At 35.3% G+C, this 72,089-nt stretch overlaps 1 long non-coding RNA gene across 1 annotated transcript; it reads right to left on the bottom strand.

Moving 5' to 3' along the window:
* Positions 1–33,204: 33,204 nt before the first annotated feature.
* LOC123321485 lies at positions 33,205–34,369 on the bottom strand. Its single transcript, XR_006538864.1, has 2 exons — positions 33,725–34,369; positions 33,205–33,641 (listed from the first exon to the last, which is right to left on the bottom strand). It is a non-coding gene; the product is annotated as an uncharacterized LOC123321485 (long non-coding RNA).
* Positions 34,370–72,089: the final 37,720 nt, after the last annotated feature.

Here is a 72,089-nt window from a genome sequence, read left to right on the forward strand (position 1 = left end):
TGATTCTGCGATAAAAGTTACACACTATTCGCAAGATGCAATATTTGAAAATAATATTGAAGAAATATGAAATGAAATAAGACTCCTTCATAAGACAAATTACGATTTTCAGAAATTGGAACTTCTCAAAGCCTCTTATTCAGAATGACATCAAGAAGTATTCGGAAATAAAAAATTTTGATAAAATATTGCACAAAATTTTAATTTGTTGTCAGACAAAATATTAGGCTCCGAAATGTCACAATAATTCAGTATTCTCTGTAATTCTGCACACAATTTCTGTGTTGAAAGTTGTACATTATTGATTTGTCAAGAGCAATGCTTCCTAACTAAGAATACAGGAAAAAAAGAATTATTGTGACATTACAGAGCCTATTTTGTTAGACAACAAATTAAAATTCTCAGCAATAGATGTATGCCTGAAGATGGTCGGTTCCAGAGGTCGTGTGTTGGAAATTCAAATAATTATACCTACTATTTGCCCAATAGGCTTTTTAGTAATGGGAGATAAAAAAATTTCACATGAGGTCGACGGGCTCACGTTTTTGAGTTAATATAATGTCAGTTTCACAGGAATGAAGGACCAATTTGAAGAGAGCCAACGTTTCGTCTGTACAAGGTGAACTTCAAAACAATGTAGGTCTAGACGCAGCTTAATATCTGGTCACAAAAGATCCATAATTTCTATAGTCTCAATCACAGAACTGGAATATATGAGGATATAGGTAACCTAGAAAAGTATTTTAAAAGAAGAAATACTCAAATTCAGAGCATATTATCAGCATTCAAAATTTATACAATTATATTTCCAATTCGTATAATTAAATCAATAACATAAGCAGCAGTACAAAATTCGTCGGTGCATAGATTCAATCTAAACTCTGCAACACGAAATCTCAACTTATGGGCTATTACCAACTTAAATTCGATTTTCCGTAGCCACCCGAGATGTCAACCATTCTTGATTGGTCTATAGTTGCTTTGCGCCCCTTAACGAGAGAAGTGATCAAATTTCCTGCCTATACAATAAAGATATAACATCAAATTCTTATTTATTATACCATGTCTTAGGTTAACTATCATTAATAGGTAATTGTGTCCTCTAAATCTTCTCATGTCTAATTTTTCAATTTTTCCAATTACTATGCACACCAAGTATAAAAATAGTTATAATTTGCTTTTTTTATTATTTGAATAAAAACATGAATAAGTACAAAAACTCTCGACTGCATTTCGATAGTTGCCTCTATTAAGAGTTCCAAATTAGACTCTGGAACGTTGTTTATCTTTGTAACGTTGTCTGCAAACAGGTTTCGGTACATTGAAAAGGCAAATGGTCAGCAACTGTTGTATTGGAAGGTAAGTGAACAACCTTTTTGAAGATTTGAGTACTTCGGATACGGCCATTTATGAGCTCAGTATATTGTCATGACACCTGTGTGGGTGCCTTGTCACTCTCATTATTTATAATGGGGATTATCTTGCGTCTTCATACAACGTATTCTGAAGTGTATTGTATGTCATCCTGTACAGGCAATAGTTTTTATTTGAGTTGGAATTCAACTTGATGTTAGGTGTGGACTTGGAATTGAAGTTGTTTGGATATTCAATTTTTCTTAACGAAGCTTTTATCCCAGATTTATGTTATCAGATTAATTGAACCGAAATATATGAACTCACCTAAATACGAAGTTTTTTGATCAGTTTCCATCAGAGAGACAATGAGACAATAAAGTAAAGCTGTTAAACTAGATAGGTAGTTCAACAATCTTAGCCTAGTAATTACGTCATGGTGTAGAGATCAGTTTGGCCAATCCTGAAACATAAATTACCAGAAAGCCGCCTCAGTAAGGTTCGCCAGGAAATTACGAACTCTTCTACAGAACATCCGCCAGAAAAAAGGATCCTATACTTTATATACGAAACTATACAGGGTGTATTTGAAGGTAAGGCTTTTTTCCAACAGAAAGTAGAACTGGTCAAAATGAAGCGTTCCACCAAAAATCACCTATACAAAACTTTCAAAATGACAAAGTTGAAAATGATTACTGAAATAGATACTAATACGACCCTAGACCGTTTGTTAGCTGAACTACCGCAAAGCAGTGGGAAAAAAACTTATCTCCTGTTTCGACCAAGTGGTTTCGTTTAGGGTATTAGCTCGTTCGATATTTACCTACGTGGTAATGAAAATGGAAACTTAGGATTGCGGAATTGTTCTCAGTATTTCTTAGTAACTTACACGATTTTATGAAATGGCTCATTTCGATACCAACTGACAGAAGATACTTAGGACACAAGTGTAAATAATAGAATAATAATGTGAAAACTTTTCAGGTATTTGGATATGTATATTTCGATATTCCTCTTTTACATCAAAAACACCGACGTTTCGGTCTCAAATCGGACCTTTATCAAGGCTACAAAAATAAAAACAGATTAAAATTAGAACATGACAAATTTCACAAGATTTACATTAATGATTCTACAGGAATTGAGTCATCACAATAAAAACATATATCAATCTGTTCCACCGTATTCCTTTTAAAATGGCCATACATTCAGGTCTATTTTCTATTTTTCTACTTCAATATTCCAGAACTCTCACAATATCGTGGAAAAAACACTGAAAATTTATGGGTTAGGATCACAGAGTACTGTTTAAAAAATTCTTTTGACAAGGGAGCACAGAAGTCATCAAACATAATCCCGATTATTTTCTCAAAGGAACTAATAGACTGTTATATATGGTGCTGAGTCTATTGACATCTTCTCTATAATTCACTGTTTTGTTCAGTGTTATGTGAATCATTTCACTTATGTTTCTCCGATAGTTGTTGTTTTCATGGTCAAGTATTGTCGTTTCCTCGAAATTGAATTTGTGTCCTTCTTTGAATGTATGTGAAGTCAGAGCAGTTTTCTCTTTATGTGTGATGTTGTTGGAGTCTGTTTTATGTTGTCTAATTCTGTCTTTTAACAGCTGTTTCGTCTGTCCGATGTAGGCCTTGTCGCAGTTCGAGCATGGGATGTTATACACCACTGATGATTGCAAATTTGTTGGTACACTATCCTTCAACTGTGTGAAGTATTTCTTTGTTGTGGTCTTGTTGTAGAAGGCACATGTGCAATTAATCCTCTTAAAGATCCTGGAAATTTTCTCTCAGCACCATATATAACAGTCTATTAGTTCCTTTGAGAAAATAATCGGGATTATGTTTGATGACTTCTGTGCTCCCTTGTCAAAAGAATTTTTTAAACAGTACTCTGTGATCCTAACCCATAAATTTTCAGTGTTTTTTCCACGATATTGTGAGAGTTCTGGAATATTGAAGTAGAAAAATAGAAAATAGACCTGAATGTATGGCCATTTTAAAAGGAATACGGTGGAACAGATTGATATATGTTTTTATTGTGATGACTCAATTCCTGTAGAATCATTAATGTAAATCTTGTGAAATTTGTCATGTTCTAATTTTAATCTGTTTTTATTTTTGTAGCCTTGATAAAGGTCCGATTTGAGACCGAAACGTCGGTGTTTTTGATGTAAAAGAGGAATATCGAAATATACATATCCAAATACCTGAAAAGTTTTCACATTATTACATAACATGGATGATAATATGCAACATAATAGAATAATACTTCAAAATCTCACCAATAAAATTCGTCTAAATTATTCACGAATTTTTTCACAATGGGAATCACAATCTTCTTGTTCGAACATTTTAGCAATCGTCGTAAAAATGGGATGAAATGGGGATACATCATATCACTTTTTCAATATAACTAACATAGGCACTTTCAAGAACCTGCCTGGATTTTCTAAATTTTTTTTATCCTAATTTGCACGATACAACAATAATTATGATTCTCTCAAAAGTGAGCATGCTGATGCATCCATATATTAGTCCAGCCATATATGTTCATGTTTTGTTTCGTTTTTGCGATGCCGGAGTCACCTTCCACAGTCCCGTACTTGAAATTCAATGAAATTTCGTCGAACTTCTAGGGGTTGTCTCTCAGCCATCTTGGATATTTTATATAGACAATTTTTGGTTGAACGATTTATTAAGATGAGTTTTACCTTCTATCAAAAAAAAAGGCTCACCTTTGAAAACACCCTGTATAAGTTAAACGAAAAACTGTGAAATACAATTCTGGTGAAGCTTTATGAAACCCGAGGATATATGATGAAATGGAATAAACAATGATCAGAACTGCTTGTAAGTTTTCATTTATTCCGAGAAAAGTATCGACTGTATCAAAATTTCTTTCTCCAGAATTGAGTAAGAAACCAAAAGAGCATTTTATTTTTCGAAAATCTATCCCACGAAAACAATTTTTAAAGGATAATCATATGGAGTTTTTATTTTCAACCCCTAATAATAAAGTTATGAGACCTAAAAAAATTGTGTGAGTAACATCTACTTAGTGCTTCATATTATTTACACCTAGTCTTAGAAAAAAATTAAAAACTGTCAATTCGTCATCGCCATCCAAACCAAAGGTTATATCTTGGAAGGGAGGTCGATTTCGAAAAAAATTTATAGGAACTACCCCAGCTTATTTTCATCGAGTAATCATCTCCCTAGGTCCTTCGCATTTGTTTTTAGACAGCCTGTATATTTATTCTTCAATGGGAAAATTCAATATAGCTATCATGAAAAAAAAGTTGAAACTCGTTTATTGAAATCTAGATGACCAATTTCAATTAAGATGGTGTAATTATCGAATGACCAAAGCATTGAAGGATTTCAAAGTTCCATGGTAATCGTCCGTAAAATAAAGAAGACATAGGTAAGCAATTTTAGAATCTCATACATTTTCGATTTTTCGTTATTCATTTTGAATGAAGAAGATATTAAAGCCGGGTCCAGACTATGTAACAAAACAGGATATATAGCAAAGTTATATAACTTGTTAGAGAAATTCAAGTGAAAAAGTTATATAACACAATGTTATACAACATTTTTCTTGCTATATAGCAAATTTTATGTTATCCGTTGGGTGTCGGTAAAGATCAAAAAAGTAATATAACTTTGTTATAAAACACGCCGCAACTTGTCCACACTTGTGTTATTAAACATTTACTGCAGCGCCAATCTTTCTTTTACTGGTATTGCATCTCGAAATGTCGTGCTTTTTTTGCCTATTTTATGGCCGATTTGATTTATTCGTATTCGAAATCAGAACTTGTCATACTTAGGAAATTTTTAAAACTACCATCACATTTAATGTCCCCTGTCAATGGGTCTTTGTCATCCATTGCTAGATACTTCAAAAGAGTTGTTAAACTATAAAGTTCCTCTAGCTCTCAACGATGAGATTTCACTCGTCTTCATAAAATCACGCAAGCTGCTGCTGCCAAAATGACATCCTCTACGTTTGAGGACATTTTCAATGCTACAGATCACAGAACAGACCCATATAGAAGGGAAACTCCCCTACTAAGAAGTGGGGTCAAGTTTCAGCGCCCCCATGCGGTGGTTCGAGGAAATAAAAGCGCCCTCTGGCGGCCGGAATTCGAAACAAATGAGCGGGAAAATTTGAAATGCTTCCTATTTAAAATCATTTGATGTGATTTTTGAAGTTCGGGATTGAAACAACGTACTGGAATGAGTTAATATAGCATGTCAAGATGCTATATTACCATTCCAGTACGAGTTGTTTCAAATCCAATGTTCTCAGAAGCTTGATGACTTGAATAAAAAAAACACATATGTAGGCAATGATATAACTATATTTTTTCATAAATAAATCATATATACATCACAGTGTATGGCCTTATATGTAAAGAATAAAATAAAAATAATTCTAATGTCCATATAATATACATCAAAGTTTATGGGTTTATAAGTAAAAAATAAAATAGAAATAATTCGAATGTCCATATAATATACATCAAAGTGTATGGGTTTATGAGTACAAAATAAAATAGAAATAATTCTTATGTCCATATATACATCAAAGTGTATGGACTTGATAGGAAAAAAATAAAATAGAAATGATTCTAATGTCGATATATACATCAAAGTGTATGGCCATATATGTAAAATATAAAATAGAAATAATTATAATGTCCTATGGGCAGAGGCGTAGCAAGCTCTTGTGACACCCGGGGCGGAATTTCAACTTGTCGCCCCCTAACATTACATAACATTGTTGAGCCTTTTTTGTTTGTTAACAAAATTACAAGTTTTTATTTGAAGTGTTTGAAACATGGACATAGAGGTGTGAAGGGCAATACGTAAAATATTATATTTCAATGAAAAAAAATAGGTTTTTTGCACAAATTCAACAAATTATCAGCATCTTTTCTTTCAGAACTTCTTTTTTCTGACTTTGCTCTCTGCAAACTGAGAAATAGTCTCATCAAAGTCGATCCCTCTGGCTACACCATGCTTATTGGATAAAATAGCCAAGCAAGATAGTCGAGCTTGGCTCATAGTAGATCTGAGATAACTTTGGATAAGCTTAGTTTTGGAAAAACTCAGAAACACATAATGTAAGGTAAACCCCAAGTGTTAACGTTAAATTTGGAATCTGGAAGCTCATACTCGACATTAAACTGCAATAGTCTCAAAGAACTCCACTTCAGAGCTTCTTCTTCAGGAACGCTAGCCGCACTTTTAAAAACCTCCTCAGACGTGGGATTTCTTTCAACATGTCTTCTGAAGATATTTCTTCATAACTCCAAACTAAACTGCCAACTAATTCTAGCAATTCAGTTTCTGAACTCTTCAGCAAGTTCTTGGTCTGCAAGATAGCACACCTGAGTGATATCACTTCCATGCCTTGGCAACGAGTGTTTATTTTTTGTTGAAACGTGTCAATGCACCCTAACATCGATCGCCCGATATCTTTCTCTCCGGCATAGATTTCCTTCTTCTGAAGGTTCTTCTTTTGACGGTAGGAATTTTCATCTCGTCATAAATACCTTTCGCACATTCCATTGCCTTTTCCACAAGAATTTCCCTGTTTTCAATCAAAAAGGCCATTAAACATCTCATTCTGATGAGGCACTTTTGGACACTGTAGGAATAAGTGTCAAAAAGTTCCTCATAAGAATGAGAAGTTTAAAAGCCTTTTTTCTTCTAATGCACTATTCCATAGACTCAAATAGCACAAGAATGAAAAATCACATTCTGCAGTTAATAAAGTTTGAGCTGCTCTTCAAGTAGTGTGGATAGTTTCTGAAGGGTTCCTCAATGCTATATCGGCAATCTTCTTGGAACTTTGGAATACAGTTTAACAGCTTCATACTGAGCACTCCACCTTGTCAGTCCTCCTGCTACTTTTCAACAGATCGACCTTCACTAAATTGCGAAAGTGTGCATATGTAGATTACCTACCTCTGCTCCTCATCCTATCACATTTCGAACTATCAAAACGCATGGGAAAACAGAACTCACCCAAATTCCTAAATAGCTGCCAGATCGAAGAGGTAGAATAATATGGACCACTGATTCAATATTTTATTTCTGTACGATTATACGTATACCACGGCACCAATAACACAGCTAGTCTAGATTACCACAAAGAAGCACAAACAATAAACGAGTAAACAGCGCTTGCGTATTATTGCAGTCGAATTTAGGTACTGACGCAGACGCACTGAGGATGAATGACAAAATTAAACTACTGGAAGGGGCAGGCGCAGTGGAAACATAATGGGTCATAAATCACTCCACCCGGACACTCGCTGCTCCTACTCTATTCAGCCCTGACTACAAGTTTCCTTCTCGACGCGATCGTACTCGTTGCTCACTGTTCTGCTCCTCGCTTAGTAGCCATTTTCAAAGATTAACCTTCCTCTTTGCCATTATACGATATCTATCCTAATAGATAATTGTACTTCAACCACAATTTTAGCGATCGTACTTAAACTATATCTAAAATCGATCCGACTTAGATGTACTTCTTTATTCTTTGCTAGGAAAATACGCTCTAATCAAATATAAGCCTCTTAAGATACATTTTTGTCACCCCCACAGGGCTGGCACCCGGGGCGGTCCGCCCCCTCCGCACCCCCCTTCCTACGCCTCTGCCTATGGGAATTATTGGTTATAGGACTGAACTTAGTCGACGTTTCATCAGTACTTTGCTGATTTTTTCAATTCAATTCAATTTGGGAGAACCCTTCATCATAAAGCACTAATATTCATGTAACCAATAATTCCCATATATATGTAAAAAATAAATTCACACTTTCACTCAAAATAGGATTTTCGTATTTGTTCAGTACTTTTAGTAGTCAACAAGGGATTACAAACTTTTTCCATCCAAAGTTTGATAATTTCCGGTTGTTCATTATCTGCTTCAGGAAACCGATGACGTCTACTAGTCTTATCACCACAGTTCGGCACACAAAATTTATTGCTTTTAATATTTCTATTTTCCGACATCTTATTCAATTATCAGAAAAAACACTTAGGAATCACGATGCACTTCTCACTGCAGACAAAGACGAAAAGAATGAGGTTATGGAAATGTTTACAAACGTAAAATCAGCGACGGAAGCGACCCCATGCGGTGGTTCAACAAACTAAATAAGGGGTCCAGTTTTTGTAGCTGAGTTTCCCCTCTATCTTGACTTACTTTATGCTACAGATGCCACTGCTTCCAGATGAGCACTTTTGTTTAGTTTTATTCTGTTACGAAGTCTGGATGTCTCTGCTATTTTATAACAAGTTATTTAACAAAGTTGTATAACACATTTGTTGTATAACTTTGTTGACAAAATGTTTTGTTTCATAGTCTGGACCCGGCTTAAGATTTATGGGAAACGTCATGTTGCAGACAAAAAAATGTCAAACTTGGATAGGTAATTTTAAAAATAATTTTCGGAGTTTTTCTAATTTATAGTGAAAAGAATTCAAACTGGTTGGTTGTTTTCCTATCCATTCTTTTTTTTTTTGCATGTTCTCAGTAGATTTATGGTACGGTCCATTAGTGCGAATTAGTGTGGAGACCAAATATACATGGTGAGTAAATAGTGCTTGATCGGTCGATTACTATTAGATATTTTGGACTAGGAGAATGATTTGAACATTGGCAAAAGTGACTCTAGTTAGCTGATTAGCTAGACCTTTTTTCGAGACTATTTTGACTGTATCATATAGGATGGTCCGAAGATGAATACTTTTTCAAAAGATGAACTTTTTTTGTGTGTTAGATACCCTAGTGAGCGGTCTTTATTTTTAAAGAAATATTTTAAACCTAAGAGGGGTCTACACCGTTATAGTAGCGAGTTCAAAAACAGAAAATGAATATCTTACGTCAGAAACCACTAATTTCTATAGGGTTTTCATTACAATTCAATTCAATCAGTTCGTCACCTCGTCACTTCGAGAAGTCAAAGAAAATTTTATTCGTCAAACGAAAAAAAAAATTTTTTTCATTGAAGAACAAATATTCATACATGTTATTAACTTTCCGAGGTGCAATTATCTCTTCTATGAATTTCCACTTGAAGAAATTTCTCCGAAAAGTCTCGACATTGGCTACAATTCATATATCCTGCTGAAATTGAAACTCTTTTAATATCCTTAACTTTTACTTATCGTTAAAGTATTCCGGCAACACCTCACATTCTGGTAGTCTTTCCCTCTTTACTTTCCCTTTTTACGGATGGCGAGAAAGTCCCGTGGTATAAACTCCTCTTAAATGAATTTAAAAACATATTATTTTGACTGTCTGACTACGATGACTTTCAACCTGTACCTGACGTTATAGCATATCATAAAAAAGGAATACTAATTATTACAGGAACAAATGATATGAGTAATGGCATGGAATTTCCGTTGAATTATATCAGATTATATTCCTGATATCAGTAACCTTCTCCTGAAAAATACATGTCTCATTAGAGTGTATCTAAAACTATTCAGGGTAGTGGATTTAGTCTCAAATGAATTAATCTTTTCTATAGAATCTCAACAGTCATCTCGAGTATATGTCAGATTGCACGTAGCTAATCCTTACTCAGAGCCGAAACGAGGGCGTGGCGAGAGAGGCGGTCGCCACGGGCGCTAGCGATCTGGGGGCGCAAAATAAAAATAATAAAAAAACAATATTCTTTCCAATTGAATATTTTTCATTTAATATTCAACACAAAACATAATATTATAGAAAATAATAATAAATTATTAAGTATATAGTCCACACCATCAGTCTGAAAACAGAATGCGTCGCCACAGCCTTCTGAAGAACGCCTCTTTAGAAGGCTGTGGCGTCGCATAACAACCAACGCGATAACAAAGGCCATGTGGCCATGTCGAGATCTACTCACAAAAAAAACTATCGGAGACCGATTGAGGCGCAAAACCTTAGCCGATTTGGGCTATTTCCTTCAGAACATAGACAACAATAGCTCCTTTTATCGCAGACAACGCTCGTGCATTTTGGTTTCTATAGATTTTAATTCTTCTCATTATAATATATACTTAGTTATTGAGTGAAGTTATAATATGAGCCTGGAAATCATTCGAACTGGAGAGCTGGTAAATTATCACAGATAGAGATTACAGAAGAGGAAGAGAGAAGAAAAATAAAAAAGCCTGTTGGAGAAGCTGATGATGAAACATTTAATTTTGACTAGAAGAATAAGCTGAGAAAGGACCTCATTCAAGTATTGAACTCTATTTCAGTGCAACTTGAAGAAAGATTCAGAGTTTAACCAGAAGTTGCTGAAGACAGCTTTCTCGAGGAAATATGTTTGCAAGACTTTCTACTTGGCGAACTAAACAAAATAACATTGAAGTATAGATCCAGATTCATACGAATTTGTGGCCACTCAAAATATTCTTGGCTTTATCAGTAACTATAGCTGCCACAGTTACATATTAACGTTCTTTCAACAAATTGAAATTAGTGAAAACCTATTTAAGGTCTTTAACTAGACAGGAAAGGCTGACTTATTTAGCATAGAAGTCCCATCAATAGAAAAGAAAAAAAATCACGACATCATTGATATTCTTGCCGAAACCAAAGCAAGAAAAGCAAATTTTTTTTTTGTATCCCTTTTATTTTGATTTTATTTGTATTAATTTCTTTAAAATAGGAAAGATTTTTCCGAGCAAAAAAAGCTAGGTATTCGATTATGAAAGATAAATACAAATCATTATAATAAAGAGAATTTCTTAGGGGCGCATTATGAGAATTCGCCACAGGCGCCAGAATCCTAGTTCCGGCTCGTCCTTACTAATATCAGAGACAGTTTGTCTATGCTAATATTATAAATGAGAAAGTCTTTTCATAACTCCCAACTCCGTAACCAGATGTCCGATTTCGATGGAAATTTAACTATGGGGTAGTTCCGATATTCGCGAACATTTCTGGCAGTATGCCCAGAGATGACTGTTGAGTTGAGTGTTGGCCTGGTCGTTCCGATTCTAGTAATTCGAATGCCGCCAGTAACACCAGCAATATCGAAACTCGTCCAATGTAGAGAACCAATCAGAGTAGATTTTCGAGCAACATTCTCTCCTGTATATAATGAAGAGATGCGATAGATATCGATTTTTTCTAAGTAAATAAGTCGTGCATGAAGCTGTTAATTTCAGGTTTTTATGAGCAACACTGAGTGAAGTATAAGATATAGAGTAAAATGATGAAGTACCTACAATTTTATAGAGCTGTTAATGTTCTATAAAAAAGTCGGCGATGGCATATATCAAACTTTCGAGGATAACCGACGATAACCAATTTTAACATTTTTGAATCAATCCAAAATAATATTTCATTTGATGAGGGTTTTTAACTGGCATGGAATTAATTAATATGAAATGTATATAACTCTTATTTTCAGCATTCACCTTTGATCAAAAATGCTCTTTAGAGAATAGTTTTCTAACGAATATTTCGCGAGATATGACAAGTCATAAAAATAGGAAGTAAAACAAACAAAAAGCTTAATTCTACGTGGGAGAGCGTGCAATAAAATAATTTTCATAGAGCATGCAACGAACGTGCACTGAGAAAAATGTTTATTGGATTCAATACACCCTGTTTTGCCTCTAATCAATACTTTCTTTGAAAATGCTTTTAATAAACCTTTTTTTGACATAAATATGGGATTTTGATTCTTTAGAAAACGCCCATTTATGTTTGAATATACATCTTCGGTTGATTTGAATATGCTTTTGATACGTCAAATAAATTGTGATTATTTAATTTTTCACGTTCATTTCATTTTACACTATAATGAACATTCTCTGAATCAAACATATCATTTCATTTGTTCAAATCAATATACCTAATCATTCATTATGTATAAACAATTGGCTATCCAATTGTCACCTGTGGAAATTGAAAATCTAGGTAGGTAGCTAGTTGAATTGAAAAAAAGGAACAAATCAACAATAATTTATTAACAAAATCAACAATATAGTGGGTATATATAAACTTTTTCACACTGTGAATAGAAATAAAGTAAATATAATAATATTTGCACAAAACAGGAAGCAGCCCAATAAACACACACAAGTGTATTATACGTATATACAATCCCTGGCCATATTATTAGACGCATTGATTCGATACAAAATCTCAATTAAACACGCTTTGAAATTGGTTATTAGGTTATTGGTTTTTGAATATTGAATTATTAAATTGAATGTATATGTTATATATAATTAATCTGTAAATGGTTTTCACATATAATATATCATATTCAATAAAAAATATTGATTTATTGATGAGTCAACATGAAATTCTAATATTTTGCTGAGCCACCTTGTGTAGCTATGAGAGCTTCATACTATCAATGCAGAATTGTTCGGTTTACTGCATTCGAGGATGATGATTCCATATGTGGATTATAGAAATAACGTCCGAACCTGCAGAATGCAAGACGTCCACAAGACATAAGCAATGATTCATACTTTAGTACTAATATTACAACATCAAAATTAAATGCCAAAGAGAACAATTTAATGAGAGTCGTAGATAAAACTGACATTCTGTGGAAATGAAATTCAAATATTCTGCTTTTTCCTAGGGCAATACCAGTAAATATAAAAAAAATCCTCAGTGCGTCTAATAAACTGGCCAGGGACTGTATGTGGGGGGGGGGGGACGTTGATTGAAGGTTATTCGTTGAAAATTCAATTCAATTACAATTTTGTAACGTTATTTCGAAACCTAACTTCCACCCTACGTTGATTTCACAAATTCAACGTTTATGATTTAGTTGGTTACTGAAACCACTAACTGAAACGTTGTAATTTCAGTGCACCCTCAACGTGTATTCAATAGGAAGTGAAAAACATTAAATTAACGTTGAATACGATACCATTCAGCAACTCGTTACTGGAGTCATCAATATGTAACGTGTCTTTAACGTAGTTCCTCAACGTCTATTCAATAAGAAATAAAAACCATTACATCAACGATGTATATGAAATCATTCAAAAACTCGTTAATGTAGCCACGAATATGAAACGTGATCCTATGGTGTTTCCCCAACGAATATTCAATTAAAATCAAGGAACATTACAATGACGTTGAAGACCAAAGATTAATCTTTGTTGAAGACGAAACTGTTCAAATCCTATTCCTCTCTCTAGCCACTATTATGAAACTGACGCGAATGAGTGGCCTGTAAGTGGCATTGTAAGATCACTTTTTTAAAATGGATTGAGTATGTTCTACCAGTTACCATTAGTTATGAGATCGGTATATAATTTGAATCAATTCAAGAAACTGGTAATGAGAGATATCTTCGAGTATTCAACCCCAATAATAATAACTCAAACCATACTCAAATAATACTCAGTGGTGATATTTAGAACAGATATTGAGCGGATGACTGTTGTAAATATGATGTTATGAACTATAGGCTGCGGCGGACTGGTTGACAGCGATTTAGGATAGGACCAAGTGGTCTTTATACAATCTCCCAGAATCTGAATTTCGAATTCTGAATTCAGAAAGACATTCCGGCTGCCGGCTGTATATAAGGCCGGCCTTACTTTGGCATGTTGACACATGGAGATTACAGATTACCTTCGATGTAAATTTTTTAATGCATCTTTTATTCGCTGAATTACATCATTATGTAATTTGTTACTAATATTTCCACTCTGCTGAATGGTTGATTACTGCCGTTCAACGCTAAATAGACACTCAAATAGTGTAGTTTTCTCTGTTATCTTGTTTGTAATAGCAATCAACCGAGTTTACTTTTCGAATAACTAGGTATATTGTTCATAGACCTGAAATTTTATCTATACAGTCACATTACGACAGAATATGCTCAAGCTCATTTTATCTTTCCGATGTACGTACTTTTATATCTTTCGAAAACGATTCCGAGTTCAGACGTACCAAACCAATTATCGTCAATGACATGAGAAGGCGGCGAGTACGTTGGTACCGAGCTATAAAAACTGTGTTTTTGTACGATAGCATGATCGTTTTTAGATTGAGATTGGTGCAGGTGTTCTACAGGATGGGATACTTCATTTGAGTAGTATTTCGTCAAGGCAAACTCGTCCGTAATCATGATTTTGAAACTACAGATAAGTGGGCTTAGAAAAAACTTCGGGTGCGTCATCCGATTCATTATTGTATTTATTCCGTTGAGAATGATCATATTGCTCTCATCGCACGATACTTAAATACTTTAGGATCTGAAATACTTCCAAAATTTATTTAATAACAAATTATAATTTCAACAAATTTCTACAGAAAAATGGATATGTCATGTTTACGGATACAAACATACACAATGCGGTCTAAATTTCTAGATGAAGAATAAAATTGAGGGCTAAATGAAAATTGCTCTGTTCGAAAATTTATAACAAAACTTAATAGCTGTGGCTTCTAAGATGTCGTTATATTTGTCAATATCATAAACGGTTTCCTTTGGATTGGATTAGGGAGGGTCTGTTTTCGAAAAGTATGAAATGACGACACAAACGGCGGATCAGTCATGCCAATAGTAGCCAACTTGTAATTTGCACAAAACTCAACGATTTCTGAACATTATGTTGCCAACACTATGCTGCGTTGCCAATGTATTATCGATTTATTGCAATCGTTTCGTTTCGTATAACCAAAGAGTATCAAGTTGATACTGAGTTTTAAAGCATGCTATTTTTATTTTCATCGTCTGTTCTATATGCATTATACATACCTATTATATATTTCCACACAGAAAAGTGTTTAGTTTTTTTCTCCTGTGTATTTTCTTCTTACCTAATTTCGATGTGGCTAAGGAAAGGTCACAGTTTGAATAATAATAAGGTTTAGCATCCCTGTCAAAATTTTAAAGGAATTCAAGTTAACTGGGATTGCACAAGTCGTTCAAATTTAGCCTCCTAATTGTAAAGACCTAGAAGTTGTTGAACAGTTCAGATCAAGATGTTGATCATGCCCTATGTCAAAAAATTATTTTAACCTCAAGTCGATAATAATAATAATAATAATAGAGCCCTCCCCTCCTTCCCTTCACAATTGGACCTATTCCAATGAGACGCGGAATATTCCAAGCAGACTCGCTCTGTCCTTTGTGATTCTGCATGGCCCTGAATTCCTTGTCTCCTAGATAGAGGCGGCACATTCGAACTCAAGGAAGGTGCAGAAATCGAAGCATTGAAGGAAGGAGATACGTAGGTATAGGTACTTCATTCACATTTACTTTAGCACTCGGTTGGCCATGAAATAATTTTCTCAAATTTTTGTAACTAGAACGGAGTAAGGTTGGCACTCATGAAATGTCGTTGTCATAACGCCGTTGCCACAACTAATATCAATTGATATTACAAAAATGCCGAAAATCATTGAAAAAGAGAGACGACGGGGTTTTAGGAAGTGCTAGGTATTTAGAATTCAGGTCAACTTATTCAAATAGTTACCCTGATATTCTGAAATCAACAAAACGTCAGACGGTAGCGAGCATATTCAATGTAAGTATACTCCATTCAAATTTATTTTAGCAGTCGGTTGGCCATGAAATAATTTTCTCAAGTTTTTGTTACTAGATCGGAGTAAGGTTGGCACTCATGAAATGTCGTTAATGTCCTAACGCCGTTGCCAGAACTAATATCAATTTTTATTACGAAAATGCCGAAAGTGATTGAAAAAAGAGACAGGGTTTCAGGAAGTGCTATTTAGAATTCAGGTCTGCTCATTCAAATAGTAGTTATATCCTGATACTCTAAAATCCACAACACTTCAGGCGGTAGCGAACATATTCAATGTAAGTTTCATCTGAATCTAAACGACTTATATTTCAGCTGAATATTTCCAAAATCAGAAAGATTATGAATGAAGAGGATGACAAAGAATTTCCTCCTATTGGGAGACCCAAAAAAGTGGTGGCATTTGAAAATTTTATGTTTGAGCTAATTAATGCGAAAAGTTCACTACAGGATTTTCGATGAATGTCATCGTAGAATATAAGTTCCCGAAAATTGATTTTTCTATTAAAATTAAAATTAAATGTCTTGAGTTACCAATAAATACCTATACTTCATTCAAATTTATTTTAGCAGTCGGTTGTCCATGAAATAATTTTCTCAAGTTTTTGTAACTAGAACGGAGTAAGGTTGGCACTCATGAAATATCGTTAATGTCATAACGCCGTTGCCACAACTAATATCAATTTTTATTACGAAAATGCCGAAAGTGATTGAAAAAAGAGACAGGGTTTCAGGAAGTGATATTTAGAATTCGGGTCCGCTCATTCAAATAGTTATACCCTGATATTCTAAAATCCACAATACGTCAGACTGTAGCGAACATATTCAATGTAAGAGAATTTATATAATATTTCATCTGAATCTAAACGACATATATTTCAGCTGGATATTTCCACAATCAGAAAGATTGTGAATGAAGAGGATGACAAAGAGTTTCCTTCTATTGGGAGACCCAAAAAAGTGGTGGCATTTGAGAATTTTATGTTTGAGTGAATTAATGCGGAAAGTTTACTACAGGATTTTCGATAAATGTCATCGGAGAATAAGTTCCCTAAAATGGATTTTTCTGTTTTTCATTTGACTTGTCCTATACAATGTAAATGTCTTAAGGTACTAATAAATACCTAATTTTTATCATTACATCAATGAATTAGGATGAATAGCCACAAATACGCTCAAGTTACCCTGTTACTTGTTTATTCATGTGAAATTTTTGTTCAAAGGTGAAGTTCATCTTAACTTGAATCTTCCTTCAATTCCTTTTACTTATATTGATGCAAGATGATTTTTGTTGAAGAATTTAACATTCTTGTAATTATCTGTTAATTCATTCGGGAGATACCCATTCCCAACCACTGCTTCATATGCATTTCATCTTCGAGTTAATATTTTTGAAATCTACAAATGATGTAAGCCAAAGAAGATAACGAATATCAACTCTCCTCAAGCTAGTGCATATTAGGATATTATACTGATCTCTTGTATTTTCCATGCAAATAACTGGATTTGGTATGACTTCAATCAGTTTGTATAAACTTCAATTATGTTCGTCACATATTTTCCGAAGAGATTCGACATTGTGATAAAATACCTAATAACAGAAACATTTATGTAGAACGGGCAACATAGCGTTGATTTAAAACCCAAAAATGTTTTGACAAGCTTCATAACCTCACATTTTCGTACTATACAGAGTGAAATATGTCAAATTTCCATGGCCAACCGACTGCTAAAATAAAAGTGAATGAAGTATAATTATTATTATAATATTATATCAATGTATTAAGATGAACAGCCACAAATACGCGCCAGTTGTCCTGTTAATTGTTTATTCTGTGAAATTTTTGTTCAAAGGTGAAGCTCATCTTGACTTGAAACTTCTTTTAATTCCTTTTACTTATATTGATTCAAGATGATTTTTGTTGAAGAATTTAAAAATCTTGTAATTATCTCTTAATTCCTTCGGGTGATACCCATTCCCAATCACTGCATCATATGGATTTCATCTTCGGGTTAATATTTTTGAAATCTACAACTGATGTAAAGTATTCAAACTTTAGCCAAAGAAGATAACGAACATTAATTCTCCTCAAGCTAGTGCATATATTATGATATTATACGGATCTCTTGTATTTTCCATGCAAATAACTGGATTTGGTATGCCTTCATTCAGTTTGTATAAACTTCAATTATGTTAGTCACATATTTTCCGAAGAGGTTCGACATTGTGATAAATTACGTAAAAACAGAATTTTTTACGTAGAACGGGCAACATAGCGTTGATTTAAAACCCAAAAATGTTTTGACAAGCGTCATAACCCCACATTTTCGTACTATACAGATTGAAATGTGTCAAATTTCCATGGCCAACCGAGTGCTAAAATAAAAGTGAATGGAGTTTACCTATAAGTATCTATTAATTGAACAGTCTAACAGATGAAAAGAGAATTGACGGAGGAGTTCACTAGAAGACTGAAAACGATAATGAAAACTGGTCTGAACAGCAAGAACATGATCAAAGCAATTAATACCTACGCTTCCTCAGCACTGAGCACTTATTCGGTATCATCTCTAGAACCACCACCGATTTTGCAGCCTACAGAGAAAAATAAACACAATGCTGACAATACATCATAAACACCAGCCTAACTAAGAGCTCAATAGAACGGACAGAGCTGCCACGGCACCTTGGAGGTTGAGGAATTGCGGATTTGTCAAACTGTTTGTCTCAGGAATGAGCATTGTTAATTTCAATTCATGCAATATTTTTTTCTGATGAATATTTCTTCGCCAAATTCGGGAACACATTTCAAGATCGAGAAGTAATTCTAAGAAAAATTCGAAATCGACAAAACTGCACGGCACCAAACACTGATAAGAATATAAGCATAGGTCGTAAAGCATTAATTGTCTATTGTTTGTTACCGTTTCCTAACATAACAGTGTTATTGCATTGAGCTGCCACATTTGAAAGCCCATTGTTCATTACGACTTTATTTAATGAACTTCATCCATTCCTCATGACAACAGGTTAAAACGATAAAATAAAAACTTATCCGTGTACATCCATTGTTTTCACTGTAATTGTTGGTGTTAAGTAGAGCAACGAATAGAAAGGTATGGGTTTTGAAACCTGATGAAATTCGAGCGATGGAAAGTCGAATGTTTTTGCTTGCCTTAATGGATATTCTGCAAAATTTAAATTCATTGAACCGACCCGATGAACAATGGGATCAAGCTAAAACGATTAAAGTATGTTTCGTTGTCACTAATAATATCTTCAAGTTCATATACATGGCGTTCCGAAAATATGTTAAATAATTTTGATGTTACATCCGATGTCGAAAAATAGAAATATTACTTCATAACTAATACAAGACGAGTCAACTGTGCTCTCTCAGTTGATAACTCTTAGAAAAAGCTAGGAGAATGGTTGAAACTTTGGTGATACCACCCTGCTTTTTCAAATGAGTATGAGTATACCCAATTTTTATATCAAATTCTGAATCTAATTGAAATTCGAGTTTGAAATACCCTAATTGTCATAAATCATCTGTGTGCTTTTATGACGTTGAGCGTCCGGGGCTAGGTGGTTAAGCGTCGGCTTAGTAACCGCAAGGTACTGAGTTCGATCGAAGTCTGATGGAAAATTTCATTCTTAGCTCTTAGTACTTTGCCGTAGAGGTCATTTGGCTTAAACTTTTTCACGCATTTTTTCTTATAAAATTAATCAAAATTAATAATTTCTAACAGCAAAAAGAAGTTTTCTCTATAGATCAAAAAGAAACGTCCATGGGGATTATCCCTTATTATTGAAAACAAATGAACAATAGATTCACGATTGAAAAGTTTCATTCTTTTTTCTAGAAACTAGAAAAGAGTGAAAATGACGTAAAATTTTGTTTGCCAGATTTTCTTGGCGGTCAGTGCCGCTATTTAGCAAAATTTTCTTATTAGATCGCATTAGATGAAGCTTGTTCTTCTGTTATGAAAGAGAATCGAAAAAACTTGCCACGCATTCGTTAACTTGTTGTTTCGTCATCCAAAATGCAAATTCTGCAGAAATCTACTTGATTGCAAAGTGTAGGTATACATAAACACCTTCAATACTGGTCTGCATTGGATGAAAACGAGTCCATCCAACTCAATATTTTAGTAACCAGCCTGAGACTACTCATCGGAACTCATAATTAAAATAACTATTTCGCAGCGACAACTTATTCGAAATTAAATAGTAGATTATTAATTAAGCTACCTGCTGAAATGTTTTGTACCTCTTGTATTGCCTTATTCATCCTGAACTAAGTGGTGCGAGCCAGTTTTGTGTTCATCCTATTTTATAGCCATCTACGTAGCAGGTTCTTCATTAATATATTCCACGTTTTGTGCTGCGAAGTTTATGACTTTGTAGTATATTCCAGTTCGATATTTTCTTTTCATTTTTAAATGGTACCGGTTGATTTTATCTGGTACTTGTTTATGTTGAGTAGCGATTATTGCTATACTTTGCGGGGTATTCATTTACCTAATGATTGCGAGTTCAGGGAGGAAGGGAATATCATTTGGTTTCATGAAAAAATAAATTGACGTCATGTTTCATATTTATGTTCGAATTAATGAGTTAAATGGTTTTCCAGATTGCAGAGCATCTAGCGAATTCCTGATTGTTCATCTAATTTTATTCAGGTTTTAATTCTTCAAGAGAAAAAGTGGACGAAGGAATTTTATACAGCGTGATAATACGAAAGGAAACCCGGAAACTAGAGATTCTATACGTAATTATATGACCAGTAAGCCAAACATGCCTAATCAGATGTAGATGGTTCAGCAGATGCAAGGTGTGAAAGTAAAATTCAAGCTCAAATATCTCGAAAACGGTTTAGAATAATACATGATAATGAGCAAGAATATGATTCGGAAAAAAACATTCTTCTTTGAGTTTTTTCATTTAGTTTTGTAGAATTTTCAGAGATAAAAACTTAGACATATTTTGTTCATGTAATCGGCTGCACCTAGCGCCTTCTACATTGAAATTATCTAGATATACTGATTTCTCACCTACAAAACCTCAGGATGAAGAAACACACTGTAAATGAATATATTCGGTAGAAATTTAGGCATTATATTTCATCTTCATTTGAGTTTCGCTTCTGTTGTCAGGTACAGGACTGAAAAACAGTCATGACTAACACAATAAAAATTTCAAGATCTGGTCTTGATTTCAAGAAAAGATCAAGACAAGAAGTAATTTCAGAATTTCAAGACATTACAAGAAATTTTATGTCACTACCGAGATTTCTTATCAAGAAAACAAAAAATCTTGAAATATCTTGTTTAACAATGACTACGCTAAAACATTAAATACCTATTTATATTTACTGCACACATTTTTTGCTAGAAAAATGTATATTGAAAATAATTAATGATAAACTTGTTGAATCTCCAATTGAAATCCAGATTTGCAATTTTGACTTTTAGACATACACTTTTTTATGTTTATGAAATCATGGTATAAGTTTGGCTTATTTATTATTTTCGTGATGATAGTTTAGTGTCTGAAAATATAATGAAATGAAAGGTTTAGCGGCATGCAGACAGCGAATGTGTATCCCCTCCACCTTTAACATTTCCAATCGCTTCCGAACGCCGGAGTTCGAAAGTGATAATACTAACATGTGAATTCTGAGGATAGTGGTAGCCAGACAATGCAGATGGATCCTCACGTCAGCCCGGGTAGCTCAGTTGGGAGAGTACCTGACCGGTAATCAGGGGGCGTAGGTTCGAATCCTGCTCTGGGTGGTACTTTTTTCAGAATTCAATTCCTGTCTGCATGCCGCTAAACCTTTCATTTCATTTTATTATTTTCGCCGTTGGTACTTGCGTCCACGTGAATTTCGAAAGAATATCAGAATTTCTTCGTGTCAGTATTGCCACTAGTACAGTGGTAGGTAATCTTGCATTGGGGAATGCTGCTTTTTCCTTTTACTGTCTCAGAGTAAGATTTATCATTTTCTTTCGCATTAGTCGAATTTGCTTCAGTTTGACTAATTATTTTATATTTTTACTTACGTTTCTCTCTATTGCTTATTTGAATATTCTAAGTCAGAATCGGAGCCGAATGAATCAGCAGATGTTCTGTTTACTGAAGAGTCAATGTCACATATGGTAAAATAAGACCACCACTTTGTGATAATTAAAAGTAAGTATAGAAAGAAGTTGCAATTGTACAAATTATTTGGAAAGTTCAGAAAAAACTTAATGGGATTACAGTTATTTCATGAATATTGTTGAATGCTGCCTTTCCATGCAAGCAAAATTATATTATAGGAGCTGTTCAAAATGATCTTTATTCTACTCAATGCTTTTATGATCTCTATTTGTAGTTGTATTTGTATTTTTCCTAAGTCGCCCAAAGCTGTACGTATTTTCAATTCTTTGCCTCGAATTTATTTGTGTGGCGTAGGTATTCACTTTGGATCTTTCCGCCAGTATTCTCATCTCATCTTGAAGAAGTAAAAAATTCTGAGGAAAATTCAAATACTCTTCACGAGTTAATTTGATCGGAAAAACATGTGATCCTATAAAATCCAAAACGGCACACGCAGAAATGAATTCGTTTGAAGACATTATGCAAAAACTTGAAAATGCTTGCGGGAAAATACAATTATTTTGAGAGAAGCTTTACATAATATTTTGAAAAGTGGTCGTGAATGCATTGAGCAGAATATAGGACATTTTGAACAGCTCCTTTGAATTTACAGGCATGGCAGGCAGCATTCAACAAATATTTAATTGTAAACAAGTGTGCGTTGATAGTTTTTATTTGTCTTTTCCCATCTCGTTTTTATATTTCTATTTAAAATTAGAGTATTTTTTCAGTAACAATACCACGCACTTATAGGTGACGTAATTGTAATAGGTACAATCCAATATTCAATAAAAATGTGCCTGAATACTTTCCTACATGTTTCCTTCATGATTGATTCATTAATTAGCAGCTCCATGACTAAAACAAAATTGTATTAAGGATTTTACAAATACATAAGTAGCATAAACTTTCATTTAAATTTTTTTCCACTATATTTCACGTTGTTTATAACTATGAACGTATTAAAACGGAATGCGCAATTATGAAATTACTCTGGTCTTTTTAATTTTTTCTGTACTTCCCAAATAATTTGTCCATTTTTATGAATTCCAATATACAGTTCGTTTTATGGTTCCGTTGCTATGCCAGTCTTTACACCTTTTAGTTACAGAAGTGGCTATGAAGGCAGTTCTTACAGTTTGGGAGCAGGGACAATGACGTGATAGTGGACTGTTCAGGGGGTAAGCGAGGGCTCTCTATATTCGTTGTGACAGTCAGGGAACTCTGGAATCCCTTACTAATGAAAGGGTTAACTCACGCTTAGTAGAGGAATGCAGGAAGGCTCTGCGAGCTGGACTCTGATAACTGTGAAGGTTGTCTGGTGTCCGGCGCACGCGGGACTCCCGGGAAACGAGAAGGCAGACATATTTATTAAGCAGGGAGCCCGCTCAGCTTTTGTTGGTCCGAGACCGGCGCTGCTCATCTGTCGCAAATCTGTCAAGAACTTCTTCAATAGATGGCTAGACAGGAAAATTTCCTCTGAATGGAGTCCGGGAAGTGGTCTCAGGAAGTCGAGGCTGCTCATTGAAAGAAAAACTACTGGCCCTTAAGAGCAAACAACTGAGTCTGGTGACTGGAGCAATGACTGGCCACATGTTTAACAAACATTTCAATAGATAGATTGGACTGATAGGTTGTTCCCTGTGCTGCTGGTGAAGGAGAACTGATTCAACTGTTGAATGTATTCTGTTCATCTGCAGCACCCTTGAAGATTTAAGGATTACACACCTAGAAAACAAGATTCCTATGGTGAGAGGACTCCTCTCTATCGACTTGTGTCATTTTTGTCAGTGTGCCTCAAGGTTTGAGTCTCTTCAACTACAAGCGGATGAACAATGGGTCACTAGGCCTCAGTTCAGCCCGGTGGGGCACCGCACGTAGAAAAAGAAGAAGAAGATGAAGATTACCCTGGTTTTCTCTAGCACTTATTATCTGGGTGTTCTTTGTGGCACTGCATTATCATCCAGAAAAACGAAACGTAATAGCTGCGTGAAATTGTGAAACTATAGTCTGCTGATAACTTCATGGCGGAGAGTTCATGGTTCTGGAAAATTTGCATAAATCAGATCAGCCCCACGCCAAACGACAATGTTGTCTCCTCGAAAAGGGTGTTCTTCTTGATCAGAAAGAGCATTAAGTGTCCTTACTCTTACTCGTCGACTTTCAGTAAAATGTATATATCTGAATTCATGTGCATTGAAGAGTACGTCATCACGACACTGTACCTGCTACATAGTTGATTCAAATTTTTGACGTTTGGAGACGTCAGAAGTGACTGTGCTTAGGGAAATTGAAGTACTTGTGGTATCTGGACAACGTGAACTCGCCTTTTTGCACTTGCTGATTGGAGGTTTTCTCACCAAAATAGTTATGCGTTGTAGCACGTTGTCTACTAGTCCGGAAGACAAGGGCTTTTTTTTCAAGGAATTTCATCCCGGCTGAATTTAATACTGTAGGTTGTAGTCACATTGCAAATGACGAAACCGACCGTCAGCTTCAATACCATCGGTGGGTGCGGGCGTGGGAGGCGGCGGAACTTGGGAAAAAATGCAAAATTTCAAGTGATTTTATCCAGTCTGAAATTTTTTATATGTAATATTAATGTTAATTAGAAACAAAATAGTGAAGTCAGCCGATTGGCGGAGGGTGGAAAATACGTCAGTCGAGTATTAAATTCAGCCTGGATGAAATTCCTTGAGAAAAAAAGCATCTGCCTCCCGGATTATACTATTTTTGGGTCAAAATATCGTGAGAATAAACACTTTAGCGAGCATTGCAATAATGTTTGAACAGCCTGAATCATCCCAAGACCCCACTGACTTTTTCATCGAATAAAACTTATCTAGGAATAATGACAATTCGATTTTTAATGCAGTAGCACTGTATGATGTTATTGGAAGTGAAATAAAAACTAAAGAGGAAATCATGAAATGTGCATTTCTATCCATCATAAAACCTTCACGATGGACCAGAAAACGTTTACATGAGTTCCAGTAATTCACGAACTATTGTGATAATACAGAAAACATGCATCTTTGGGAAACATCAATATCCTCAATATTCGAGGGGCAGTTCATATATCAATTTGACAAAGCTATTTATTGCTCCTCTTCCGAACTAAGTCAACCACAATTCGATAATTGAGTGCCAATATCATCAATATCTCCCAAATTCATCCAAACATCTCGCGGGTATGAATTTATGACTTGTCCTCGAGAATTCGAACTCTATATTACAGAAATATGCAATTACCTTCCATCAACACGCCACACTAAAACCATAAAGAGCGAAACAAGAAATTAAGCAGCACCGAAATAGCCAATGTTTATATGGCAGTAAAAGTAATAAACAGAGGAACGCGATGACGTCACCGAAGTCATTATGTTGCAGGTGGCCAGTGGTGTTAACCAGGTCGCCGAGATTCACTCATTGCGGTATGTCGACAGCCAACTTCCCAACATCACAAGTTCCTGAAAACTACGTGGGACGGTTTAGTTTGGGACTAATCAACAGTTTATTCAATGCGATAGCTGCGGTGTTCAATAACGTTATGGTTCCGATTTTTAATAAGTGAGATTGAGGTTTCCATATCTTGACTAGAACTGTGGAGATGATGGCAGCGCAGCCCTTTGCTACCTTGGGGTGTCCCAGGATGTCAGAAGTACAACGTCTTTTTTGGACACAGAATTATGATAAACATTTCATTTTTACCGATTTTTTTCTCCAACATTTTTTTATGAATGAGTTCAATAATTACTTAGCGAGCATCTCTTTTCAAAAACTAAGACAAAGTAGATGTTGGAAGACGAAACACTTTTCTGTGTGGAAATATATCCATGCATAATAATTGCATGGAAACTCAGATACTTAGAAGCAATTCAAAGAATTGACAACACCAAAATAAGTAGTTTTTACGTAGAATTTACGGCCGGTTTCATAATCAAACCTAAAGTCCCTTTAATTTAAAAGCTTCCTTTAACCCTACTAAAAATGAGAGTAAAGGAAGTTTTAAGCTTAAAGTAATTTGATTATGAAACTGGACGTTAATCAACTACATCACCCATTATTGTTCTCGTTAATCAAATAACTCTACCGTTGTGCCGGTTGTGCGTTAATGAGGATTACAAAATCTATGCACCCATCGAAACAAAGGCCCGAACGTACACAGAGCCGCCACCGAAAACAGTTGTTGGTATCATGAAATGTTTGTTATAGCGCTCACCAGGTTCTAGCCAAACCAACATCAGATTCATCCAGACGAAATCTGGATTTCAATTACTACCGATTACCCTTACCGGTAGCTATACTTTGCCTAGCTCAAAGACGGTTAACAAAACAACTTGTTGAGTTAAACCTGCGTTTACCCAGCAAACTAATTCTTCGAGTTGGTCGGCATATAAAAGCATGTTGAACGTAACAATTGTTTCACAATTCATACTACATAACACCAGATTAGTTGCAACAACCCATTAACATACATACAGACCACACAAAAAACATACACCTACAAGAAATTAGTTTCTTGAAATTTTTTAGATTAGGCCATGGAGTGTCATGAGAACCATATTGTAACGTCCTTGGGGATAATTGAATTGTCTCCTTTCCAGAACGTCTAATTTATTCATACGACAACTATATGGATTTGATGTACAAGGACTTACTCTAATTTATTTACATGCTCACTAATTTTCTTACACTACTTTGCACTCTTCGGGAATTCTCTGCTCGCTAGGGTTTGTTCAGAATTTTTATTGCCCTGTGGTCCACCGTGCGTATCTTTTATAGCGATATGCCCCGGTTCGAGACCCTTATGGCACAAGCGAGAACCGTTGCTATGTCACGATGTTTCGAGAGGCGGCAGTGGCATATTCAGGGGATTCGGACGTTACACTGCTTCTTCCATAGGACGTTCGATCCCCGAACATCCTGGTTAGTGTGACTGAATCTACAAGCGTGTCCCTCTCTGCAGCAACCTTGTTGTTGGAAATTGCAGTCCATAGTCATCCCCTTTGCCGTCTGACTGCTCGAGTTGAAACTGCATACGAATCTCTCCGTTTCCGTTCTATTGAAAATGACCTCTAGCATGTAGCATGTTTCGAATGCCCAAGTCGGATTGATCTAGATCACAAGCCAACTTTGGCACGGCTAGCTTTTTCACCTTCAGCTAGGTTTGTTGTCCGAGAATCTCTGGTCCTCTTCATCAGTCCGTCCTCCAAAATGATGGAATCTCACTAAGCCCAGTAGGACTTCCCCCTAGGATTTAAATTACTCACTTCTTCCCATTTTGGTCTATGTTCTTTTTCCTTCCAATCCACCATCTTCATCAACATCTTCAATTCTGGCTCAACTTCTTGGTCTAGCTTTAGGGATGGTGACAACCAGTTGGAATCCACTTTGGTTTTTCTCAAGCAGAATTCCTTCTCTTCTACTTTACTACAGTGCTTGCAGTATGAAGGACATGGTCTCCTGGAGAATGCCTTGTCATGTGCCATGTGTCTTCACTGCATGATTTCCGACAGTAAAATTGTATTCTTGCAGCCTCTCTATCCATCTCGCGACTTGATCCTCTGGTTTCTTGAATCCTAGAAGCCACCGCAGAGCAACATAATTTGTCCTCAGAAGGAATTCGCAGCCAAAAAAAATTTTTATAGAAGTGTTCCATGGATTTAACTGCATCTAGAAGCTCTCTCCTCGTGACGCAATAGTTAGGTCCGGGATTTGATAGGACCTTGCTGAAATATCCTATAATTTCATGGCCATTTTGAATTTGAGACAATATGCCTCCTATGGCCGTGTTGCACGCGTCTGTGTCCGATATAAACTTTCCACTGGCCTGGGGGTAACTTAGGATAGGTGCTGTTGACAGAGTTTGCTTCAGTGGATTGAAAGCATCCTCACCTTCTGTATCCCATTTGACGTCAAAGGCTTCGTGATAGAGACAAATCCAAGGATGAATTTTTTATACTAGGTGCATAGTCCAAGGAAGCTTCTTTCTTGGTGCCTATCTTGCGGTTTCGACCATTCCCGTATGACCTTGATCTTGTCTGGGTCGGTGCTAACTCCAGCTTCAGATACTACTAGTCCCAAGTATTTCATTTCTTTCTTGAACTTAAGGCACTTATTTGGGCTGAGTTCATTTGTAGTGGGCAACCTCTCAAGAACATCTCTTGAATTCTTCAGGCGGTCAACGAATTTCCGGCCAAGATCAATGACATCATCCAAATAAACAAGGAACGTCTTCCAAGATAATCAACGAAGAATGGTTTCAATTAATCGCAAAGACTAAATGGCAGAACTGTTAACTGCCACAATCCAGTCCCCATCGTAAAAGCGGTTTTCTCTTTGTCCTATGGATCTAGTTCTCCATGTCACTAGCAGCTCTTCAGTTCAACTGTGGAGAACCAACTCGGCCCAGAAAGCGTGTCCAAAGTGTGACCAATCCTTGGAATGGAGTAACAATCCTTCTTAGTGACTTCATTCTGGTAACTATAGTCGACGCTCTTGGAGTCTCGATTTAGCCAACTTCATACAGTTGCGCTGAATATATCTTTTCTGCCGCAATTCTAGAATCTAGATTCTATATCTCCTATTTCGTTGCCCCTATAGAACTTGACGTAATATCTCTTCTATGCTCTCCTTGATAGCTGAGGCTTCTTGGACGGTGCGTCTCACCTCGATCTGTCCCCTGAGCGAAACTTGTTTGGTAGCTTTAAATTCTAGTGTATGGGCCAGGGTGTCATCCAAAGTCCTCGGTCGGACCAATACCAGCGTACGTCTGCTAGGTCTCCATATATCTCGACCCATAAACGAAGGTCTGGACAGCGAGTTGCTCTAGAAAGATTTGGTGCTGTAGCATAGGCCAGTCTTACCAACCTTGCCATGTCTGTTTCGAATTCCTGAAAGGTTTCTGCAATAATAGGATGAGATCTCTTGATCTGTGCATGATACTATTGTTGGAGGTGTGCATCACCATATTTCATCTGTAGTTTACTGATCAAGGCTTCGTGATTTCCTTGTTGACTTGAAGGACAGTCCGAAAAATATTCAGTGCATCTTCCCTTTGTGAAACAATCAATTCCGTCGCTCTCTCCTCCTCGTCCCAACCATTGGCATTGGCTGCTGCTTCAAATTGCTTTTGATATGTGCACCAAGTTGATTTGTCATAAAGAATTTGTAGGTTGGATCTTTATTCGCCCTCGTTCGTCCTTATCTTTCAGCTTCACAGAACAATATTTGCTGCGCCTCCTGCTTAATCCCTCTTTGTTTTCTCATGTTCGTCACATTTTTTCCGCATTTCTTCTTCTATATCACCCTCTGCCTTCAACTCATTTTCCATAGATGTCAATATGTTTTCCTCCATTTTCTTGATGGTTTCCTCCATTTTATTTTTTATTTCATCAGTTTGGTTTTCGTCCATGATTTAAATTCAAAAATTAAAGTTATCAGGAATTTGGACAGTTCTTTATTTTCTCAAATGTTCAATGTGCCAACGTTTCGGAGGCGAATTCCTCCTTTTTCAGGGCTCAAGAATATTAAGTTGTACGAGAAAATATTGAATAGTTACAAAGTTTCATAATACTTGATTAGCTACTTTTGAAAATCTTTTATATAATCTTCTTAGCGTCGTCAGAAAATTAATTTTCTGACGACGCAATTCAATTCATTTATTCATTCAAAAAGAAATTTTTATGTCAATGGAAAGGAAGCCCTTCAGTATTAAAAGCTTATTCTGTAAACAAATTTGTCATCACTACACTACTCACGGGGAGACAGGGTTTTTTCACTGAGGTTTTTCCCTAAGCTCTTGTATCATACTCCAAATTGAATGGTACCCCGTTACACTAACCTTTGCTGAAACTCATACATATGCTATATTGTTTGATAACTGAAAATGTATTGCTGACATTCAAAAGAATATTTATATATCTTTGGATTTTGGAACATAAAAGTATTTTTTATCGAATTCTACCATGTTTAATTTTGAATATTTTCAAAATCATTTTGGACAATTCTTTCCGAAAATATTTCAGAAATGACGAACAATATTCACTCAATCTGCAGGCAGAAATTTGGTGTGTGAAAAAGTCTCGGATACCTTATTCATTACTTCTCCTCTTTCCATAGAGGCGTATGACAAATCAGAGAAGAGAATACGACTATATTTTGGATTATTACTCAAAATAATTTCAGACTCAAGTAAGCTGCAGAAAATATATACCTTTGTCTTTTTGAAGAAAAATGAATCGATGGCTTGTTTACGCTTCATTTCTAAATACACTCAACTCTACTGTATAAATAAAAATAGTCCGGAGAGTTTGATAATAATAATACTATTTCAAGTTTCTATTAAGGTCTTTCAACTTTTCAATGTATAGATCACAAATCACAGGACTGGGTTAGTTATCTTAATCTTAGGTATAACTATGTATGTAACGATAAAGTTCACGATTCAAGAACCACTGGACGCATGCACACAACGTAAATTTCTATATGAATCTGAGAGGGCTTCGGGCATGCACAGAGGAGTCACGAGGAGCTAAATGCTCATACTCGTACCGGCGTTGCCACGTCTACCTCTCATACTGAAACTGTCAACTTCGGTACTGAAACTTCAACCAGCTGTCAGATAGATGTCAAAATAAAATTGTGAGGTGTTGTGTAGGCAAAAATAACACATCATTTGGAATATTATTTTACTTTTATTTAAAATACGTACTTTGAAATAATAATAATAATAATAATAATATATTTCAATCCTTTCAGACATTTGAAAAAAATGTATAGGACACGTACAAGAAGAATATAACTCGATAGATCGAGAGAAAAATAAACTAATCAATCAAAATTTATACAAAAAAAATTCAGGTATGCTATAGAAACATTTATCAAGCAGTAATGATTTAACATGATTTTTGAATTGCCTATCGTTCATAATTCTATAAGAGTTGGGCAATTTATTATAAAGTTTGATGCCTGTGAATGATGGTGACAATTCATACTTGGCAGTGTTATGTTTTGGTATGCACAGTATTTCCTTATGTCTCGTCTCATATTCATGGAAGTCGGAACACTTATTCAAATGATTCAAATTAGAACGTATATATAAAAGACACTGTAAGATGTAAATACAGGGGAAAGTCAAAATCTTATGTTCCTTGAAAACTGGTCTACATGAATCCTGAGGTCTTAAGTTGAAAATAAGTCGGATTGTTTTTTTCTGGGCCCTGAACGCCCTAATGCTATTTGTTGAGTTACCCCATAACACAACATTATAACTCAAATGGCTGTAAACCATACTGTAATAAATACCCAGCAAAGCATCAGCTGGAAGTGCACTCTTTAGTCGCAATATTGCATAGTATGAACTGTTGATTTTTTTACAAATGTGATCGATATGATCATGCCATCTCAAATGTGTGTCCAAATACAAGCCCAGAAATTTCACACATTCCGTTGACTGCAAATTACCATTCTGGTTTACAATAACAAAAGGTTCAGAAGCTTGGTCACGAATTTGAAATTTAACTATTTGGGTTTTATTAAAGTTAACTATCAGTGAGTTTTTGTGACACCAATCAATGAAGCTCTGAATTACAATTTCACAGAGTGATTTAAGTTCCATTAAACTAATTGCTTTGATTGCTACGGAAGTGTCGTCGGCAAAAAGAATTATTATAGAAGCAATAATATAATCAGGCAACTCATTAATGAAGAATATAAAGAGCAGCGGTCCAAGAACCGATCCTTGAGGTACGCCTAGATCAGACTCATATTCTTGAGATTCATAGTTGTTGATTTGAACATAATTTTTTCTGTTAGTAAGATAACTGTTGATCCAGTCCAGAAATATACCCCGGAAACCTATTTGGTACAACTTGTCTAAGATGAAATGGTGATTAAGGCAGTCGAAGGCCCGCGAAAGGTCAAAGAACAGGCCGGCGACGTAGGAACCACTGTCCAAGCACTCATAGACGTACTCCACAAATTCACAGCTCGCAGTCTGGGTGGATCGACCAATTCTGAAGCCATGCTGCCTACTAGTTAGGATGGAAAACTGAGACAAGTAATCATGCATTCGCTTATATACAATTCTTTCGAACACCTTGGAAAGCTGACTAAGTATGGAGATTGGTCTATAATTCGCTATGTTATCGATGTCGTCTTTCTTATGGATAGGTAAAACCCTAGCTAACTTAAGGGCAGATGGAAAAAGGCCTGTGGAAATCGATTCGTTCACGAGATCGGAGAAATATTCCGCAATTAGAGGGGAGATTGATTTTAAAATTCTGGCAGATATTCCGTCATGACCAGTGCTACTACTATTCTTTAAACTGACAATGGTGTTGCAAACTTCATCTGGCAGTACAGGAAAGAAAAAAAAATTATGATTCATCAATTTGTGAGTGGTACACTTGTTTGACATAGAGTTACCATAATAGTTGCTCAGCGCCAGCCTGTTCACCTGACTAAAGTAATTCACGAATGCATCAGCCACTTCCTGAGGGGAAGATAGCTTTTTATCGTCGAGGGTTAGTGTAATATGCTTCCGAGTACTAACTGTGCCGTGTTCATGCTTAACCAGTTTCCAAACTGGGATAGATAGAAATGCATTATTTTTGGTTTTTAATTTGATGGTGGTGTTAATCCTAGTGATTCTTTAGTGTTAAATGTGCGTTATTAATGCCAGTAATGGTAATGAAAGTATTCGATATCTTGGGAAAGTCACACAGTATATTAGCAGGAAGTGAATAATTATGCCATTTTCTCGTTGTGTTGTTGGATGTGGAGGCCGAGGAAACAGTGTTAAGTTTTTTTTTTATTCCGGAAGAAATTTCTGTATTTCAGCATAAGAAGCTTCACTCAAATTACTTGATGAGGAGACAACAAAACTGCTATTATTAGGAGAGCTGACTTATACTAGTTATATTTTTATTTATACTCATTATATTTATGCTGTTTTTCTAACTAGTTCTATTTTGTATCGATTATATTTTTATAGTGTTCCTGGGCAGGAAGACCTGAGTTGTTAACCCTTGGAAACATTGTTTCAATAAAGTTTATTACTACTACTATAGTGTTCCTGTTTTATATATACCTATATTGAATACACCTTTTCAATGAAACAGTGCATCTTTTCAAGAATATTTAATACAACTAAATTACATAATATTACGTATTTACATTTTGAGAAAATATTCATTCCATCTCTTATTACCCGTACAAATGCTGTAGAAATAAAGGCCAGGAACAATGGTCTACCAGACGCATTCCATATGGATCCAGAGTTTCACAATCCTCAAAGCAGTATTTTATTACAGGTTGGTCATTATTCCCTTCTCTAAATATACATCAATTCATCTGTGCTAACCCTTTTGTGAAATACTTTCCTCGAATATTATGTTCCAAATATTTTATAGAGTAACCTAGGTAAAAGGCTAATTATAAAGTATTTGTAGGCTGCTACGCTCTGAATGCTTTCGTACATCTGGCTTATCTTCTGGGAATAAAATCCGCCACTTCTTGATTTGTTTTCAAAATTTCAATAAATTGGGTACTCTTTGTATTCACTGAAAGAAAATTTATAGTTAATTCAGAAATCTTGATATATGATGATGATAGTTATCATATCAAAAGTTTAATATCAACTTACTTTTCATATATCTATTTATCTATTACAGATTGCCAAATATATATTCTTAGAGCTCTAGATGAAGTTAAATACCACTCTTTTATACCTTGAAACAACGAAAATATTCGTCAAGTGAGGAGTTTTACTTGTAATGACGCTTTTGCTTGTCTCCACAATTTTTGTGAGGCTAGAAGGTTGGAGGGGCCTATAATGGTCCAAATCTTTGTTTTGACCGAGAGGGTCTTTCGACCAGGTTCAGTCTTCCAAGTAATGATTCTAATGTTCTTCAGTTGTTCGAGGAACGTTACAGGACCCTTATGTTGTTATATGTAGATATATCAGTTTAATTTAACGTTCCGCTGAAAACTTCTTGTTGTTAATGTTGTTAATCATGTTGTAAGTGATTGCAACCCTGTTATTTGTGTTGCATTGGTCATCTATTCAATACAGATTTTCTGATATAATTATTACCACAATTTCACAAAGAATATTAATGAAAAATGTAAATAATAAACGGTCTCTGATAACAAAATAAAAATAAATAAGACATGTGAAATGAGTTGACAGGCTGTCAGAGATGAACAGTTGACAGTTTTCAAATGTTCTGTGGCTTAAAAAGTAGACGACAGACGTGGCAACGCCGGTACGAGTATGAGCATTTAGCTCCTCGTCAGAGGAGTCGGTATGGCAGTATTTGCTACTTGTGCGCATGCCGCATATTATCGGATGTATTCGGATGAGGTTCTCCGATGAAGTTGTCAAAGCGTTATCGCATAAAAAATAGTCCATCGTATAAGCTTGGGTCACCTGTGCTTTAATAATTTTCAGAAACGTATCCCAGATTCGGGTTTTCGAGGACTTTTCGAACCCACTGGCGTAGTGAGGAAAATTTTCGGGAATAGGTTTAGAAATCATATGAAAATTCTAGCCGGGGGAGGAGACTTTGGTCTTGGGGGAGGAGATTTTGGTCTTGGGGAAGAGATTTTGGTCTTGGGGGAGGAGATTTTGGTCTTGGGGGAGGAGATTTTGGTCTTGGGGGGCACAGCCCCCCCCCCGCTAGTGACCACAAGTGCTACTTGCTAAAGTTGCTTTCCTAAAAATTACGACAGTCTACTCCATAATTTATAGTTCTTTTTTAGTTTGGAAGTATCTGCTATCTAGAAAATGCTTACATGCATTTCTAGCTTCTAGCATATGCTGGTACTTATTCATAGATACGGCTCATTGAGAAATTTATTTACGCTGATGATATTGCCCTCGCTTTCCGTCATTCTGATTTTAGATGCATAGAAAATAATTTATCTACGGATTTAGAAATTTTGAGGAATTACTTTTTCGAGTGGCGTTTGTGTCCTAACCCAAATAAAACCGAGGTTTCGTGTTTCCATTTGAATAATCATCAAAAATATAGAAAATTGAGTGTAGTTTTCGGTAATTCTTTTTTGGAACATAACTTCAATCCGAAATATCTAGGTGTTAAGCTGGATTCCTCGCTGAATTTCAAAGCCCATTTGGAAAGTCTGCGTCTGAAGTTAAAAACCAGGAATAATATTCTCCATAAACTAGCTGGCACTTCATGGGGTGCTGATGCAGCCACTCTTCGAACGGCAGCTCTAGCTTTGGTTTTTTCGGCTGCTGAATATTGTTGCCCCGATTGGATTAATAGTGCTCATGTGCAGAAAATTGATGCACAACTGAATCTTTCCATGAGAACCATAACTGGAACTATTAGATCTTCACCTATTCAATGGTTACCAGTTCTTTCAAACATTTTACCGCCTCATATTCGTAGACAGACTGCGGTTATGAATTCCTGGAAAAAATTCCAATCCTATCCAGACTCGTTCCCAATTCTATCCTATATTCCCGAAAATACCATTCCAAGACTGAAGTCGCGTAAACCTTTATTGTCCAACTCTTTTCTCAATTCGAATATAAGGGACAAAGACCTTTGGCAGTCTGAATGGAATAGGTGCACTATTTTCAACAAAGAATTAGTAACTGATCCTTCGAATAGAGTTCCTGGTTTTGATCTTCCCAGGAAAATATGGTGTATTCTGAATCGTATAAGAACAGGTCACGGACGTTGCAATAGCATGCTTTTCAGGTGGAATTCAGTTGAAAGCCCTAGTTGTGAATGCGGGGAACCAGAAGAAACCATAAATCATCTAGTTAATCATTGTCCAATTTATAAATTTCAGGATGGTTTTAGAGCTATACATGCAGTTTCCGAATCTTTTTTGAATTGGGTTGTCAATTTTAGGTCAATCTGACATATTGAATCTAATTTTATTATTTTACGTTTTTCTGCTTTTGTTTTCTCTTTATTTCAGATGAAAGTTTCTGGTATCTTGGAGAAGACTTTCTGGATTTTCCTTTTTGTTGGAGAAAGAATCAATTTTTGCAGTGCGAGATGCCCTTCAATATGGAATATTTCAGCTTATTTCGTGAACAATTACAATCCACTACACTCACGGGGAGAAAGGGTTTTTTTACTGAGGTTTTTCCCTAAGCTCTTGTATCATACACCAATTTGTATGGTACCCCGTTACGCTAACCTCTGCTAAAACTGTATCTCATACACATGCTATAATTAATGTTTGCTGTTCAAGATTGTAATGCTCTATATCAAAAGAATATATATATATATATATATATATATATATATATATATATATATATATATATATATATATATATATATATATATATATATATATATATATATATATATATATATATATATATATATATATATATATATTCTTCGATGGTCCAGTTGACGGTTAATAATAAAAATGTAACTCTATGTTCTGTACGTTTTTAACCTTGATTGTTTTGACACTTCCAGTACATGTGATTTATTAAGAAATTGTAGAAGCTCAAATTATTTTTAAGTTTTGATTTCATGACTATATTGCCGTATAACACTAGAGCTCGTATTCGGTAAGAGGTCTATGATGTTTTTTGGTTGTCTGTTTTTCATGGTATAATTTTACAGCTGCCCTGAGGAAGGAAACAACCGTTTCCGAAAGCTAGGCTATTATGAATAAAGAGTAAATACCTCATCAGTGTGTTGATCGACATCCCTTATTAAATAATATATCATTCAACGATCATTATCTAAAGTATTATATATATATATATATATATATATATATATATATATTTTTTTTTTTTTTTTTTTTTTTTTTTTTTTTTTTTTTTTTTTTGCTTCACACTTTGAAGTGGTTGAGTACGCTGTCGCCCAGGCGCACTTGCCAAGGACGACCTCGTGTGTTAGTGAGGGTACAACACTTTTCGGATGATGTTAACAGTTCCCAGAATTACCGCCTTTTGCATCCATAGAGTTGCATTCTGGGGGAGGCTCAGTTCTTTCAGGTGTTCGGTAGTTTTTTTCGGAACCAGCCCATTGGCAGATATTATGAGAGGCATTATGTCGACCTTCCTCAGCTGATACATATCCCTCATCTGCTGGGCCAGTGCCTCGTACTTTGATATCTTCTCTCCATAGGCTTTAGCGAGATTGTAGTCCTGAGGCACTGTGAAATCTATTATCAGGGCAGTCTTTGCTTCCTTATCCCAAATCACCATATCAGGCCTGTTGTGCTCAATACTCCTATCTGTCTCAATGCTCAGATCCCAATAGATCTTCCATTGGTTGTTCTCCAATGTCGGCTGAGGAGAATATAGATGGTGTGGGGTGAAATTGTGAAGGAGCTGCTTCTGGAGGCAGAGCAGCTGGTGGACGACCTTCCCCATGTTGTCATGCCTAGTCAGATAACTGGTGCTCGCGATGGCTGAACACCCAGACGAGAGGTGCTGGACCGACTCCTCTGCGCTATTGCATAGTCTGCATCTGGTGCTTTCTACTTGCTGCTGCATAATGTGTCGGACGTATGTTCGTGTCGGCACCACCTGGTCCTGGATAGCCAGAAAAGTACCTTCCGTTTGAGGAAATAGATAGCCCTGTGTAAGGTAAGTATTTGAGCCCTCAAGGTCGACTTCAGGTTGATGCAGGCTGGCATAAAATCGTCCGTGTAGCGGCTTTGATTGCCATCTTTGCCTCAGTAGCGCTAATTTATCTACCCTCTCAAGTTCTTCTGCTTCAACGGAGTTACGATCAGATGCAGCGACCCATCGATGCACAGGTGAGTTGGAGTTCTGGAAGAAGTGATCTAATTTTTCTTTTTCTTTCAGGCATGCTTCTTCAAGGTTGGACAATCCTCTTCCGCCTTCTTTACGAGGTAAGTAGATTCTTTCAACGGCTGAATTTGGGTGTAACATGCCGTGTTTCGTGAACAACGTTCGTATGCTTCTGTCAACCTGTCCTAACTCAGTTGCTGACCAGGAAAGTATTCCCGCGGTGTATGTGAAGCACGGTATGGCCCAGATGTTGATTGCCATGACTTTGTTTTTAGCTGAAAGTTGCGTACTCAGGACTGCATTCACCCGTTTGAGGAGCTCTTTTTTGGTATTGTCTTTATTTTCTCTCTGTTGTATTTCGAATGTCTGCTGGATTCCTAAGTACTTATATCTTCCCTCCGTGCTAAGGCCTGTTATTTCTCGCCCATCAGATAGGGTAACAACATCTTCCTCTGTCATCCTCCCTCTCTTCACGTTCACTGTAGCGCACTTTTCGAGTCCAAGCGTCATGGCTATATCCTCGCTATAACCCCTCACGAGCTCCAGTAGACCTTCCATCTGCTTTTTTCCCCTAGCATAGAGCTTCAGGTCATCCATATAAGATAAATGTGATATTATTGTTTGGTTGTTGATGGAATAACCATACGATGATCTATTGAGCATCTTGCTCAGGATGTTAAGAGCAAGGCAAAACCATAGTGGGCTCAGGCTGTCTCCTTGGAATATGCCTCTTTTTATTTGTATCTCAGGTGTTTGATACGACGCTTCTTCGTTGTGGACTGAAAGTGTTGTGCGCCAGGAAAACATCAGATGCTCGAGCAATGCAATCACCTGCTTATTTATCTTATATATATATATATATATATATATATATATATATATATATATATATATATATATATATATATATCAACCAAAAACACTCCTGGAAAGCAGCCGCTACAAATTATATTGGGATGCCACACTGATAACAGATGGTGGAGTGGCACACAACCGGCCCGATATCGCATTGTTTGATCTGGAGCAGAAAACTTGTGTCCTCCTTGACGTGACTATCCCGGCGGACGACAATATTCCCAGAGCATACTCGGAAAAGATCAGCAAATACAACGATCTAGCATTTCAGCTTCGCGCTTTACATAACTTAAAGGGCATAAGTATCTTACCACTGATCATATCGACTAATGGTTTGGTGGAAAAACACCTTATCGAAAATACGCGAAAGCTGGGCCTGGATCAGACCATAATTTCACGGGCACAGAAGCAAGTACTTTTGAACACCGTCCGTATCGTGAGAAAGTGTTTGCAAGGTCAATAGCGTTGCGACTGCCTTGACAACCAAGTCCGGCAGCTGCATGATTACCCGGTAAACGGTGATGAAAAAAAAAAAAAAAAAAAAAAAAAAAAATATATATATATATATATATATATTTACATCTGGCATACTTTATTGCGTCCTTTTAAAAAGCAACCTTATTGCGTCTCCCAGAAATACGCTACCTAGGTGGAATCTGATCGAAGTATATTAATCTACGCAAAAAATTACATAGTTTGGTCGTTTCAGATCTCAAATATCTTTATTAATAAAGAAGTTGATATACGCACATTATTGCGTCCTTTCATGGTCCTACCATTAGTGCGTCCGGCGTATATTTTGTTTTCATATGTAGCACAATGCTGCGTCCGAATTTTATTCAATCTTTCACCATTAGCATGTTGTTGCGTCCAGCGTAGTTGCCACATACATATGTTTTAGAATCTGGTACAGTAGGATTATTCGAACTCGATGACGTGATCGTATTATAACATTGGCTCCAGTTATTACAACTTTCCTCTTTCAAAACAACTCTATATTTATGATGGTTCTCATCCTCAGTTTGTGGACTGCTCACTTGGGGAATCGTATTTCAGAATGTTTCAAACACTCTTTAAGTGTCTTTTTGTCAAGAAGAGCTTTAGTGATTATGCAATAATTTTAAAAACGTTATATATTTCATTTTCGTTTTTTTTTAATAACAAATGAATGTGAGAGAGTGGTGCTCTGGAGATAACTTAAATTAGGAATGCATTAACTGCACAGTTGTTAGTTTATCCTATGTTTATCCTACGAACAATTTGGCAGTCTGGAGAGTCAACTACTCTCTCAGGGTAGTTAAATGGACGGCGAATGAAATTCTCGAGTTCGATAGAAGAGTTTGAATATGAATCGTAGCCTGCATCCTAGCTCTTCGATATACCTGCAAGGACTCTCTTTGCTTATAGGAGGACGAAACCATTGAGCATATCCTCAGTGACTGCCCAGCGGCAGACAAGGTTCGCTCAGGCTGGTTCAAGGGGAACTCATGAACTACTCCTCCTCTGTTATCACCTCTTCCCTTTGGAAGATAGCACTGGAGGTAGAAGTTTAGCTCTTTGAGCTTGTTTGTGTGCCACAATAGACCGCTTTGGTCGCGGTAGCAGGTCTGGGGGATTCGACAGATGCGCCGAACAAACTGTAACTGTAAGTCTTCGATACAAAGGATATACTTATGCTCAGGAAGACAGGGGTTTCAAAGTTTGCAATACCAACATTATACACAAAAGTTGGAAATGGAATAAGATTTTTGAGAGGTCAAGACCCACTCAAGGAAATAGTAGCTCATAATAAAATCAAATTCAAAGAGCTGGAGTGCTTTGGAGAAGCTAATATCCGACATATGAATCGATCTTAAGCTAGTAGGAAAATCTATCACGCCAGCAGAACAAAAGATATTAGAAAGCCAGATTAGACAAGCAAAACTGAAGTTTTCATTCGAATATCATATGAGTAAACATATACTTTATATTTGAGACTGGTTATCGGGTGCAAACTGAATAGAAAAAGGCCACTATTGGTTAATTTCTCTTTATCGATTCCTAAGCTTTCGCTACTTTCTGTGTAGCTTCATCAGAGGTCTGAAATTTTTATTAAAAAACAAAGCCATTAAAACACAAAAACAAAAACATTTTTTAAGTTTTACTCACTCAATGTGAGGTTTCACAAAAGCCTCGCTCCATCCGAGCAAAATACTATGGTCTGAAATTAGATTATCAGAAAACATCTGACGAATCTTTATGAAAAACACTCGAACCTTCAAGGATTGTGCAAATTGATGCAGATGAGTTAAACGATTCCTGCTATATTTCATATATTTCAACAAAAACTTTTACCACACTGTCGGTAAATGGTACGGCTTATCTTACAGGTTATGTTCACAGAACATCGAATAACAGAAAGAAACAAACAATCCACTGACAAACACGGTACTAACCTACACCAGAGGGATAAGAAGAAGAAGGAACCTCCGAGCCATTTGTTATATTATTATGTTTTTTCTTAATGAGCTGTACTGAATTGCAGTAAATGGAATTTATTTCCCCTGTATCGCTCTGAATGTTAAGAGTATTTTCTTTAAATTGTACCTCCAACATTTCTTGGAAGCATCTTTTTTCTTGGTTTGGGCAAGATTTTATGACCCTGCAATCGACAAATTTAAACTTGTGTCCTGTCTCTACTGTATGTTTGGACAGGCCACACTTGGGTTTCATTAATTGGCAGTCTCTTTTGTGTTCTGCAATCCTAGCTCTGAGGTTTCTCCCTGTCTGGCCAATATACTCTCCCTCGCAAACACCACACCCTACGCTGTAGACTACATTGATTTTATCTAACAAATTTTCTTTGTCTTTTATTCTACTATATATAACAGAGTGTAGGGTGTTGGTCACCTTCTTAGCTATTTTAATATTGTTTCAGACCTCTGATGAAGCTACACAGAAAGTAGCGAAAGCTTAGGAATCAATAAAGAGAAATTAACCAATAGTGGCCCTTTTTTGACTCAGTTTGCACCCGATAACCAGTCTCAATTACAAATATACGAGTCGATAATCTTCCAAACATAGTCATATACTTTATATATTTCAAGAGATTGAAAGACCATGACTTGCTGTAAAAATCATCTTCTGCTTTTCTGGAGTCGGCTGAGCTGATGTCGGAAACGGGAGGATTTGTTCATCAAGATGGAGTGATACTAGATACTAGAATACTAGGTAGTATAAGAAGAATATAATGCAAGTAGTCACCTCAACATCTTGCAGGGCTAGCCGTGATCGACGAAAACTCTTATGCACATCTTGTCCGCTTGCAGAATTCATACTTTATCAGGGTATATAGAGAGACACAATGCGAATTCCTTACTTCCATCTGAGAGAAGTTTATGGCATAGACAAATAACCAAAGCTCTCATTTGTACCTCCAAAGACCAAGAGCAGTTTTGAGAATGATAAAGCTCGCATATATTGTAATTAGGCTTTTTCAATATCTTGGCATATGCCAAGTTGTTGAAGAAGCGTGTATATACACGCAAGGGCTCGATAAAGTTCTGTCAGAATTTCTTGTGTCGTATTCCCTTCGCTGCCAAAAATAGTGTGGTAGTGAACGAAGAACAGAAAAGTGAAAAATACAAAGGATCAATGTTCGAACAGGGGGCTTCATACCCAGGGCATAAAGTTTGAATGGTAATTCTGATTGAAGAATTTTTAGATCTGAGAACTAATAACGTTACTGAATTGGAGATTATTCTAGCCTGCAGAACTCTGGCAGAATGAAGGACTATCTCAAGAACGTGGGGACAACACCTGGTTCTGTCACTAGGGTAAGAAAAGGGGTTCTGGACGTGAAAATCTTCAACGCAGCTTCCAGAAGAAGTTTTAAAGCTTGGGAAATGTTGACCAAACCATCAACCTCTGACCATAGGATAATCGAATATAAAATAACAAAAGAGGAACTGATCCACCATTAAGATCCATCTGAAGCAAAACTTACAACAGTTCGAAACTAATTGGCCAAACCTCTCGTATTACGATCTGGAACAAAAAGTCGATCAGGTAATTTTAGAGGCCTTCCACTCCAGTTATCCACTCCCGGAAGTTTGAACAAGTGAGGATGCATCTTATTAATCCTATTCGTGCATGGGCTCATGCCGACGATTTCATAATCTTTGGTGATATCGGCTCTATTGAAGACTGCGTTTCCTGCAGCGTGCTTTGTGGACTCATTCTTGATTTGGTGTGGCAGAAATCAACTACCATTGAGCATTTTTGAGTGTAATATCGACACGTACACCAGGAAAAAAAACTATTTATTGTATAGTTATAGTCTTGGTGGCAGCGTCCTGAGCAAAAAAACGGAGATAAAAGATCTTGGCGTTGTTTTGATCCAAAGTTTTACATTTGTTCCTCATGTTAATCATTTACTTGGTACGAGGTCAAGAATGTATGAATTCATCGTGCGTAATAGCAGATATTTTCTGATCCGGAAACCATGATTTTGCTGTTCAATACATTTGTGACGAGCAAACTGGAGTTTGGATGCATTGCTTGGAACCCAATATACGATTGCCATACACATCACAATGACATATATTCCGAGAGCTGGCGAGGAAAATCGGCAAAAGATTTGTAATGGATCATAATTAAATATGAGTTAGTTTTGATGGTGTATATGAATCAGCGACGCTCTTTGATTTATATAAAATTACAATATCCGTACTTTGGGGTGACTGCTGACTGCCTCTCTTCTACTGATATGTGGTCTGAATATTTTATTCACAAATAATATATGATATTTGAGCAGTAAATGCAGTTTCAGCCAATACAATTCTTCTGAAACAACATCGTCAAGGCAGCAACTTATGTGGTGTACTGACACACCGCGTTTCACTAAAATGAGATCGGACCACTTTTTCAAGTTTTCTGTTCTATTAACTAGTGACAATTTTCAATCATTACAAAATACTTGTAGAGTGTGTTGTAATTTCATATACCTACATCAAAGCGCGTTGCCGCTAGTTGTTCCACTACCTGACCTTGAGAGTGGGTGCTGACTTATGTACACACTCAATACTAAATCATATTAAATTATACGCCAGTACAAAACTTTTGCCGAATTTCGTTGCCAGCTCTCGGACTAATGGAGGCTGTTCAGAGAAAAATTTTCGAGTAAGATCATGCTGTTTTGTTGAATAAATTCGGTGCAGTTAAGCTTGATGTCAGGAAGGGCTCTGTTTGTTTGAGGTTCCTTCCTGGACCCTTGAATGGCACATCTACTCTCTAGAGTAAGATTTCATGTAGGACGCCCAAGTTCTAGACCCGTACGCTTATTCAACCTTACTACGCCCAGAACAAATATATTGTTTCAGTCATCTGTGTACAATATGATTTGTTCTAAATTCAATCAGATCTAGCATCTCTGTGATATACACTTTGACAAATAGTCCTTATTAATTAATATATTACAGGTACACTACATATATGCAAGAGTTTACATAATTTGTAGAACTTTTTAATTTTTGTGGTAATGTCACTTCTAATCCCACATCACTCAGAATACAAAAGATCATGGCAAAAGGAGTAATCAACCCCACAATATCGCTCAATAAGCCAGACGAATAATTCACGGAAGGAGAACAGGAACGATCTTTCAGTTTTCCCAAAACAACCTTCACAGGTAGTAAACCCATAACTAGAATCGATACAGCAATATAGACCAAGAAGAAGGAAGATTGGGATATTTAAAAGACGATGTTTGGAGTGGGCAATGAACACCTTCAATCTATATAGATCACCAGAAGTGTAAAGAAAAATCCTAGAAGAGATTCGTCTTCATCTTCTGAAGATAACCAGAAGCTGCTTAGAATGAGTCATATACACAGAAAATGGAGAAGGACAAAAGTTCCCTTCACACCAAAATGGGGACCCACAATCTTCAAGAACAATTAATTCAACATCGTTTCTATTGAAGACGATGAAGAAAGTAGTAGATATCAACATAAGAACATTGAATCTGGAGAATACACCAATTCACAAATGCCAGATGGCCTATACAGGACGACCGATCAACAAACACTGCTCCGTATGACCGTAGTGACTCTATAGCTAGGTTCCTCGTCCCTCTACTAAAGGAAATGGAGAGGCAAATACACTTGCCTCTAGCAACAAGGGAAGTTGACATTTATTGATCCAGTGAAATAAAAAAATTTTAATTCACAAGTGAAATGAGATGACATAAGCATAAGCGGATAAAGCGATACCTTTCATGTCAATTTATAAATCCGATAATTCTCTGGAAAGTGTTATCGTTTGATTTATAATTGAAGTGGAATAAAATTCACGTGAGTTATAATTTTTTTTCATTCGAAAAAATAATAATGACAATATCAGTTAAAAGAACACCATAAGGGCACTTCAATCGGACCTGCTATTGCTCTGGAGACAGAATCCAATTCTTCACCTAACAGACTTTCGGGATGACCTTGGAGCCTAGGAAGCTAAATCATTTCAGTTGTGCAAATACAACTTGGTTTACTTGTATACACAGTTGCCAGATTTAGGACGCAACATTATGCGTCGTGTGAAAGATGTATATTGACTGTATATCAGTTTTCATCATTTGAAGCGCCCTCGATGCGGAATTTGCGTGAACTAAAAATATACTTTAGGTTTCATGAGACGCACTTTACTGCGTCTGGAGATATGTTTTTCAACATGGAATAACTCTTTTATCAAAAGATTAATGAAATCTATAATTGTTCCAAAGATGGCTCTCGACGTCCTTCACGATTTGCGACCACCCCTGTCGTTGAATCCCTCGAAATACCAGAGAAAACTTTGAAAAACAATGCTGCGTCCGGTATACGGACGCAGTATTATTCAGGACGCAATAGTGTATGGCCCAAAAACAATGTATGGACGCAACATAGTATGCTGGATATATATATATATATATATATATATATATATATATATATATATATATATATATATATATATATATATATATATATATATATATATATTGTATGGATGAGCATGACGGACGGTTAGGAAGACTTTCCTGGTACATTTTCGAAGCAAAACCACGTGATCTTTCAGAATACTTTAGTCAAAATTAGAAATTTTTGATGCATCCAAAAGCGTGAAACTGAATTCTGATCATACAGCTGTGAAATCAACCTTCACTCCTTATGAAACGTGGATGCCGCAGTTGGTGTAAGAGTCTAATCGTTTTTCGATTTGACTTCATGACGTTGATGATGATTGTTGCGGCTGGAAATGTTAGAAACTTTCGCATTCGATCATTTCGAACACTCAATACGTAATAACCAACAATCAGTGCGATTCGTTGCACAATTCCTTCGTATACCAATATCGCTATAAGTACGTGGATATATTTGAATATAATGCGGATTCACTGCAATTCCAAAACTATTATTACGGTAAATTTGTGCCGAGATGTAATCTGAGTGCTACTGGGAGTTCCGAATCCATGTCAAATGAATATTCGTGACAGAAGTAATAATGCGGAGGTTTCCGAGTTACGTATAAAGGATTTCTTGGATTTCTTTCTCACGGTCAGAATAAATGGCACAAGGTGCTGTCTACTGTAGGACGAACTTCATATTCACACAGTGTGATTTATGACGTCGGACGAAAATTTATGATGATGATTCTTATCATGGATCGACGAATCTAAACGAAAAAGTTGCAAAAACATTTGTCCAAAAATGTTTCTTAACGAAACAGTATTCGTATTTTATATCATATACACCATTCACTTTTATAAAAGCAATCAGTTGGACATGGAATTATCTTCATACGTTTCTGTAACTAAGCAAAGGTAGGTACCTTTGCAACTTCCAATTGAGACACAGAGTTGCATATAAACTTTATCTAACGCTATTTTATGAACAGTTTCATTGAAAAACTTGGGAATCCATACAAAACACTCAAAATTATCTGATCAATACTTCATTATTTGTCATTTCCCAATATAAGATAGTTTAGTCCCATTTTGAATGTGTTCATTGCCAATTCGATTGTGTTTACCATTTTGAAGTTGCTTATTCTCATTTTGAATTTGTTCAATCTCAATTTGAATGTGATTATTCTCAATTTGAAGTTGAAAAGCTATAGAATGGAGTAATTTGTTTGACAAATTGTATTGATGAGGAGGGTAATTCAACATGACTTCGATAAAACACAGTTAATTGGAAAAATATCCAATATAATAATAATAATAATAAAGGTCTTTATTCCATTTCATGAATTAGAAATAATCAATCAAATACAAAATGATGCAAAAATAAATATATTTAAATATTCAGCTGACGGAAACGAAATTTTCACTATACTCGTAAAGAATATTTGAAGAGCAGACTCGAATAGATTCATATGTCTCTGTTTCTAAATACATACTCACAATTCACATTACGTATTTTCAATACAGTTCCTTCGATTAAATATCGGTGAAGTTGCCATGAAACTTTTAACTGTAGGTATCTGTCCTGAATGTTCGTTCATCTGTTTTGGTCTGCTTCAACTTCCAACAACAAAGGGTGATAGTCCAACAACACCGAATTCTAAGCTGTAGTTCTTGATTATCCATACAGAAAACTGAACGACATGTTGAATAAATGAATGTTGTGCACCCTTTCTCGAAACTAATACATTTTCACACACCAATAATCGCTTTGAAAGATAACACATTCGCCAGTCGTAGGAATATATTCAAATTATTTTCAAATATCAATTGAGATCTGTCAATTTCTAAATAGCGCTACTTACGGTGGGAAAAACGATACTTATCCCTTATTTCCTATGATGAAAAAACAAAATCTAACCAGTGCATACACCATGTATGTATTTAGACATCTTAAATCAATACTACAAAAATCATAGATAAAAATACCGAAAGTGATTGAAAAAAAAAGAAGACAGAGCATCAAAAAGATTGACGGTCGTTCATTCATATATTGGCGAATCCAAAAATCTAGACGCCCTCTGCCGACTGAATTCCGAAACTACTTTGTCAGTACTGCAAAGTCAAAACAAGTTTAGTTCCTTATGTTTTTTCTTATATCACGTTGTCAAACAAAGTATTATAATTATTATTTGGAGAAGTTATATTGGGATTATTGTCTGGGTTTCTGAATAGAAATATTTATTCCGAAAAAATATTGGAAAAGGTATTTATATCAGTGCTTTCAACTGGCAGGAGTTAGGTTAAACGATTTTTCTTTGCGAGAGTATTCTGCTAAATTCAATTGATGATTTAGAAATACAATTTCATAATTTTCATACTTCCAAATGAATGCTTTTTCTCATCTGTAGATCTTGTTCCATGAGCTGAATCATATTTATGTCTCTTGAGATTTCAGTATGAGGAATACCAATATCATAACATGGAATTGAAATACTTCAAATAGAAACTTCACAAAATCTGTGAAATAATAGGATTTTGTGTCTAGGTACTTAGGTACAGTGGATCACCAATATCACCGCTCGATTTTATTCCACAATTCATCCTTTTCAAATGAAATATTTCCAAAGAATGTTGATCTTTCTTTACGAAACTAAATCAATCAATTCACTTGATTTTCTAGAAAAACTCTGTTAGGCCGTACAAATCTCGAAAAGAGTACTGACAAACGTCAAAGTTTGTTTTCATTTCGCAGCGCCCTCAACGGTAATTGGATTCGCGAATAATAGTAACCCTTATATTCTGAAATCTAACCATACCGAACATATTCAATGTAAGTAAATCTATATTATGTTACATCTTGAACTAAATTTGATCTTGAACTCATATTTTAGCTCAGCGTTTCCACGAACAGAAAGATTGTGAATGAAGAAGATGAAAAAAATTTCCTACTCTTGAGAGTCCCAAAAAGGTGGTGGCATTCGAAGATTTTATTTTTAGAAAAAACTGCAACGGCAAATTGGGAATAATAATTTAAAAAATGCCCACGACACTCGACACAGTACTTAATTATGCTAATGAATATTGAGTAATAGGCACAGGAAATTTTGAGGTCGTCCATTCTCCAGAAGTAAGCCATAATAATAATGGAACATTTAGGGAATCGTGTAGAGGACACTTCAGAAGAAATGGCATTTTACCATACTATATGCCTTATACATTCAAGTTTGTTTGATATTTCTATTCAAAGACAAAGATCTGTTTTCTTAACATCTTAATCTCAAAACGAATTATATAGCAAGAACATTGTCATTCAATTTGCTCACAAATAATCTTCAAACTTCTCAGAGTACAGATGCTTAAAATTTTCAAACAAACTGCCCAAGGAAATAAAGAAAATAGATACACACTGAACCATCTCAAAAAAAAATTTTTGATTTATTATTGAACATGGAACCATATGGTATGGAAGAATTTTCTGGGTGAAAAATGCTTTTCATTGACACCATTCAAATTCTCTTGTGCAACTTGAATTGTTTCGATGTAAAGATCTTTATTGTATATAAGGGTTTTCTGAGTTAATGAGTGGCTCGGATAAGTAGGGCTCAGTGTGCCTAGATTATAAAGGTTCACATAGCTATTATACTAAGGCCCGGTACTTTCACCTTCGAATGAATTTTATTCACTTTCAATAAGTATCCGTCAAATAATTTCCCTCTTCGATCTCTTTTATTTCCGTTTCTATCCATCTTTCTTCGCTGTCTTATGTATTATGAACAAGTAGTAATAAAAATATATCAAAACACTTTGAACACAATATTGAAGTCATGAAGTTTTCATTCATTGAGTTCAATGTCAAAATGATATAACCTCAGAACTACATACCACAGAATATGTTACATATTACCAACATAATTTACATCTTTCTCATTGGTGTATTCGTTAAAGAACAAGACACTATCATCGACAAACCTCACTCTGTCAATCCTATGGGAAAAACTATTCCATCGAATTCTAGAATAGGTATCACGTCAAATTATGATTTCCTATGGGAACTGAAAGCATGGGATCATGTTCCTATAGGATCTAATTCCTACACATTCGAGAATCGGGACCCTGAAGGATACCTTATTTCGGTGCTTTCAGATGAAATTATTTGACGAATAACAATTCTGTGAAAACACTGTTTACTACTTTTCACTGATTAATGTAAAATAAGAGCCCGCATTGTAGAAATTGTCAAAATTCCAACTACAAAGCAAATATTTCGTGAAAATCACACAAAAAATAACCATACATCCAGAATCTTAAAAATTCAACCAATAATGACGTACCGACATTCGATCTATGACAAATAAAATTTTATTAACGAGTTTCAATGACAGATTTATTCGATGAATAACACTATCTGAAAGTGAAAAGACTGCATTTTTATTTATCCTAAGAATAAGACTTATTTATCGAATAAATTTAGTTATTCGCACGTGAAAGTACCGGGCCTAATAATAATAACACTGCAACATCTTAAAATGAAACGTGAAAAGTATCCGGTGTATAAGGCCATAATATTGCTGCACTTGCAATCATAATATTGCTGTCAGAGTCGGACATATCGAAGCTTCACCTACCACAAAATTGACATGAATGAGCTCCATGGTTGGGTTATCTTGTGCAAGAATTCTACATCTTAGTTCTCGTTTTGGCTCGCTGAAATTTTGGTGTGAACTCTGAAAACTAGCTTTCGTTTACACAACAAAGAATGTCATTTGGTTTAAACCAAAGATTATAGAGTAGAAAGATAGGAAACGCCCTCATATCGCTAGTACTAAAAACCGACTACATTTTGGCCAGTGAAAACACATTTGACAATGAGATGGCGCTGAAAACGTATTATCAATACAGAAAAACTGTTTAATAACAGTTTTCTGTTTTATAATTGAGGGGCGCGAAATTCGAATTCTATTCCTTGTATTGAATTTCAATATTGACCTTGTTGAGACCAGAAAACAAACATCCTGAGCGACAAAACAAAAGGATGGTTTTGTTTTGTGACCAGGATGTTAGTTTTCATCTGAACATTGTTTGGAATCAATTGGTATCAATGAAATACGCTGTGTTGGATGTGATAAATTTTTATTTGCAATATATAAAAAATTTACAAAAATTTGAAATTATGGACAACGAATAGAGCTTTGACTAGGATACAAGAGTACATGGTTATCTGCTATAGGTACGTCAAAGGTGTTTTTTCTGTGAAACCGTTTTCAATTAATAAACTGAGTTGAATTTGTATAATTTATATCAGAAATTGATATGAAACAATATTCAATTTACCGTCATAGAATACACATTTCCGTTACTTCCATATTATTTTCAAAATTTTCAGAACCACAATTGAAAAAAACTTTACAGAGGTATACAAGACCTGTATTCAAGCCCGTCAGTATAATTTCTTCATGCTTTTTTATGATTTCTTCATGGTATGGTCTCTTCATGGCACAAAATATACAAATTGATTGACGAATGAACAAAACACTCACAGAAGGTTTCATAAAACTTTGACTTTCCAAACAACAATTTGACAGTCACCCTATTCCCAAATCGAAATCCATAAAACTTTTGCATTTCTGAATATATTGTAGGCAATTGAGAATCTTTGAATGGACGTATAAAAGTCATAATTTCCCCTAAATGAACCTTTCAATTTACGTGGATGAACAGTTCTCAATCGACTTGCAGTAAAATGTTCATTGCACATGGTGTAGTCAGCAGTGTTTGCAGGCCCTTACGCCCTGAAAATTTCATCCACTTCGTAGCACTGAAAATAAAAGTCAATGAATGACCGAGTCACATGTTACCAGTTTTAATACTTACATTCCAATTTTCCTTAGTAAAATTCGTTTTATTCCATCCACAGTACTTCACCATACAATAGTTTTCGAACGATATTCTGAGGTTTTCGCCAAGAAATTAGACAAAAATTTCAATAATCAGCAACTAGAACGGGCTTGAAAAACAAAAGGCGATACGAGGTTGTCTATGGATACGAGAATCAAAACATTCAAAACCTGTTCGATCAAAATGGCCATCTGACTCTGACATCTCGCAAAATTTCATATGTCCCTCGAATTAAAATTTTAACCAGCCTAAGGGCCTTGAAAACACATTTGAAACACAGATGGCGCTCACATCACTTTAGTCGCTTCGTTTCCTATCTTTCTACTCTATAATCTTTGGTTTAAACCCACCTTTTGATCTCGCACAAAACTCTGTTACTACGCTACGCTTTAATAAAAGAAAAATCTCTCACTAATGGAGCTATCGATATTAATCGATATCAATGATAAATAAAACGAGAAGAAAACCATTTATGTAGTTGAACTCGAATAAGCAGTGGAATGATTTGATTTATGCATACAACAGGCGACGATCATATGAGGGTCCATCATAAACTCATACAATTATATTCGGAATAATGACGGTTCCCTTTGCAACCACAATTAAAATCTTGGACTACGAGGTTATATAGATTTATCATTCTTTTTGAGGGTACATAATTGTGAACTGTCCGAGGTTATGTTTATAACTTTAGTTGGAAATAATTGAATTTGTATTGTGGATTCCTGAGGACACCAATTGAAAATTTTCACAGTATTGCCTTCATTTCATCTTAAATATCAAAGTTAATTACTCGAGGATGCTAAAAATTAGATATAGGTACATGAAAATTAATTTGAATTTCTCGATTGAGAACGCCACCTAGATTATAAAAATTAATGAAAGCTGCAAATAATGATTCGTTATCCCTATAAATATTGAAAAATTACAAAAAAAACATAAGAGTTAGGCTTACACCAGCCAACTACCAGTTCATTCCAAAGCTTTCCAGAGACATTTCAGTTTTAAGACAAATATTCCCAATTCGGTATGATTACAAAGATGGCCCTTCAAAGATAAAACTATGAAATTATCAGGAACTATCAGATCGTTCATTTATCACTGTTATTTCGATTAAAATATTTAAGAGAATTAAGAGAATTCGCTGCAAAGTTTCGATTCTAGGTAGTTCTCATTGAAAACTTCCTCATTTCATTTGGGAACCCATAACAAATAACACATTTGGAAAGTGAATCACTCATTCAGTTCTGATTTTCTTTCTCGTTTTTTCCCATTTTCTGATGAGTAAACACTGATATATCTATGGGGAGATTCCCCAATATAAGGGTCCTGAAGCGTACCACGAACATCTGAAAAACAGAAGAATCATCACTTGGAAGACCGAACTAGGTCAAAAGATCCTCCCGGTCAACATTTGAAATATTATTAATTTCAATACTGACGACGAGAGTCCTTCACCCAAAATCAACAGAGAATGTTTGAGGCAGACATGATTTTCTTTACTGTGCAATTGGAGAACAAGCTATGTAGGTAACTATATTATTTATTTAGATAATACAATTTATGAAAACATCTTGAATAATTATGGATGACGAACTTAGTTGTTTCGTGGGGTTCTTCAGAATTTTTGTTGGGGTAAATTACCTCTTGCAATGCCATTCAATCGGTCGTTCCAATTCCAAATGGATGATGCTCTCGGTTCTAGCTCTAGGTCAAAAAGCATCTATCAGAAGTTAATTGAATTACTATTTGAAGACCATTGGTGGGGGATTAGGGTGCCGCTTCGAACTCCAGATTTTAACCTACTAGATTTATAATTATGGGGTAAAATTAAGAACAAGGACAAAGTTTGCGCGAACATTATTACAGACAAGTTAAGAATAAAATGTTCCGAAGCATTTCATAGTTCAGATCCTGTCTTAAATACGGAAGCTAACGTAATAAGAAGATCGAATTTTGAATTGTCTCGAGAAGATTGGAGGACATATTGAATATTTATTTTGAACGAGACTTAAGGAAGCAGTTAACTAGTAATTCGACATATGATCGAGAAAATTGTTTCTTTTATATCTCAGAAAATATGCAATGATGTTGTTTTGAAGTCTACAGTCTTTTCCCACTTGGTTTCCACTAAGGCATTACAAAAATAGGGTTAAATTTAAAAAAATTGAATTCACACGTTTTCTAGATTGCCAACTCTGGAATCGATTGTTGCTCTACTGCTACTTAAGAACAGAAATAGTCAATTTGCAGAAGCATACAATATTCAAAAGAAAAAGTATGATAATCTACTTCAATTTAATGAAAGTCAAGAATACGAAAATCGAATTCTCAACTCTGCAAATAAGAACAAGTCCCTGTGGTATCTAGTCGGAGAAATAAAGGCTGTACAAAACGATAACAACACTAAAATATCAGGAAACGCTCAAGAATTAGCAAACAGTTTCAACATATACTTCACTAACGCAGGAAATATGAACAACTTAGGACATACAAGCTTCTAACAGAATATACCACAAAATGAAAAATTGTTTCTCTTCAAACAAGTCACAAGTCACCCAACAAAAAATCATAGAAATATGTTCCCTTCTGAAAAATAAAAACAGCTGTGGTCTTGATTGTGTTCTCATCTAGGCAATAAAATCCTGTATTCGAGAAATTGCAGAACCTCTCACAATAATCATACATAACTTTCTTAAGCATGGAATATTTCCGAACCAACTGAAGAAAGCCAAAATAAAACCTATTTTCAAAGGTGGAGACAAAGACGACATTACAGACCGATCTGCCTGTTGTCATCCTTCTCCAAGATATTTGATTTGGCGGTATCTGGACAACTTGTACAGTTTCTGACAGAATGTGACATCTTTAGCAAATCCCAACATGGTTACATTAAAGGCAGATCAACACAAACTGCAATATATAGATTGGTCAATGAAATTCTGGAAGCTAAGGAAAACTCTGACAGCGCAATAGGCCTATTCTTAGACTTATCAAAAGCCTTTGATTGATATATTATTAAGAGAATGGAACAATATGAAATCAGAAGGGCCACTTCAATGGTTTGCCTCCTACCAACAAGTGGAGATTATTGATGATAACACAGAAGCAATATCTGATGCTACAATAGTTGGGAATGGAGTGCTACAAGGCAGCATCCTCGGATCAATCTTGTTCATTCTCTTCATCGAGGATCTCGGGGCAGAATTGGCAATATATAAAATATTCACAGTGAATTATGCGGATGATACGAACCTATTACTGAGGGCAAACACTTATCCAGAAGCTGTACTGAAGTCTCAAGCGGCCGCGAATCTGGTAAACCAGTGGCTTCTATGCAACAAGTTATGCAAGAACACTAAAAAAACCAACTGTTCAAAACTTCACACTCTGGATTTGAGACACCAGGGGTGTAACAATAAGGATTGAAGCGGTACGGCTTTGAATTCCTGAAAAATTCGTTTCTGCCGTCCTATGGATGAGCATCTGTAACCATGGTACGATGATTCGTTTTCAATGGCCCACTCTGCATGTGATTACCTATTTTTATTGTATTCACAGCGGCATATGCATCAATTTATAAAGATGAAGATTTAAAGTAAGGTAATAAAATATATCTAATTCTGACGAGACGGTAAAATCTCAAACTGCATCCCTGGTGTTGGAAAGCAATTTTCTGGCCAAAATTCGGCAATTATAAGGAATCAATTTTCAGAATTAAATTTAATGGCTATCCATTTGAAAAACTCAATTTGGCCGATGAAACCGGAAGTATCACGAATTTCGAAGAACGCAAATGTAGTTATCTCTATAGTCAAAACTTGAATTTATTCGATTTCTTTCCAAAAATATTTTAACGAACGGAATTCGTGTGTCACCCTGTATATGGTATTTCAATCCTTATCTGATATTTCTTATATTTTATATATTCTTATATTTTATATATGTATATATTTTGAAGTGGATATTTAATTCAAATCCAATCCATCCTCAATTTCTTCCAGGAAATCAGAGTTTTCCGTACTTCCTTTTAGTTTGCATGTCCATTCCACCGATTCGTTATTTTTTGTGGTGCCAGAATCATTCTCCTACTGGATTGAAAGACAGGGAGATCGGGTAGAAATGTGTAGAAAATGAAAAAGTTCATTAAGTACCTACATATTCAAGCACCATAAATGGGAAAAATTCAAAATTGAGTACGATTATTTCCATAACAGGTGTAACGTTCCAGTTTTCTAATATTCCTACACTTAATACAAACAATCTCATCACGGAGGAAGTACTGATAAAGCGTGAAAAACGGGTGCGCCATTTGTCATTTCCGGGTGGCTTTGCCTGTTCCGGTGAATACCTCACTCTGTTACCTGATAGCGAACCTACTTACCCGTATGACTGATAGGGCTAATTCTAATCAATATCAACCTGAAATTGAGCTCACAATACGACAGAACAGTAAGTGTAACTGTTTATTTTTTTGCCTTTCATTATTATTTATAGACACAGCTGTTTTGATGTCAAATTAACATATGTAATCATCTAGAATTGGAACTCTAGATTCTCAAAACATTTGTCAACGGTATTCTGATTATATGTACGACTATTGTTTTCGAATTTCTAGAGAATAATTAAAAAGTTATTTTTCCGGCCAGTCAAGCAGCGATGAGTGAGTTTAGGAACCCGGACGGGTAACCGCTTTAGTCATGACTTTGAACAAAGCTCCCAGAAGTTCCCTACTTCACGTCCGTGTTTTTCCCATTCCTTCAAACATTTGTGTTAACATAGAATTGGATATACAGGATGGGCAAAATTGGTGATACCTGAAATACAACTTTTTCAACCCAACGAGATAGAGGAAAATGCATGGCACATTACAGTCGTCTTTTTTCGAGAAACTAATAATGCCATCAACTGCATTCCTCTATCTTCTTTTGTTTTCGAGTTATAAGTCGAAATTAAAATTTCAACTTAGGTCATTATTTCCATTTCTGTTTAGGCTAGAATGTTGAAATGAAGACCTTATATAGACACTTTTTTTATAGCAATCCAGTGGCGTACTATTATTTTTTCCAAAAGGTATATTTGCTGAGCTATAACATAGAGATGTGCTTTTTCTTGTGAAAACAGTTATTTAAAATGACTTAGAAAGACTGAGGGCGATGTATGATGATATATTTCTGAAACGGTAAAAAATGGCGATTCTTACTGAGTCATTTTAAACCACTCTTTTCATAAGAAAAAACACATCTTTATGTTATAGCTCAGCAAATAAACCTGTAGGAACATATCATAGTACGCCACTGGATTGCTATAAAAAAAGTGTCTATAAAATGTTTTCATTTCAACATCCTAGCACAAACAAAAACGGAGATAATGACCAAAGTTGAAATCGCCCAAATTTCAATTTTGGCCTAAACTCAAAAACAAAAGAAGATAGAGGAATGCAGTTGATGGCATTATTAGTTTATCGAAAAAAGACGACATGAATGGTACATTAAATTTTCTCTATCTCGTTGGGTTAAAAAGTTGTAGTTCAGGTTCACCAATTTTGCCCACTCTGTACATACGTGCTTGAAAGAATTAAGCCAGTGGAGTTCATTACTGCAATAAGTGCAATAATAATCTAAATCCCTTAATTGCAATTGAAAAAGACTGGACATTTCAAGTGTTATTTTCAGTGTCTATGAAATGTGCACTGCACGTTTAAGTTAATGTATATTTTTAATATCCACTACCTACTGCATATCTCATACAGTATAGGTAAAAACGGACCAAAGGATCTACGGGTAGAAAAAAAGAGACAACTTAAAGAAAAATGATGATGAAAGAAATATTTCTGCTACCAACACTCCATCATCAGAAAAAAGATTGAGACTATCGAGGCAAACTGCTCAGATAGATGATAGATCAAGAAGCGAATATCTATTTCATTTTCAGTCAGTGAGGGTTGGTTACCATGTAGGATTTGTTCTCTTTTGGGCTCATGCTTAGGCGCTAATCTCCCAAAAGCTACCAAACGATATAGTATATGGACAAAATGGTTTTTGTGATCGGTTGCATTTTTTATTAATATATATTTTATTATAGTTAATACTTAATCGAGAGACTTTGATACTAATAGTCAATGAACCTAAAATGAATAAAAACCAAGGAGATTGATCAAAATTGCGTCAAATAAATAATTATGCACCATGTCATTTTGTACGTACTTCCCCTATAATAGTTTTCAATAGAAAAAAATATAAAACATAAGTATTATGAATCAACAATAATAGAAATGATTTTAATTGTAGGCTCCAATCTTCGAGACTAAAATAGAGCTTAAAGAATAGTTGTCGAGTATAATAATATGATTTTTGTACCTCATTTAATAGTTAGTTAGTTTCGTCCGTAAATGCTTCTTTTACCGAGATACGTGGTGTTTTTCTTGAAAACCGTTATATCTAACGGTTTGCTAAATGTTATTATTTTTTCATGTATGTTTCTAATAACTTCTGAAATTATTGATTTATTGAACTAAACATTTGTTTTTGAGTTCATAAATAATAATTATAAAAAAAATTCAGGAAATCAGCTGGAGCGAACTGAATGAGGTTATATTTGAATTCAAAGTCAAGAAAAAACCCCAGTTTATAGTTTTTCATTCTAATTTCAATAACGTTATCTGAAATCTGAAAACATTATTTTTGCCTCAAAATTATTGAAATGTTAGTATGTTCAATCTGTGGATTTTTTTAAATGAATTATTGTTTTGGTGTTGGAAACATTTCTTGCACTGAATATAATCCGATTTAGAAATTATAAATAGCATTTTTCCTCATAAAATTTAAGTGGTAACTATTATCGAGTTGGAAATTATACCTCATCTTTCATCATCACTTATACAAAAAAATATGAAAGAAAACTACTACGCGATGAAAGCGAACATGCAGGTCAGTAACTTAATTTACCCTAAATAAATTGTTTTCATGTGTAAGCTAGTCCTAAGCCACATTTTCACAATTATTTTTAATACATGACTTTCAATATACTATTTGCCTCCTTGGTGCTAGTATTTGCTGTATGTCAAGATTTTACGAAATTCTTCAAAACGATATTGATTTGTCCTATCAATTGTTCCTTGTCAGTATTTCAAAATATTTTAGAAACTTCTGTTTTTGAAAAGATCTAAGAGAAAGTTATCGTTAGGTAATAAAATCGGGAGATACCAACTCTGCCAGCCAAATCTCCCGATCTTGAACACTCTGTAACTTTTCTGTAGAAATCCTGAACTTATAAAACGAGCAGCTACAAGCAATACTAGTTACAAGGGAGCAAATATGTATAAGTGTTTTGAAAGGGATGCAACTCATTTTGAAAATGTTACCTATAGAAAGACAATTGATTCATAAAAAGTTATTTATTCATCATCTCTTTTGTAATAGTACTACTTTTAATCATAGCAAGTGATTATTTCCAAAGGCAATAGGTAGTTATAGCTACCACAGATGCAGTATATCAATGATTCATCAATTTCGAAGCAAAGTTGTATACATATAACGAAAGTATACAGTAGTAGTAGAATCAGAAATTCACGTGTTTTGCTTTGATTTTGAACTAGAATATGCCCCCATTCAGTCCGGTCCTTATTTTTTTTTTGAGTATTTTGTATTTTATCTATAAATAATTTCGGAAGTTGTCCAATTGAAATTTGAGAAATTTCTGAATCGAGCTAGAGTGCTCCTTTCACAGTTTTCGTTTGCCGTTCACCCTGTACACCTGTACACCGTGTATGAATAATTTCATCAGTTTTTCATCAGATAGTAAATTAAAATTAACTATTTGATAAGAATAGATATTCCGAAAATATTTCCAATCGATATTGTTATTCTTTATATGGTTTTATGAATGGGTATGTATGAATTACCTGTAAAATGTGATCTATACAAAGAGTAGTGTTTTTTATTTCTGATCATCAAAATCATCAGAAAGAGATGGCTCTTCTCCACACACAAAATTTGTGCCGATCTAATCGATTAATTATTTTCATAGCCTTTTTTCCTCTTTCCGCGAATATGAGGATACAATTTTTTTCATATACCGGGTGTTTATATTTTACTCAATAGCTGTCTCAGTTAATATTGGTCAAAATGTTCAAATGATGAAATCTGAAGTATTTTTCATGGGCATTCAGAATTCAGTACCAGAAAATGCGAAAAATCATCGTAAACCTGAAAATTTTATGTAACCTGGTATTTTTCAAATGAAAAATCCTGTAGTTTATTTTCCTAATATGTGGAGCTCTTTCTTCTGATTTCAAATATACAGGTTGTTTTATCATAAACTGGACAAACATACATGGTCGGTAGGTGATACCGGGAGAATAATTTTTGCCTTACGACTTACATCCTGTTTTCGACGCATAACTGAGATACAGGGTGTTCAACGTCATCTTTGAGCAATATTCTGATGACTGTGGTCAGTTCATCTGAGTATTTGGTGAATTGATAGATGAAAGAACTGTACTGATTTTGATTAGTAAAATAAAGTATAGGATGCTCCATCTAAAAATTACAAGGTTACATAAAATTTTATGTTTACGATGCTTTTTTGCGTTTTCTGAATTCCCATAAAAAATAATCCAATGCCATTTAAACGATTTTGTAAGACCAATATTAGATGAGATAGCCATTGAGCAATATATTTTATAAGCAATCGCCTGTTACATATATACTAATATTTCGATAGTACGAAACTATATTTTCTTGATTTTCGGTTTAGGATTCTCTTGAGTGCGTGAGAGATAATAAGCTCGTAAAATATCGTCAGAATCCATTTGGCAGTTCAAAAGTTATTGGGTATTGAATATACTATGATTTTCAGGAAACACCCAGTATCCAGTATCTCAGTAAACATAAGAGATGTTTGAGCATGGGAGAAGATTTCCTACTTTCCATATAGTTCTCTACATTATGTATTATATATTATATAATTTATATTCAAGGTGTTTGTGAATGAGTGCGACAAACAGGAGGTGATTCTGGTTAAAAAAATAATGACACCATGTTATATAACTGCAAATGTAAATCTTCGTTTTCCGAGATTCGGGATGTTGAAGTTTTACTGGAAAACTGACTATTATATATTATATATATTTATTGCTCTGAAACCGGTCGAGATATGAAGAAACGCTAATTTGACATTTCATCGAAATATTCTTATTTGAAAAGGTAGCGTCGCTATAATATAATGTGTTAAAGTAACGACAAATACATACGGCTTAAGATGTTTTATTTTTTTCTTAAAAAATTGAGATCATTACTCGTATACGCGCCAATGATGATTCTAAATTGCATGTCTGGAAATGCGTAATAACTACCTCTTGAAACCCACCGAATTTCATTCGCATATCTCGACCGGTTTCAGAGCAATAAATAAATAGTCGGTTTTCAAGAAAAACTTCAACAACGTATCTTAGAAAAAGAAGCATTTGCGGACAAAAAAAAGTTATAAAGCATAATGCCATTATTTTTTCATGCACAATCACCTCCTAAAATTTGTCGCACTTTTTCACTAACACCCTGTATATTATGTCCCACCCGATAGGTCATTGTTCAGAAAGAAATCACCCTGTATAATATGGCGTTTTTGTAATACTTATTTCATTGTCTTTTACCGAAATAATCTAACCCGCAGCATCCTAGGTGTAAAAATTAAAAAGGATACATTTTTAATAGAATTTTCCCAGTTTCGTCACGTAATGAATGTTGAAATTTTTTTGTCGTTTATTTCTAGGAATACCCTGACACATCTGCCGTTCAGGATCCACAACTGACAAATCTCAATTGCGTGCAATAAACGGAATTTTCATTCAACAGACGGAAAACAGAATGCAGTCTCGATCATCCCGAAGACCGTCAAATAAAACACATGGAAGGGAACAACAATAAAGACGCAGCCCGGGGTGTGGGTTTCGCAGCCAAAATCTGTAGGCAGTATGTTAGCAATCCCACAATTTTAACTTATTTTAGTTCGAGTTATTTTCATTTCTCACAATCTGTCTGCCATATTGCTCAGTTGTTACCAACACACTCGCCAAGTCTTTCTTTTGACATAACCAGCATATGGCAGGCACCAATCAAACGAACAAAAACCAGATCCCAGATATCTCACGCCAAATACATTTGTTTCACATTATTTATCGGCGAGAGATAAATATACGGGTATTGTGAGGCAATCAAAAGTGGAAAACTCCTATTCCTCTATTTCTATAATAAAAAGGTATAGAAAGCGAGTGTCATTTCAAAATTTGAAAACTGAATTCAGTAATCAACCCAAGTTTAATTTTTTAAATTCTAAAGTTCAAAAAGAGAAAATATTATGATAATATTATATTATAATAATGGAAATATTAACATAAGTTTATTATGCAAGTTTCTTCCATAAACTATTTCCTTATATTTTTCAGTTTTTCACCATATTCTATCGTTTTATTAGAAAATGTTGTAACTTGAACCAACTGTGCTCACATTTCCTAAGCCATTTCAAAATGAATTAGGAAAAAAAGTGGATCCGGTGGATCCGGCAAATGGTGGATTTGCCGGAAATTCTATGAAAAGTGGTTATTTATCTCTAATGAAACAAATAGATGAAATTCATATCAACATCATATAAAAAAAAATAAAGCATGTCAAGGCTCACTCTATTGTCACGTTATTCTAAGATAAAATCTTGTCTTAGATCATGAGAAATGTTATCATAACAGCAAGCACTTATTCAGATTTCAGGATCAATGATATTTTTGAATAGTCAAAATTTCGCATACAGACAAAATAATAAAAACTATTACCAAAGTAAATTTGAGCCGGATGGAAAGTTTTTAGTGATACAGATACCTAATCTACAAGGTTATTTCTTAGAAAACTTGGTTTCTACCCAGTGGCGTAGCTAGATAGTCGAGGGACCTGGTGCAGAAAACGAGGTGGGGCCCTTTAATAAATTTTTCAGTTTCAATAATGTCGAAATATGAGGATGTATTGATATCTAGTTAGCCTAGATCAGTTCCATGCATAAAAAAATATTGCGTTACCATAGCAACGAACAATAACTCATTAGAAGTGTCAGTGTGAAGTTTGAGGTAAAAAAGTAAACCAGAGTTTCGCAATAAATTAAAAGGAAGATGTCCACCGAAATTCGGAAAATCGGAAAATTGGAGTATTAAATATAAATATTATTAATTGGAGTATTTAAAAGGATTAAGAAGTAAGCAGATTTACGAAGATATGCTTAATACCCTTGGTGATCAATGTCCAATGTGTATGCGACCGTGAAAAATTGGACTGCAAGCTTCAAAAGAGGTAAATTTTCCATTGAAGATGATGATAAGCAGCAATCGATGGACTAGTTCTCCAAGACCTAAGAAGTTTCGCGTCCAAAATTCTGCTGGAAAAGTTCTCGCTTCAGTTCTTTAGGATTGCCATGGAGTAATCATGATTGATTTTTTGGATAAGGGTAGAACAATAACCGGAGATTACTATTCGACTTCACTGATCACTCTACGGGAAAAATCAAATAAAAAAGTCGCGGAAAGCTATCCAAAGGTGTTTTGTTTTTGCAATACAACGCCCCTGCACACAAATCTCATGTTGCCATGCAAAAAATTCGTGATTTAGGGTTTTAATTACTAGAACACCCCCCCCCTTATCCACCAGATTTGGCTCCATCCGACTATAATCTCTTTCCTCAACTGAAGAAAAGTTAAAAGGTCGTAAATTTTCTTTTGACATTGAAATTTTGTTTGGTTCTATAGTACCTAGGCTAAGAATTTTTCAATCTATCCTCGTATGAGATGTTTTTGAACTCAGCTCAATGGCCTCTATTCAAGGTTTTCGTTGGTCTGTTTACTCGCGAAACACCCTGTATAGTTGAGGAGTACAGGAATATAGGTATACATATTGTTGTTACTGGAAAATTAAACGAAATTAATCCAAAAGGTTATTTATGTATATGAAATATTTAATTGTGGATAAAAAAAACCTAAAACATGAACACAAAGTTTTTAGATTATTCATGTACAAATTATTTTTTTTTTTTTTTATTATTTATTATAAATCTACGGGATAACCCCTTTACAGAAAAAAAATACATCTTAACAAAAAAAATAACAGCCTCATTAAAATAAAAACTACTACATAACAGACTATTCAGGAACACAGCAACTACGACATCGAGTATAACATAAAAAAATAATCTAGTGTTTCACCTTCTTCTACCCATCACTGAGGAACGCGAAAGCACAACGCTCAGCCGTGACCTGAATCTACCGAGTGACTGCTCGCAGATATCCAACTCAGGATACCTGTTCATAAAGTTAAGAGTTCTACCTAGGTATAGATGATTACCATAATTAGTACGTAACGCTCTCGGCCTGAACAACTCAGTATGCCTAGTTCTTCTAGGAGGCACATTCAAGGTTAGTCTTGACACTAGTTCAGGTGAGGAAACGCAGCCATGTAACAACTTATGCAAGAAACAACAGTCCAATAAACGTCTTCTATCAGACAGCGACCACAGTCCCACCGATTCCCTAATTGCCGTAACACTCACTTCAGCATAACGTATACCCCTTTTTTGAGCAATAAATCTCAGGAATTTGTTCTGTACACTCTCCAGTGATCGAGAGGCCACCACACCTCTAGGAGACCAGACCAAGGAGCCATACTCAAGAATGCTTCTAATCAGGGAGCAAAACATAGAAATCAGTGCACTCTCAGAAAACGATCTGCAATTTCTTATCACAAGACCCAAAAGTCTCAACGATTTATCCCTCACGTAAGCCAAGTGAGAATGAAATGATAATTTCGTGTCGAACCACACTCCTAAGTCCTTAACTGACGTTGTTCGAGTTAATCTCTCACCGCACAGGTCGTATGTGGAACGTATATAGTCTCTTCCTCTGGAAAACGTGATCACCGAGCACTTCTTGATGTTCAAAAACATGCGATTGGAAAAACACCATTCCTCCAATCTATTGCAATCCTGCTGCAGTAACTTGACGTCATTGTCACATGAAATAACACGGTAAAACTTCAAATCGTCCGCGAACAACAAATAGTCAGAGTTGAGAAACACACTACTGATGTCGTTGATGAAGAGGCAAAACAATATGGGTCCCAGATGGGACCCCTGTGGCACCCCAGAATAAACAGGAATATAGTAGGAAATGCAGTCTCTCAGTTTGACTGCCAAAAGACGGTTCCTCAAAAAGCTGCTAAACCACTCGTACATAATACCCCTTATTCCCAATCTGTGTAGTTTCAACATAAGGATATTCAAATTGACTTTGTCAAAAGCCTTGCTAAAATCACTGTAAATGGCGTCAGTCTGCCTCCCGTCCTCCAGTGCACCGATAATATCCTCCACATAAACCAGTAGGTTGGTCATCGTAGATCTACCCCTAGAGAATCCGTGCTGCTGATTTATTATAAACGAGGAGCTCTCCCACACTAATCTGACACACACCAACTTATCGAGTAACTTCGGTAAAACAGACTGCAGCGCAATACCTCGATAGTTTCTAATATCCTCTTTGTCTCCAGCCTTATACACAGGTACCAAATAACCGTTTTTCCAGTATGAGGGAAACTTCCCAGTTCTCAAGGAGACCTCAAATATATCACGAATTGGTGTTGTGAGTGAAAAAATACACCTCTTCATCAAAGATTATAGAGTTAGGAAGATAGGAAACCGCCTCATATCGCTAGTACTAAAAAGCGTATACGTTTTGGCCTGTGTTGCACACAATTGACAATCAGGTGGCGCTGGAATCGTGCTCTCAAACTGTTGAATGACAGTTTTCTATTTCATAATTGAAGGGCGCGAAATTCGAATTCTGTTCCTCGATAAAAGGGCGCGAAATTCGAATTCTATTTCTTTTATTGAATTCGAGTAGACTTGGTCGAAACCAGAAAAAACATCCTGAGCGACAAAACAAAAATAGGCCTTTGTTTTGTGATCAAGATGTTTTTTTCATCTAAACATTGTTGTGAATCAATTAATATTAATGAAATACTGTGTTAGATTTGCTATACTTTTTATTTGAAATATATAGAAAAATTTGACAAAATTGAAGATTGTACATAGTGTATTCAAAGGTCAGGCTTTTTTTTAACGGAAGGTACAATTGGTGAAAACCATTCACCTTTGAAAACATCTTGTACACAAATAATTGAGCTCTGAATATAGGACACAACAGAACATGGTGAAATGTTATATATCAAAGGTGTAATTTCTACACAATACATTTTTTTTTCTAATTAATAGAATCAGTTGAATTTGTAAAATTTTTATCAGAAATTAATATGAACAAATATTCGATACAACATATCTCAAGAATTCTTTTACATATTAGTTACAGAATTTTCAGAACCACAATTAAAAACAAATTTACATAGGTGTAACCTGTATATCGGTAAAGATATGTAAGAATAACAAGTCAACTCCAAAATGCAAATAACTTCACTAATAACATGAATTGCATATCAACCTAATAATACATATATCCAGCTATAAATGATAAAATTCAGTGATAAATTGAAATACGTGTATCTATTCTAATGTATAAAATTGTAGTGTAAGAGCCTAGGAGTACAAGTGCATTTTATTTGGTTTTGAGAAAATCAGATTTAAACTTAAAAATTATTCCCAAATTCGACCTGTTGGTTTCTCTAGTACTTTGTATTGCTCTGTTTTTTTCACTTGAAGTTTTGGACTTACTCTTTTATACCATCCTCAGCTTGTCTCACCACTTACTCATAGACAACGTGGTGATCGCCAAAGTGCAACTCTTCAGATAGACTAATTTCATCGTACATCAGAGAACAAATTTCTTTTTTCTGCTCAGTATTTAGGAGATGCAACCTCAAAGAATTTATAATGACTCTACGTATTCCAGGAGAAACTTTTTTACTGCAGTTCACCAAGTTAATGTCTGGACATACTAAAAATCCTATTCACTTCAGAGTACTGAAAATAAAAATCAATCAATATCAGAGTCACATTGTACGAGTTTCAATACTTACGTTCAGATATTTATGGTAAATTCAAAAAACTTATATTAGGAGAATCTTTCGTACTACATTTTCCACAATTCCTCACCATACAATAGTTTCCATAAGACATTTTGAGCAAAGATATTTTTCTTTGATTTTGAAGTTTTCACTAAGTAAATACACAAAAAACTCTAATAATAAACGACTAAAATGAACTAAATAAACGACGAGCCGAAAGAGAACCAAAACAAAACGGCCATATTTCTTCAAATCTTACAAAAGTCAAATTATGTTTCTCCAAATTGGCGTCGAATAAATATTTTAACCATTCTTGGCATCTTAGTACAACAATTGAACCACCAGGTGGCGCTACAGCAAGTGTATACGCTTGGTTTCCTATCTTCCTAACTCTATAATCTTTGCCTCTTTATATTATAAGCATCGCAGGCAACCCATCCGGACCACACGAATAGCCACCCTTCAAACCCTGGATCCCCTCAAAAACTTCCCTCGTGGATAGGGACAGCTGAGACAAACCAATACATTCCCGTATTGAGTGCATTCCAGGTGAAACTATATGCTCGTTTTCGTATGTCTTGGCAAAATAATCGGCGAACAAATTTGTGATCTCTTCATCGCTATTAGCAATATTTACTTATGTGTTATAAACAAAACAAAGTGGTTATTTTTTTAACACATATATAAGTTAACATTTGTACATAAATAATCTAGCTTTATTTTTCGAGAAATAATCAATGACTTCAGTGAAATATAGACTTAATTCAGCTTTATTTTCTCTTAATATTAGCTGGGCCAATATTGCTGCTCATGACTTCAGTGAAATATAGACTTAATTCAGCTTTATTTTCTCTTAATATTAGCTGGGCCAATATTGCTGCTCAACTATTTTTTATCATTTTTAATTTGATAAATAATCTCTCAGCTTTTGCAGCAATAAAAGGAATTGTATGGAACTGTTATATTGCTGTGAATACTTCTGTTAGATCGCATTCTAGCATTCCGTATTTCTTTATCGTTTTTTCATGTGAAATTCGTAGAAATAGGTGGTAAAAATTTAGAAATTGAAGGAAGCAAATAGGGCCTATTATATCAAAATATTCAGCGTGAAATTGGTCACATATAAAAAATACTAATTTCGAATACTTATTTGTCCCCTGCTTCGAAATCGGTGATCAGAAAGAAGCTTATTCATCGAGATGTTTTTGAACTTTTTTTCCTTCTTCTTCGAAGAGGGGATCTAACCCTTATTACCTATTGCAAATTTATTGGCCGTGCACTTGAAGCATTCGAAATCGTATAAGGCTGAAAGCGCACCGGACGCAACATGTTGTTGCGAGACGTTGTGCATCATTTTGTCTCTCATAAAAAGTGTTGCAAGCTTGAATCCGTGTTGCGAGCAGTGCGTGCCGCCTCATTTGATTCTGAAGGAAATGAGGAGCTTGCAACATCTCGCAACGTCTCGCAACACCTCGCAACAAAATGTTGCATCCGGTGCGTTTCCAGCCTAAGTCAATAATGAAATTAAGTAATTTCAAGGAATTTTCAGCAATGGATAATAACAAAATAATATGTAGGACATACTTATTCAAGGAAAAAACCTAAAGTCCCAAAGCAGATGAATTTTTTTATAAAATTTGGGACTACTAGAAACGCGAGAGCTGAAAAAAAAAACGAATCGTGATATCGTAAGTATCTTCTGATTTTGAACCTTATTTTTCAATCTACATATAACAAACTCAGGTTCTTGCAGGTGCTTCTAAGACAAACATTTCTGAGAGCGGCAAAAGAATATCTGTAATGATATAGGGGACAAGGAAACCGTGTAATTTCGAATTATTTAATAATTCCAATGAACTAACCAATTTAATACATACCCATTATATTTTCGTCTTAGAATACATAGTTGACAGAAAAAATTGTCAAAATATTATGTAATATGAAGTTTTTCTCCGCTAGTTCCAACATTGATGAGCGCTTGAGGGCCCCTATGGTCAGGGGCCCCAGTGCACTGCACACTCTTGCACCTGTGAAGCTATATACGCCGATGTTTCTACTGTTGATGGGTATTTCTGGAGTATGAAATTCCTGGGGCGCTCTGTGTACGGTTATTATGCAAAACTAAAATTTTTATTTTTTCTACATTCTACAATATTTTATTTTTTTTAATTTATTTGAATCTAAAAAAAAATACGTTGGTTTTAAAAAATTATTGTAACCTGCCTTTCACTAAAGAAGAAGAACATCAGTTTATGATGATCGATGTGGTGGAATTTTTACAAATCGTTTTTAACTGACATTTTCTCAAAAAATATACCTACCCAAATTAGCTTCTGTACGGATTCAATAAAAGTATTCAAGGGGATTGAAAAAACATCGATTAGGTTGCAATATTTTCCGAATTCCAAAAAACCTATGTTCTTAAATTTCAATAATCTCAAACACTTTAATGTACAGGGTGTTTTATAAACATTGCGAACAAACTCAGGATATTGATCTTTGAGTTATTTGGAGTTGAAAAGATCCTATAGGCTTTTGTCCGGAAATGCTTCGCTTTCAAGATACAGGTCGTTACATGTTTTTCAACAATAACGAATTCGTCAATCTATGAGGAGACGACTGGACTTTTGTATCCTAGCTGAAGGCGGCCATTTTCAACAATTCCTGTGATGTGAAAAGTTTTTTGAAGTAATAAAGTTCATTGTTCGGTTGTTCTACTATTGATTGAAGTATTTTTCGAAAACAAATTATTTTCAATTTGTTACTCGAAAGAAGTACAGAAAGAGAAAAAACGCAGAGTGTTTTTTATTCCAAATTGAACAGTTCTGGAGAAACAACTTACGTATAATACTATTTTTTGTTAAAAAATAAGAAAATCAATGGCACACCACTATAGTTACTGAAGACAAGCTATGCAAAGTAGAATAATCATCTTTATGAGGTTTCCATTTTTACCAAATTGCGTTCGAACACCTCAAGCCGTTTCGAAAATATCGAAATAAGTCAAAGAATAGTAACCTGAATTTATTCGTATTTTTTATGAAACACCCTGTATATCCCGAATAATTTCCCATAATTATGTTCAACGGGAAGAATAAGCTCTTTTTTGTCTTCTAACATTGAGTTCTAAATTATATACTAAATAGTTCTGAATAGAAATCAATGTCATCATAACTGTTCACGAATTGAATGCAATTCGATATTTATGGATGAAAATTGAAGAGGATCGAAAATTGGGAAGAAATTTGGGTTAAATAGTGAGGAAAATGACTTTTTCAATTCGAAGAATCCAGAACTATATATTCCGGGTCTTGAAACAATTGATGAAAACATTCATGCATTGCACATTTTCTCTTCGGTGTACATATACTGATTTTGTAAGCACCGAATGGAGCAGGAAAGGGAAAAAATCAGCAGGTTAAGACGATTCAGAAAATTATTATCTATGTCGAAAAATCGGGCCGTGTCAAGTTAACAATCCCTAGACCCAGATTGTAAAAAAGTGAAAATAGCTTTAGCAAATCCACGATCACAGAATGAACTCCCTCAACTCCCGGTGTCTTAGTTTTTTCACAAATTAAGGTTAACGCCAGTTAGACAAAAAAGAGGTTTTCATCGATTACACACAGGGGTGGGTGGAAACGATTTGGCTCGAAGAATGAAGAACACTGTTTTTGTCTTCGATTTTTATGAAATTCAATTCTTTATGGTCATAGGTCTGGCGACATATCAATAGATGATATGTGATTCGTTTTTCACCTATTGAATTTCATATTTGAGTAGTCCGAACAATAATGCTACTCAAGAAGTTATTCGGATTTGGCTTATCGAGTATTCTTGTATCTCTCCTCGAGTCCTTCTTGACCGATAGAAAGTACTACGTTGAATATGAAGGATTGAGGTCATTTTCGTTCACTGCGACTTTCAGCCGTTCCTCAGGGATCCAATTTGGGACCACTCTTGTTTGTTTTGTTTATTGATGACATTTTGGATATCATTTGTTCCCATATGTTACTTTTTGCTGATGATTTCAAGATATTTGGAGAAATCCATGTGATTGCTTTCTGTTGCAAGACGATCTCAATACTCAATAGGTTGTACAGATGGTATGTTGAACTGAATTATCTGTCGTCACTGCAATTTAGTGTTCCTTGTTTCACTTCTAGATCACACACAACATTTAATATTGAGGTACCCAATTTTTATCATCACTTTTTCTGGTGTCCGTGAACTTAGCACCCACTTTTTCGAAAATGAAGAAAATTGTTTTTGCATTCGTTAGTAACTCGTTAGTAACTATTTGTAACACCAAAATTTTTGTTTGTACCTTAAAGATACTGGTAGAAAAACACCGCATTCCGCTGGGTGCTAACTTCACGGGCACCCACTCTTCGATTTTTCGCGAAAAAGAAAATACACTTGGGATGTCCATCGTTAGTAACTATTTGTAACACAAAAATTTTCGTTAATTTTGTTTTTTTTGTTTCTAAGACTGTATGTTTCTTCATTTTTTGTCTGCTTCATCATCGTCGATGTATTATTTGTAATTTTTTTTATGTTGGGCCTCGGCCTGTTGGATGTATTTCTGTATAAATAGATAAATAAATAAGGATTCATTAACTTCTGTTACTTTTTGCAACTCAATAAAAAAATGATATTCCAAAAAGCGGTTCAACGCCCTGGAGCCGATTCGGAATATGATTCACCCTGTACAATCCGAAAACAACATCCTGCACTCGAAACGGTTCCGGCTGTTCAAAACTCAACACCTCAATTTCTCGGAGCCCGTATATTTCAAGAACTACTTTCAGCTGAAACGGCGTCGCGGCGTGCCACCACGTGCGTCGCCATGTGGTCTGACAGACTTCAGCATGTGCTGCGCCGTTTGTCATTGCAGCGCCCGAAATAGCGCCGGGCCAGGTCGCAGCTGTTACACCTGGCTGGACATTTTTTTGCAGCCGTGTTACTCTTTACTGATTAACTGGAAACTTAATTAATACCGCAGCTGTTGAAATGTTGGACGTCGAGTTTTCCGGATTTTCAAGCCTCGTTTGCCTTTCCACCGCCGTCTCTAGACAATGATGAATCGTAGAGACGTCTTTTTTTTAAGGGAAGAATTCGAATTCAAGGGGGCAATGGATTCTCTCAATACTGGGTGTCCGAAACTAGTGAATCGAACGTCACACCACGATAGAGTAGACCAAATACTATTGAATGACACCAACATTATTTCAGCGAAAATGTACCGCTTCCAAAATAATTAGAATTTTATGAAAATACAAATCGTGATTGCCATTTCGTGAAAGGATAACGTTTTTCGGCCATTTTAATCCTAGACAATTGTATTTTCACGTCTAATACAAATTATTCTAAGTAATTAATCGAAAACCTCAGTAAATGTACATTAAAACAATTTTTTTTCTATATATGTAATTAAGAAGAAAATAAAAAAAAATTTAAGATTCTTTCAAACTAGAGGGCGTTAATTCTGAGTAATAAAAATTATGGAAAAAAATGGTTTCAA

The sequence above is a fragment of the Coccinella septempunctata genome, chromosome 1, assembly GCF_907165205.1.
Source record: "Coccinella septempunctata chromosome 1, icCocSept1.1, whole genome shotgun sequence".
NCBI classification, from domain to species: Eukaryota; Metazoa; Arthropoda; class Insecta; order Coleoptera; family Coccinellidae; genus Coccinella; species Coccinella septempunctata.